This window comes from Oryctolagus cuniculus, chromosome 2, assembly GCF_964237555.1.
Source record: "Oryctolagus cuniculus chromosome 2, mOryCun1.1, whole genome shotgun sequence".
Lineage (NCBI taxonomy): Eukaryota > Metazoa > Chordata > Mammalia > Lagomorpha > Leporidae > Oryctolagus > Oryctolagus cuniculus.
The window spans coordinates 62,599,813-62,671,901 of NC_091433.1; positions in this window are offsets into that span (position 1 = coordinate 62,599,813).

Here is a 72,089-nt window from a genome sequence, read left to right on the forward strand (position 1 = left end):
CTCTAAATAGACTGATTTCATTTCCTTTAGATATATATATATACCCAGTAGTGGGAATTCTGAATTTTATAATAGTGCTACTTGTAGCTTTTTGAGTGACCTCCAAAATGTTTCAATAACTAATAATTTTATGGCCACCAACATAAAGAGATTTTTTTTAAAAAAAGAAAAAGATGGCATTGGAAGAATAATTAGCCAATTAATCCATAACATGATTATTTCTCAGGTTATATTATTAGGCTTTTTTGGGGGGTGAGAAGTTTGCCCAGATATAAATATATTTAGACTTAATTATTTGAAAGGCAGAGTTACAGATGGAGAGGTAGACAGAGAGAGAGATACTGACTGATCTTCTACTTCATTCACTAAATGGGATACTTACTTCATGACTCAGCTTTATAGTGCCTCCAGTTTGAAGAACTTGTAAATGCAGACACTGGAATTTTAACCCATGTGCTCTGGTAACAGAGGTTATTTTTACTGTTAAATGTGACTGCCTCCATATGATAGAACTTCAAAAAGACAAAGTCTAGTATGTTAGAAATATTTTCCTAAATGTATTGCAGCACATTATAAATAATCTTATTTACTTCTGAGAATAACATATCACATCATTAGTGCACACATTCATTAAAAGTTATTCTCTGGATGTTTAGCAATTTCTGGGTAACTAAGTTCTGAAGATGTATTTAAGAAAGAAAAATGGGGTTTATACTCTTGCACTGTAGCATTTTATCATAGGTATTTGCAGTTACTAGTCAAGTTGTATAGTTTTTTTTTTTTTAAATAAATGTAAGTTCTTTCACAAATCCAGATGACTTAGAACAGAATACTTTCAAATAGTGGTAAAATTCACAAAAAGACTTCTTACCTCTCTGAAGGGTATAATTTACTCTAAATTTTAAGAAATTTCAAAGATATAAAGCAAACACCTTTTACTAAGAGTGAAGGAATGTATTATTCATTCAAATCTATACTTTTCTTAGGTTTTAGCACTTGGACAAGTCACTTCTCTTACCAGAAAAACGAGAGCTGGAAGGCAAGATTTTCCTTAACAATATTTTCTGTTGTATACATAGATAGTGGTTTTTGGATCAGAAAACTAGGTATAAATGTGAAATGGACAGAATTTGAGGAAATGAAGAAAGAGGTTGACAAATAAGATATTTCCAGGTCCTAAGTATATTCTCCATTTTTAGCTTGAAACTTGAAGTGAGGGCACTTGACCTAGTGTAAGACACCAGTTAAGAGGCCCATGTCCCATATTTCTGTACCTGGCTTTGATTCTCTGCTCTGTTCCTGATTCTGGCTTCCTGATAATGCAGACTCTGGGAGACAGTGGAAATGGCTCAAATGATAGTGTTCCTGCACCCAAGTGGGACCTGGAATGAATGCTTAACTTCTGGCTTTGTCCAGGCTATTGTAGTTATTTAGTGAGTAAACCGATAGATGAGCTAAATCTCTCTCTCTCTCTCTCTCTTTCCCCATAAATACCTTTTTAAAAATTAAGAAATTAATAAAGTATATTCTTGAAGCAAAACTTGTGCTGCTGGCAATAGCATGCATAAACACTGCTTACTTGGTAGGCTCTTGTCTTATTACTACTCCCTGGATCTTTTCATTAGGTTATCGTTTTCCCAGTAAGAAAACTAAAACTTCATTTCCCATCTTCTCCAACTCATATGTGTTTTGTGTCCAAGACCATGCTCTTGAAGTAATCTTAGTGCTGTGTATGATGTGGGGATGAGCAGGATAGATAAGCAATCAAACAACTTCTGTTGTACAGTAAAAATGATAGTGTTGGTTGTTGAGGTATAAACAGATGTGTGAATCAACTAGCACTTAACCCTTAGGGTTAACTGGAGAGAGGGAAAAGATGAGGCAATCAGATGACTTTCCATCAAGCAAAGGCCATTTAAGGAGGACCTTAAAGGAATACTTAGAGCTGTATTGAGAAATAAGGTGTCGGCGCCGCGGCTCACTAGGCTAATCCTCCGCCTAGCGGCACCAGCACACCGGGTTCTAGTCCCCTTTGGGGCACCGGATTCTGTCCCGGTTGCCCCTCTTCCAGGCCAGCTCTCTGCTGTGGCCAGGGAGTGTAGTGGAGGATGGCCCAAGTGCTTGGGCCCTGCACCCCATGGGAGACCAGGATAATTACCTGGCTCCTGCCATCGGATCAGCGCCGTGCGCAGGCTGCAGCGCGCCGGCCGCGGCAGCCATTGGAGGGTGAACCAATGGCAAAGGAAGACCTTTCTCTCTCTCTCTCTCTCTCACTGTCCACTCTGCCTGTCAAAAAAAAAAGAAAAAGAAAAAAAAGAGAGAAATAAGGTAGAGAAGGCTGGTCCAAGCAGAGTAAACATGGACAGATGAAAGGGTCAGAGCAAATGGCATGCATAGAAACTGATGAAAGTCTTACATGAATGTAACACGTGTTATGGGCAATAGAAACAGGAAGAATGAAAGGAGGCTGAATTCTGAGTGGTTATATATTTCCATGTCTGGAGCTAGGATTAATATACTTATTCCACCATCGCAACACTGTGTATTGAGAATATTTTCAGAGTTTTTTTTTTTTTTTTTTTTTTTTTAAACTAGCACCAATACAAAGGAATCTGAAGAAAGATCATGCAGGCCGGCACTGCGGCTCACTTGGCTAATCCTCCACCTTTGGCGCCAGCATCCCCGGTTCTAGTCCGTTTGCTGGGCTGGTTGGGGCACTGGTTCTGTCCCTATTGCTCCTCTTCCAGTCCAGCTCTCTGCTGTGGCCTGGGAAGGCAGTGGAGGATGGCCCAAGTGTTTGGGCCCTGCATCCCATGGGAGACCAGGAGGAAGCACCTGGCTCCTGGTTTCGGATAAGTGCAGTGCGCAGGCTGTTGCAGCCATTTGAGGGGTGAACCAACGGAGGGAGGACCGTTCTCTCTGTCTCTCTCTCTCACTGTCTAACTCTGCCTGTCAAAAAAATAAAAAAATAAAAAAATAAATTTTTTAAAAAAAGATCATGCAGAAAATTATAATTTCCAGAGTCATCACAATATTTTTTTAATGTGTAGATTATTCATTGGACCATCTATGGACTTTAGCTGTGATCCATGTCCTGTACTCTAATTAAGCTCAACAATGACTTTCTTCTTTACCCAGAAACTCAGAACTTTTCTGTTCACAATTCCTCCAAACTTCTGCCACTGTTTGTCTGCATTTTCTGAGGCTTCTCTGGGTCCCCGGATAGCTCCCATTCCACACACTTGCTAGTTCTGCAGAGTGAATCATTGCACTGCTCTCTGTCCCTATGGTTGTACACCAAGGACATCTCTACCACACACGCAGTTGTTGGGTATTTGAAAAACTAGGGAAGGGGAGAATAAATCTATGTAAGGTTTATAGAAATTCTAACTTATTTAGTATTACACTCATGAAGTCTGGTTGTTCATGTTTTGCTTTCATAACAGATATATACATATACACATATTAAAACATCACCTCATCCACTGCAATGCCATTAATACTTCCTACTTTTAGAACATTTTAAATAGTTCATTATATCTGATGATAATATGATATGTAAGATTAACATGTTTTAAGCATATATTCAGCTATAAGTTTATTATGGCCTTCATTGTAATAAGCCAGGAATAACATTCATGGGAAACTTAAAAATTTAATTGTTCACTTTCACATCTGTTTGTTACAGTGCTACCTTTTAAAATGTATTTTTCTATACTTAGGAAAAAATGGTTTAGACAGGAGGACTGAACAAAAATAACTTGGAGCACATCTGTATGTTTTGTTCATAATACATAATTGTGTTGATTAAAAAATGTTAATGAAATAATTCATATGAATAGTTGATTCTCTAAAAATGACTTAAAACAAGATTTTGGATATATTTTATTATTATGTTAATGAATGATGAAACTTCCTCATATAATTTCTATCCCTTAATGGCCTGGAGATAATTTAGAGAGGAGAGACAAAACCTTATGACATTTTTGTTGGCATGTGACTGGAATATACTTACTCCAAGAACACTCTGTACTTTTTTCAGTACTTTTCCAACATCTTTGAGAGAATGTCATGATGTCTAGTAAAATGATTGCCCTAGTTCCATAGTGGGCAACAGGAAGGGAGATTTTTGATGTTGGTAATGTCAACTTTTTATCTTTTTTTCTAAATTTGTGGTATTCAATATTAACATTTAAATCTCAGAATTCCTTGTAGGTTGTGTAAATTATTGTTAGGATGTGTTGCAAATAACAGAAAATAGAAAAAGTGGCAGCTTTAATACATATGAGTTTATTTTCTCAAGCAAAAGAAGTCTAGATGTTGGCAGTGTAGTTCTGTTATATCAGATTCAGGAATAAATAGAGCCCCAATGCTAAATGTTTCTTTCTCTTTCATTGTTCCTGAATAGCTGGTACTCTAACTGTGGCACTTAAGTTTTACATAGTAGGAAAGAAAAAAATCAAGTGAGAAAGTAAGTCTTCCTCTATGTTAACATTTATTTGGGTGCATTATTGTCACCAAATATAGAAGTGCCTTAAGTTATCATGAAGACAGGAATGGAGTTTTAGGTCATTCACTGCCCATATATTTCATAATATATGCCTACCTTCATATTGTGAAGATACTGGGTTGTATAAATTTAAACTAACAGGTAGAGAAAGCACATACTACTCTATTTTCTTCATCTGTATTCTAGCCCAATTTTGTTTATATTTTTTACCATTAAGTCATACATAGATTCAAAGCATATGTGTAGATATTTGCAGTAAATCTGGACAACTTATGGTAGAAAGGTACCTAGTCAACATTTCTGCAACTATAAAACAACAAAAACCAATTCCTTTCACTTAATCAATTTTATCTGCGTTTGTAGCATTTATTAGTAGCCCATCATCATACCAAAATGTATCTATTATTTTTGAGCAGGTGTTAGGGGAGAAAAAGAGAATGGGAATGAGAATGCATCAGAGAAACCTCCCATATCCTGGCTGGTCAGGTTCAAAGTGAAGACCCTGGAATTCAATCTAGGGCTCCCACATGGGTGGCAGGAACACTTACATGAGCTATTAACTGCCAGCAGGAAGCTGGAATCTGAAGACAGAGCAGGTACCAAACCCAGGTATTCCCATATGGGTTCCTAGGTTAAATATCACCACTTTATTCCTTTTTTAATGCCATTAGGCATTTAGTTCATGGGGCCAGCATTGTGTATAGCAGGTTAAGCTGCCACATGTGACATGGCTTTTCTATGTGCCACTTCCAATCCAGCTTCCTCCTAATGCACCTGGGAAAGTAGTGAAAGATAGCCCAAGTCCATGGGACCCGGAACCCACATGAGAGACTAAGATGGAGTTCCAGGCTCCTGGCTTGGGCCTGGCCCAGCCTTGGCCATTGTGGCCATTCGGGGATTGAACCAGCAGATGGAAGATTTCTCCATCTCTCCCCCTCCCTACCTCTTTCTCTCCCTTGCTTTGCCTTTCAAATAAATAAATATTAAAAAAAACACACACACACAAAAAGAATACAGTTCAGGTGAATTCCTTACCAGTTTATGAGTATATTGTACTTCTAGCTTGCTAAGCATTTTTTAAAAAATTAATTTATAATGGCTATTGAATTTGAGCAAATGATTTTTGTCATCCATTAAGAAGATCATATTTTTCTCTTTTAATCTATTATAGTACTAAATTATATTAAAACTCCTGATATTGAATAATTCCTTCAATTCTTGGATGAAGTCCCCTAGCTCAAGATGTATCATTCTTTTAATACTTAGCTAAATTTCATTGATTACTATTTTACTCATTTCTTTTATATCAAAGTAAATTTAATGTGTACTGTTTTTACTTTCTGTATTGTAACATGTTCGAGTTAAGGTTGTGATGTTTCTATATTTTTAAGTGCTATGTACTAATGTAAATAATACAAGAAATACATGAGGGGTTTTCAAAAATTCATAGTAAATATGTATTGTGAAAAATATACACATGAATTTCATTTTTAGTACCAAAATAGACAGAACTTTTAACTGTATTTCATAAATTTTTAAAGTATTATCATACATAATTTTAACAAACATTTTCTGCTAGTTGATGAATGTAGATTTCATTCATTGATTTATCAATATATTTAGGTTATATACTATTTTCATTGAGGTTTAAGCAGTTTGTTTTTCTATATATAGTTCCATTTAATTGAAAATCTCGTAGATTTTCAGAAGTATGAGTATGCAATTTTTTTCTTTTATAATGTTTTAAATCATTTTCTAATGTACTATAGATGTTTTATTGTTAATGTGATTCATATAAATAACTTTTTCCATCTTTGTCAAATGAACAAGTTATATTTTATAGAGTATTTGAAAGAATTTACTTTATTGAAGTTGCTGCATTAAAAATGTTAATGTATATAATAGAGATAAAAGTGGAAATATGAAGTGCATCCCTCTACATTTAAAAATAATTATTTGAAAGACAGAGTTACAAAGAAGGGGAAGGAGAGACAGAGAAAAAGAGATATCTTCCATTTGCTGGTTCACTCCTCAAATGATCGCCAAATCAAAGTCAGGAGCCAGGAGCTTCTTCCAGATTTCCCATGAGGGTACAATGGCCCAAGTGCCTGGGCCATGTTCTACTACTTTTCTCAGGTACATTAGCAGGGAGCTCAATTGGAAGTAGAGCAACCAGGTCTGGAAATGGTGCCCATATGGGATGCCAGCATCACAGGGAGCAGCTTGATCCATTTACACCACAAAGCCTGCCCCATCCCTCTATATGAAACAATCTATTTATTTTAGAGCCAGAGAATTCCCATACACTGGATTACTGCTCAAAACCTGTCAATGACTACAGCTGGAACAGGCTGAAACTGGGAACTGGGAATATAATCCAGGTCTTCCACATGGGTAGCAAGAACCTAGTTACTTGAACCACCAAGGCTACTGCCCTGAGTCCACATTAGCTGGAAGTTGGAGTCAGGTGCTAGAATTGAGTAGCAAATCCCAAGACTCTGATACAAGATGAAAGCATCTTCACCAATATCCTTATGCTAGTTAAATGCCTGTCCCTGAGCTACATTATTTTTGTTGATAATTTTTATTTTTCTTAAAGAATGTTTAGACTGATTTTATACTTTTTGTTTCCTTTATACTTTCATTTAGGTTACACATTTTTCTTTTAGTACCACAGAGGAAACACTGTATATGTAGTGTTCCCTATATAGTTCATATTTAAATGTAGAATAATTTCAGTACCTATTTCCTTATTATCCAAAATGTCATAAGCAGAGGAATTTATTCTGTTTTTATTACTTTCTTTTCTGATTTTGGTTTCTAGTTTCATTGCATTTATAACTGAAAATATAATACTTATAATTATATTTTCTTTAGGAAATTGAGATTTTCTTGTCTTATGCATGTACTTTTTATAAATGTTCCTCTAGCATTGGAAATAATATCTTTTTTGTCCAGGGAATAATTTTTCTCTTTATACACCTGGCTGTAAAATCATGTTGTTTTTATTCACATACACTATATCCTAAGGTATTTTTTTATGGTTATGATCTAACATTTTGTAAGAGTTCTAAGCTATAGTTCACCATCATGGAGTTTTATATATCCCTCCTTATAGGCTGTGCAGCTCTCTGTTTATATATCTCAATGTTGTGCTTTAAATGATGTATAAATGTCAATAGCTGTTAACTTTTCTTGGAAAATTATATAATATAAAAGAAAAATATTGTCTTGCTCAATTATTAGTGTTGTACTACTTCATTGAACTGTTACCTACATGTTAGCATTAATTAAACTTATTATGGTATTGATCAATTAACGTTCAGGTATGTGCATGTGGAGCTTATTTAAGTTAGAGTATTATGGCCGGCATCATGGCTCACCAGACTAATTCCCTGCCTGCGGCACCAGCACCCCGGGTTGTAGTCTCTGTTGGGGCACCGGGTACTAGTGCCGGTTGCTCCTCTTCCAGGCCAGCTCTCTGCTGTGGCCCAGGAGGGCAGTGGAGGATGGCCCAAGTGCTTGGATCCCTGCACTTGCATGCGAGACCGGGAGGAAGTACCTGGCTCTTGGCTTCAGATCGGTGCAGCGCCGGCCATAGCGGCCATTAGGGAAGTGAACCAATGGAAGGAAGACCTTTCTCTCTGTCTCTCTCTCACTGTCTATAACTCTGTCTCTCTCTCTCACTGTCTAACTCTGCCTGGCAAAAAATAAAAAAAAAAATTAAAAAAAGAGTATTTTAGCATGTAACATTACTAAGAATTTCAAGTGTGATTAAAAGAGCAACCTGATGGGCCGGTGCCACAGCTCACTAGGCTAATCCTCCACCTAGCGGCGCCGGCACCCCGGGTTCTAGTCCTGGTCAGGGTGCTGGATTCTGTCCCCGTTGCCCCTCTTCCAGGTGCCGGCCGCGGCGGCCATTGGAGGGTGAACCAACGGCAAAGGAAGACCTTTCTCTCTGTCTCTCTCTCTCACTGTCCACTCTGCCTGTCAAAAAAAAAAAAAAAAAAAAAAAAAGAGCAACCTGTTATGTAGGATATAATAATTACATTTCATATATCAATGATAATTTTATTTGTTTTTTTCATACATAAACAGGTTAAGTGAGATTATTTTGAATAAAATGTGGATGTAATTCATTTAAGTTGCAGTAGCCTTCACATATAATGCTTTTTTGATGGGTGTCTGATACTTAAATCTGATGATTCAATTATTTATTCATTTTAGTATATTTAAAAATACTATGTAAGAAAGTGTGTTTTAAATAAAATGCTAGAATTGCTTTCAGAGAACCAAGTTAAATAGACACAGTGACTTTGGAAACCTAAAAAAAAATTTTGTTTATTATAAACATACATTTTATTTGATAACCAGAAATTTTTCTTCAAGAAAAGGCTCTTTAAACCAAATAAAAAGTAATTTTATACTGTGAGAACCTGTTTATTTGTACAAAATTTGAACTAAACATATAGTTGGTTGGAATTTTTATACACTTAAAAATCCTAAAGTTTAGGGGCTAGCCTTATGGAGTAGCAAGTTAGGCTACCTCTTGCAGTACTGGCTTCGCCACTTCCAATTCAGCTCCCTGATAGTGTGCTTTGAAGAGCAGCCTCGCACTCACAGGGGAAACCCAGAGTAAGCGTCTGTTTCCTGGTTCCTGGTTCTGGCTTTGGCCTGATCCAGGTCCAGCCATTGCAGCCAGTTGGGGAGTGAACCAGTGGTTGGACCATCAATCTCTCTCTCTATGTCTCTCTCTCTGTATTTCAAATAAATAAATAAATCTTTCAAAAATTCTAAAGTTTTCATATATTAATCTGCAAAGAAACATGCAGATGTGCTTCAATTCTTATTTTGACTTTTTAAAAACATTTCAATTCCATCGTTTCAATGCCATCTTACTTGTTAAAGTGATCAGTTTAAGTTCATAATTGATCATAATGATAGGATTAAGTGTCAAAGGGATCACATAAACAAGACTAGTGTCTGCTAATACTAACTGATAGAATTAAAAAGGAGGATTAGCCTAGAAGCCATTGTAATCCATAAGCTGTACTTTGGAAATTTATATTCATTAAATAAAAGTTAAAAAAAAAAAGAATTAAAAAGGAGAGAACGATCCTACATGGGAAGTGGTATACACAGCAGACTCATAGAATGGCAAATGCCCTAAACAGCACTCTGGCCTCAGAATCAGTCCTTAATGCATTTGGATCTGGCTAAAAAGCCCATGAGAGTTTCTCAGGCATGGAAAGTCAAGACAAAAGAAAAAATGACCTAAAGGAAAGATCTCTCTGAGTGAGATCCCAGTGGAAAGAACAGGCCATCAAAGAAGGCAGTACCTTTCTCTGAAGGGAGGAGAGAACTTCCACTTTGACTATGGCCTTGTCTAAATAAGATCAGAGTTGGTGAACTCAAGAGGCTTCCATAGCCTTGGCAGCTCATGACAAGAGCCTCGGTGATTACTGACGCCATAAATAAGAGTGTCAATTGTTAAATCAACAACAGGAGTCACTGTGCACCTGCTCCCCATGTAGGACCTCTGTCCTTAATATGTTGTACTATGAGAATTAATGGTAAAACTACTACCCAAACAGTGCTCTATACTTTGTGTGTCTTTGTGGGTGCAGTCTAATGAAATATTTACTTAGTATATATTAAGTTGACCTTCTGTATATAAAGGTAATTGTAAATGAATTGTGATGAAGAATGGGATGGGAGAGGGAGTGGGAGATGGGATGGTTGCAGGTGGGAGGGAGGTTATGGGGGGAAAACCGCTATAATTCAAAAGTTGTACTTTGGAAATTTATATTTATTAAATAAAAGTTAAAAAGAAATTCAATTCAACAAGTACAGTTTTGTGGGGAGCAACCCGGACTAGACTGAGTTACTGGAATTAAGACTTATTCTATGCATCTGCTCTCCCACAATATGGCGCTGGGAGAGGAGAAAACAGCTTCTACGCAGCTGCCTCCAGTTCAACCAATAAACTGTAGGACCTGCTCCTGATTGGAGAGCAGCGTACTCGGCGTGTGGGCAGCCGAGTTAGGATTGGCGGAGGAGGACTATAAAGGAGGAGAGAGACGGCATGCACCAGGAACATCTAAGGGGAACATCTATCTGAAGGAACACCTGTGCAGCCCCCGAGAGAGCCGGCCGGCGGTGTGCCGCTCCCCTGCGGAAGTGGGGAAAGTGGCATGGGGAACTGCCCTTCCACGGAGGTGGAAGGGACGGCAGCCAACCCGGGAAGAACCAGCAGCAAACCCGGGGAGGGCCGAGCAGACGAAAGAACAGCGCAGGGTCCTGTGTCGTTCCTCCACGAAGAGGGGGAGCGACATAATGGTGCCGTGACTCGGATATGAAGCCTAGGCAGGGTTTAGTGTCGTTCCTCCACGAAGAGGGGGAGCGACATAATGGTGCCGTGACTCGGATAGGAAACCTAGGACGGATAGGAAACTTAGGAGGGAAGAAACGGGAAGAAGCAGGAAAATACCGGAGAGAGAGACTAGCAAAAAGCCTAGGTGCCGGAAGAAGCTATTGAAAGCCTAGGCATAGACTCGGATATGGACTGTGGGAAAGAAGTTAGGATTGAAAGCGAAAGTGAAAGCTTTCATAGACTCGGATGCGGACTATGGCGGGGAAGCTAGGAGACTGAAAGCGAAAGTGAAACCTGGAGCAGGCTTGGACTCGGATACGGACTGTGGGGAGTAGCCAGGAGAAATGAGAGGAATATTGTTGGAAGAAAACTTAAGGAAACATACCGGGTAGAGAAAAATGTTAGGGAGGATGAAGCCGCGAGTGCAGGCCGAGGCGGAGATATAAGCCACCTTGGAATTCTTCAAGTCACCCCGGGGAGCAAGAGGCGAAGATCTGGAACCAGAGGCAGAGACGCGGGCCGCCAGGATTCGCCAGGTTAGTCCGGGGAACTTGGACTGAATGCCGGTGGTGGCGGAAACATTCGCGGAAGTCGCCGCGTGCAGAGAGAGCACGGGGCGTTGGCGCGAGGCCGTGGTGCGGGCGCGAAGTGCGTGGAGACCGCGGAGCGTGCGCGCAGAGCCGGGAACCCGCCGGCGGGGCGAGGCGCCGGGAAGCCGCGCAGAGCCGTGAAGCTGCCGGCAGGGCGAGGTGCCGGAAAGCCGCGGGGATAAGAGAAACAAAAGTTTAGAAGTAAAGTGAGAGAAATAGGAATGCTGGAAGATGGAAGTAGAATGGGAGAAATAGGAATGCCCGGACATAGAGAAATAGAGAAATAGAAAGGCCTCCCCACAACATGGCAATTAGAAAGCTTGGATTCGGTCTGCCTGATTAAGTGAGGCGATGAGCACGATGAGCACCTGCGGCGGCTAGCAGCTTATGCGCCGCAGGTCACCGAAGACAGGCACGAATTAACATCAGTAAGGCTTCCCCACAATACAACAATATTAAGCTTGGATTCGGTCTGCCTGATTTAAGGCGGTAAGCGCCAGCAAGCAGCTCGACCAGAGTATGAGCTGCAGGTCACCGAAGATAGGCACGAACCAACACTAATAAGTCTCCCCCACAATAAGGCAATGAGAAGGCTTGGATTCGGTTTGCCTGATAGAGCTTGTAAGCCCCTGCAGGCAGGGCAAAGCATGCGCTGCAGGGCACCGAACACAGGCACGCATCAGCGCCTAAAAACCTCCTCACAACATGGCGAAGAGAGGACCCGGATTCGGTTTTCCTGATTGATAGGACTTGTAAGAGCCTGTGGCAACTCTAGCAAGTAGAGCAGAGTGTGTGCCGCGGGACACCGAAGACAGGCGCATATCAACGCTAAAAAATAAAAAGAAAGGGGGATCTGTGGGGAGCAACCCGGACTAGACTGAGTTACTGGAATTAAGACTTATTCTATGCATCTGCTCTCCCACAATATGGCGCTGGGAGAGGAGAAAACAGCTTCTACGCAGCTGCCTCCAGTTCAACCAATAAACTGTAGGACCTGCTCCTGATTGGAGAGCAGCGTACTCGGCGTGTGGGCAGCCGAGTTAGGATTGGCGGAGGAGGACTATAAAGGAGGAGAGAGACGGCATGCACCAGGAACATCTAAGGGGAACATCTATCTGAAGGAACACCTGTGCAGCCCCCGAGAGAGCCGGCCGGCGGTGTGCCGCTCCCCTGCGGAAGTGGGGAAAGTGGCATGGGGAACTGCCCTTCCACGGAGGTGGAAGGGACGGCAGCCAACCCGGGAAGAACCAGCAGCAAACCCGGGGAGGGCCGAGCAGACGAAAGAACAGCGCAGGGTCCTGTGTCGTTCCTCTACGAAGACGGGGAGCGACAAGTTTCATTATCACCATCAAGTATGGTACCATCACCAGCACCATTTTTTAACATATTGGAGAAAATAAAAATAAAACTACTGGAAAAGAAGATTCCTGAACTATTTCTGATTTGTAAACATGCCATACTTATGGGAATATATCTCTGCTAAAAATGTTAGTAGTAATATTATTAATGTCTATTGATAATATTGTTACCACTTTGTGTGAGATTTTGATCAAGAAAGCAAAGAAAATGTGTATAAGATTTGGCATGAGATTTTTTTTTTTTTTTTTAGTTAGCCAATACTTTGATAGCTCTATGTGTGATGGCTGTTATTGGTATATTCCAAACCCATTTATCTGACTCAGGCTTCTGATGGTGGTACTCATATTGTCAAGCTCATTTTGAAGAGGAGCAACCTGAGGCATTGAGAGTGTAGGTAACTTACTCAACGTTTCAAGCTTTAGTGGCTGAACCAAGGTTCACATCTGGGCAGTTGTACTGAGGAGGTTGGCCCGTTGAATTCTGGGTGAGGCTGCCTCTGAGCTATGGTATAGGACCTATTTCCTAGGTCTTAGGTGAATTTAGCTGGGTTCACTAATCACTGATGATGCTTTATATCATCAGCTATAAATGAGAAAATATAAGAGCAGGAACCAGATGCTGCTGTTTTTTTAAGATTTATTTATTTATTTGAGAAGTAGAGTTACAGAGAGAAAAGGGAAAGGTCTCCCATCTGCTGGTTCCCTCCCCAGATGGCCCCAACAGCTGGAGCTGAGCCAATCAGGAACCAGGAGATTCTTCCAGGTCTCCCATGTGGATGCAGGAGCCCAAGCACCTGTGCCATCTTCAACTGCACTCCAGGCCATTAGCAGAGAGCTAGATCAGAAGTGGAGCAGCCAGGACATGAACTAGCACCCATATGGGATGCTGGCTCTGCAGGTAGAAGCTTAGACTACTATGCCACAGCACCAGCTCCTGGATGTTTGTTTTGATGATTATACAAAAACTATTGACCACACATGTTTGAAGTCCAATAAATAGTTAACATTTCTTTTTACTTTGATAAATTTCTAGAATTTATTAGAAATCTGTAAGTTAGTTCATTTTATTCCTGTTATGGTTGACAAAGAACATCAGTGCTATTTCTATAAGTACGCAATGTACTACCTTCCAAAAAAGTTTATTTATTTGTTTGAAAGACAGAATTACCAAGAGAGAGGAAGAAACAGAGATAAAGATCTTCTGTCGCTGCTTCACTCTCCAAATGATTCCAATAGCCAAGGTCTGGACCGGGCTGAAGCCAGGAACCTAGAACTCCATACTGGTCCTCAATATGGATGGCAGGGGCCCAAGTATTTGGCCCTCTTCCACTGCTTTTCCAGGTGCATTATACACTAAGTGAATGTTACATATTATCTAAGGTCTAATTTTTTTAATTTAAAGCTCTATTTCAATAGAAATATACCAAAAATCCAAAAGCAATCACTAATGCAACCAATACTGGGTTCCATGGGAACATAAAACGGAATGAGATGTGGTACTTGTGTACATGATATTCACAGTCAAAGGGGAATGGCTATTTGCTTAACTCAAAATCACATCACTCTGAATAATGCTTAGGTAAGATTTAGGCAGGGGTCTAAAGCACACGTAGAGGTTAACATTTTATTAATTGAAATACTCTTGGTTTCCCACAAAAGAACCTGTGAGCTTTGAATATAGTTAAGAAAAATCATGTAGGTTAACCAAAGGATGAAGACCAATCTCCCGTCCCCAGTCTTCAGAAGTAAAATTCTCCTTTCAAGAGAAATAAATCTTATATTTAAAAACTGTTAGAAATTGAAGCTGCCACTTTCTCCATTTCCCAGTGTCTTCCTTGCTCTGTCCCTCCACGGTTTTCCCATCTGATCTCCCAAAGCTGCTTTTCTCTGCAGACACACTGGCCCAGACATTCCAATATGATGCTGCTTGGGTACAGCTCTTGCATTTTTATCTGCTTAGTTTCAGCCATCGGTCCTAGGCTATTGGAGTTCCGATTCTACAGAGCATCCTGGTGGAAAGAAGGAGGAAGCAGAGAATACAGTCTTCAACCTGTTTTAGTTAGGTGTCCATTCAAAATATGTAGGCATTTGAGCTATCATAGTGAATACAAGCACTTGCCTTTGAGAACTGTGTATTTTCCTGGGTCAGGAACAACAGAAAATTAGTTAGCATACACAGCAAATATAACAGTTAAGAAATTTGTTGGAGGGGCCGGCGCCGTGGCTCACTTGGTTAATCCTCCGCCTGCAGCGCCGGCATCCCATATGGGTGCCAGGTTCTAGTTCCGGTTGCTCCTCTTCCAGTCCAGCTCTCTGCTGTGGCCTGGGAAGGCAGTGGAGGATGGCCCAAGTGCTGGGCCCCTGCATCCACATGGGAGACCAGGAAAAGCACCTGGCTCCTGGCTTCCAATCAGCACAGCGCACCAGCCGTAGCAGCCATTTAGGGGGTGAACCAACGCAAGGAAGACCTGTCTCTCTGTCTCTCTCTCACTAACTCTGCCTGTCTAATAGAAAAAAGAAATTTGTTGGAAGGACAATAGTAGAATCAAAAGAGAAGCAGAATATGGGAGACTGGGGCAGGGAGAAAAGAATGGGCCAATATTAAATAGGATGATTAAGGTTACATTTCAGAAAAGTCTTTCAGTGAGAGATTTGGCCAAAGACCTATCTGGGGGAATATGTCTACAATTTTGGAGGCATGTATTGCACAGCAGTTCGTTTTGTTGTAGACATAAGATACTTGCCCTAAAGAATAGACTGAAGTTTGTCTAGTGGTGGTCAGAATAATAGGACCTTTGAGTTGGAGGAAACAAAGGGAATAAAATAATGAATGCAGGCTCATTTGGGGAATGTCTTGGAATAGAAGGTGTTTGGCTTGTGTTGGCTATGAGGATTGAATTAGTTGAGATGAAGCTGGAAAGTAGATTGGGGTTAGCTATGGGGAGGATTAAATGCCATGCCAAGAATATAAATTCTTCCAAAGTGAAGACAGTCAGCCTATATATCTATCATCTCATGGTTCTATCTGGAACAATTAATTTAGTTGAAAATATATTTAGGATAGTGAGATTTTCTTCTCATTCCTTATGTAAATACAGATCAGCATGTTTTAAATATATTTTATGTATTTATATTGCCACCAATTAAAAAGAGCATACACTGAAGTCACTTTGAATTTTACCTCCATCAATCAATATGTATGAGGTCATAGACAAATTACACAAACTCGTCCAGACTTCATTACATTAGATTGAAAATTTAGATGCTAATGTTTACCTTCATGAACTGCTAAGACAAATCAATGGGCTGCCGCCGCGGCTCACTAGGCTAATCCTCCGCCTTGCAGCGCCGGCACACCGGGTTCTAGTCCTGGTCGGGGCGCCGGATTCTGTCCCGGTTGTCCCTCTTCCAGACCAGCTCTCTGCTGTGGCCAGGGAGTGCAGTGGAGGATGGCCCAAGGCCTTGGGCCCTGCACCCACATGAGAGACCAGGATAATTACCTGGCTCCTGCCATCGGATCGGTGTGGTGCGCCAGCTGCAGCGCACCAGCTGCGGCGGCCATTAGAGGGTGAAACAATGGCAAAAGGAAGACCTTTCTCTCTGTCTCTCTCTCACTGTCCACTCTGCCTGTCAAAAAAAAAAAAAAAGACAAATCAATGAAGTGAGGTACAAAGTGGTCAAAATAGACACACTAGAAGTGCCCATCACTTGCCTTTTACTTGCATACTCTAGATATATTTTATATCAATTTTATTTTCTTTCAGTTTGTTTTCTTGACTCAGCATGGCAGATTCTATCAATAATTATAAAGTATGGAAAAGCAAATGTTAGTCAAAACTATTTTGTATGTGAGAAAGCTCATGCCTCGAGAGACAAATTCATCAGTGTGTTCACATGACAAACATTGGTTGCACTCTCCCTTTGTGATACAGGTTTGAATGTGAAGATAAATAAAACAAGGAACTTTGCATCTTGGTTTACTAGTCAATGAAAAGTAAATTGATAGACAATTCAATAAATCAAAATAACTTCTGTTACCAATCTGTACCATACTGCAATTTTCCAACATAACATAAATGTTAAGCAGTTGTTTTTATTGAAATTAGGTGTGACCATAGTAACTTGGTCTACCGAAATAAGCAAAGCACTGATTATGGGTATAATAATATTAGTAAATTAAAGTGCAAACTGGAAGGTATAAGTGTCAGCTTTCAGAATATGATCCAAAGCCATCAAGCTGGACCATATAGAACAAACACTCGAAACCCCGAGAGTACCAAAACTAACAAATACACAATTTCAGTTGCATCTCTTTTGTGAATTTCATAATGGGGCAAATTTGTTTTTGTGATATACAGAGCTTTCTATCTTATAAAATCTATTTGTATTTCAAAAAAAAAAAAATCTATTTGTATTTCACCAGAACGAACTTGCTAAGAAACACTCATCAACTGATTTATTCTTAATTTTATGAGGCTTTCTGAATTTAATGTTTACCCCTAGCAATTTGTAGTTTTGGTCACAGCATACAGTAGCAGCATGAAAACTTTGTGTATCGAGTCACCATGGGGATGTGAAGTACTAACAACCAACCTTCCTTGCTGTTGCTTGCACTGCTCTGCCTAACCCTACGAAAACAACAAACCAGTCCCAACTTTCCCCTTCCCCATCGCAATGAGTCCCATTGTTACAGAGTCTTTGTATCTTAAAGAATTAAGGAAACTTAGTAAACTGTAAATATTCTTAGTGGTCTTCTACCTTTATTAATAGCTGTCAGTTCAAGTTGGGATGATTAATTTTGAACCACGAGAGAAACAGACCTGGAAATTAACTTATTTTGAAATATGATATACAACAGGGATGTCTGTATACAGTAAGGAAGTATGAGTAATTGGAAGCATTAGGTTGATCGTGTGTCAGGGTTTTAAGGGAAGAGGACCCCTGAAAAGAAGGGCAAAAGGGGAATTAAAAAACTTTAACCCTTGGCCAAGGTCTCAGAGTAATTTTGATGTAACAGAATTATGATGATTTATGCATATTTCAGAAATACTGGATAATAAAGTTATCATATAGCCAAAATAAATATAGCCATGATATTTATATTTAAATGAAAGGCATCTGGTAATAACATTTGCAGAATCTAAGCTTTTGTAAATTTAAAACACATTCCCTGCCTCCCGGCTTCCAGTCACTTAGTTTTACTCCAAATATTTTCTGAAAAATAGAAATGAAGTTATTTTCATAAGTTTGTGCTAAGAACAGAAAGATTTAAATTTACTTTGATGTCAGTCATTCTGGGAAATGGAATACAACTGTTTTTCACAGAGAAGTCTCTTCCAGAAAGCCATGTAACTGTATCAAATAAGAACACTTATCTAAGGTGAAGAAAATATCTATTGGCTTGATATGCTTCTGCATATTACCTTCACATTTTATGAGCTGTCTGCTGTTATATCCTTCTCTGGACGCAGAGAAAGAAGGAATGCTTTAAAATGTGAAAATATACATCTTGTTCTGTATGTTGCTTTTAACAAACTGATGCTGTCTGTCATCCAGGAGTTAAAAAATGCAATAACTACACACTCTGTGACAGAATATCTTTTCAATATCTTTTCAGCTTCATCTTATAGAGCAGAGTATTGGGTACAATCTATACCATATTTCATTTTCCTTTGGGACTATCAAATAAACCCACAATAGAGAGAACCAGGCTGAGCCAGAAAGCCTTTCACAGGATATGTTTATTCTCTCAAAAAATTGTTATAGGGGATTGTTTATTCTTTTAATATGATGAGGACTAACAGATAATTCTCAACACTTTTAGCTTTATGAGAAATATACATATGATTGTTCATATGAAAGGCTCCTTGTATTACCAGTATGGTCTCAGTGTATACAGGCTTCAAATATCAGGACTGAAAATAATTCTTTCTCACACAGTCAATAGATCTATTCTTTATCACAGATAATGGTTGTAATAAGAGTAATAATTGTCTACCTACATTTAAAAATTTTTTACTATGTATAATCTTGAATGGGGCTATCACCTTCTTGAACCTCGTCTTTCTTACTGCCCGTAGCCCACTGCTCTTCCCCGTGAGTCATGATTTGATAGAACCTAGGCGTATGAAACAGGCCATCCTTTCGTCAACCCATGGAGAAGACAATTAGGGAGGTATAAACTCTATTGAATGTTAGCTCAGAGATAGAAGATTAAAAAGAGATAGAAAAAAATGAGAAAGAATGAGGCATAGTGAATACGGATGGCTCAAAATGCAGAGGAGGTCATTGAGGTAAAGAAGGAAGCAGTTAAAGCTAGTGTATTTTGTTGGACCTTTGAACATTACAGAGCTGCTTAACTTTGTGGTAGAGGATAGAGCTTCTAGCTTGCATTTCTAGATCGCATTTTCACTGGTCAAACCCTTGACCGGCTGCTTTCTCTTGGTTGTGAGTGAGTTACAGGAACCTTTGGTTAAGTTAAGTATCTAGGAGCCTTTTAACCAAAGCACAGCATGTTTCCAGATTCCCTAGCCCTTCCAATCCCCAAAGACAGTGCTGCTGGATGTCCTTAACCTCCATTGCTTGTCCTTTTCCTTCCTCATCTCCTCTTTTTGTTCATCAAAACTTGCTACTCTTCTTGCTTTCAAGGTCACTTACAGCAACCTCCAAAAAGAAAACTGTGTAAAAACAGAAACAAGAGAGAGAAGGCTTTTCAGGTTGCTTTTATTATGAGGTTTAATAAAAGAGACCACTTCTGAGGAATGGTGCGCAAAGATGGCTTCTGCCAAGTGTGGGTGTGGGAAACTACAACTCCATAAGAAACAAAACAATGTATGTGCTAATAGCTTATTCTGACAGTCTGTAGCACATCCTCCCACATAGCCTTATAACTTTTTCATGAACTTTCTGCACTAAGTAGAATAATGCAGTGTGGTAATAGGACTTGGTCATCATTACACTTAGGAATGTGTGGCTGTCTAGTGCTAAGGGATCCCACTGCTACCCCAGGTTGGATCCTTTTGCTATTAAATATTATGCATTTGCTTTTAGGTTATGCTAAGATGCTAAGATACTCCCACAATGGTTCTTACCCCTTTCCTAGGAGATTAAAAAAAATTTTCCTGACACTTGCTCCTTTACTTTGTTTTTCATAATAAAAAGATTTACAGTTATTTTATCTCATAAAATTATTAAAAAAAAAACAGAAGACATAAAGCTGACAGAGAATTATGATATTACATTATTCTAATGTAAGCATGTGTAGAAAGTTGATGGTCATAATTTTTCATGTTTGTATAACTACATGCAAGTTTTATATGTATAGAGGTGAGTGTAGTGTACAGATCTCTCTATATAATCTGTTCTGCTATCATGTGTGTGCCTAATAATCACCACTCCATGCACAGTCAGGCAATAAAACCAGTGTTTATGAAAACAAAGAGTTGGTATAAAACATTCAACATCTTCATTAATAACTGGTTCTTTTTAAAAAAGAAACATTAAAACAGTGGAATGGCATACAAAATAAATGGTTTAAAAATATAAAAATAATAAATATGGCACTTTTTTTTTTAAAAAATAGGTGTTTTTCAGGACTTTTGTGGCCTTGGTAATGGGGGGTTGTAGCTCCTGGGTTGCTGTGAAATGGTGGGAAGAGGTTTTTTCTGAAATAAAAAGGAAAGTTGTACTCTCAAACATGGGAAGATGAAGATCCTAGTCCTGGGCTCCAAATATCACACTTAAATGACTTATTACAGCTTTAAACCTTGGTGCAGTTGTTTCTGTTTAGAGATATAGGTCCTCTGAGTTACGTGCCATAACAGATTTTTTTTATTCTGTGAAAATGGAATAAATACTTAGGTATGAGTATTTCACTGGGCTGTTAAGATGCTACCAGGAACACCCACAGGCGCTACTGGAATGCCTGGTTTGAATCTTGACTCCCATCCAGCTTCCTAATATGATGACTTAGGTACTTGGGTCCCTGATACCCATGTGAGAGAAAGACCTGGTTTGCATTTTGGGCTCCTGGCTTTGGCCTGTCCCAGGCTCAGCTATTGTGGACATTTGAACAGTGAACTGGTGGATGGATGATCTATTTCTGTCTCTCTCTCTTCCTCTGCCTTTCAAGAAAGGAATTTTAAAGAATAAAAAATGAATAGTTAGTCCAATATACAGCCTTATTTATCTTCTTTGTGACTGTGGACATTTTCTTTTGATTTTCTCCTCCACATCTAAAGCTTTGCTGGTAGTTGAAAACTTTGCAAATTTCTGGGATGTTGAAAACTACTAAAGCAGCCACCCCAAGCACTAGTAGGTTCACTTCTGTAGGATTTGGACAAGTCCCTTTAACTCCTCATGCATAAAAAGTGCCTTACTTGTTGCGTGCTCTGCTAAGCATTTTAAACCAGAACCTGGAAAGAAATATGAGCTGTTGAATGAGTTTTCTTTTCTCTTATAAAACATATACAGAAAATTTTACAAATATGAAAGGAACATAATCTTGCGGGATAACCCATGCAGTGAAGTGATGTGGCCATTAAATGTGACATGTGCATGTGGCTCTGTATATACTTCCTACCACCTCAGCTCAGTTGAGGATAGTTCTGTTTTTACCTAGTATTTGTAGTAAGGAAATCACTCATAAGATCACTCCATTCATATGATGCTCTAAATGTTCCCTAATGTATCAGTCACATTGGGAAAAAATTTTGTTTCACAACATGCACTATAGTTGAGATGACATTTTCATGGTATAAATATGCATATACATTTTGGATATTGTGTGTATATGAATTCAGACTTTTACTAATTTTCTTTGTAGATAGACAAAGAAAAGACAATATTTTCCAAGATTTTTTGCTACCACAATAATGATGCAATAAAATTTATATACTGAAATACATATACTTTTGTTTATTCCTTTAAAAGCATTGCTACATTTGTTTTCTAAAAGGCTGAAATATACAATATTTATGCCAATGATATTTGAAACTATTTTCCTTGAATAGTCACCATTAATAGATGTTATTTTTAATGATCTTACAAATTCTAATAAATAATTGATATCTCATTGCTACATTACTTTGCATTTACCTGAACAACAGAGAGGATGAAAATATTTCTGGACTGTGTAGCTGCTGCTTCTGTTGGCTTCTCTACAAATTCACTATTCAATCTTTTGCTCATTTTTATGTTGTCTTTTTATTACAAATGTTATAAAATTAACCTTTTGTTATTTGTGTATCCTACATTTATCCCTCCAGTTTATAATTGTAAATTCATAAAACATTTGTGTGAAGATGCTAATGTTTATATAGTCAATCCTATCTGCCTTTTGTTATTTTGATTTTCCTTTCCTGGTTTAACTCCTTTTTCATCTATATACCTCAGGTCAAGTGTATGGCTGCCATAGTCATCATTGCATACTGCCATCATTGCATGACATTCTGCCACCCTGACAGGCAGAGGAGTTAATTTCTGATACAGTGACCTTGTATGACAGTGTTTCCTCGCAGTGGTTATAGACATTGTGCTACCATTTTCTACTTCCCATTGTAGTAATTAAAAATCTAGTATTACATAAATTGCTTTTTCCTTCTGTAACTTATTATTTTTTCTGACAAAAGATTACAATTTTATTTTAGTTGCTTGCCTATTGATTGAGTGATTGTTTTTTGGAATCTGGTGGATCTCTTTCTTATCTGTCTGCTGTAGAACTAAGTGAGCACTGTCTTGGGTATTTATTCAGCTCAGGCACATTAGACATTCATCACAGCCCCATTTTTTCCTATTCTTTTTTTCTTCTGCTGAGGTATATATTATGCAAATATTAAGCTTGTGAATCTTCCAAATTCTCATCCAGTCTTCATTCCCTCTGTACAGCCAATAGTCCAACAGGTCCTGAATTCTCACCCAGCTTTCTTCAAGTGTCAATTCCTTATAAATACCTTGCACGTCTGAGTCTGCCTGAGCATCCACTTCCAGAGAACCCTTATATACACATAAATAAATATAAAATATAAAATATTTACTATGTTACTATCAATAAGATTGTGTTTAAATCTTCCCATTTCTTCTTATTTATTTTGCTTTCCCTCATGATATACTATTAAAGTAATGATATAAGATTTTCCAAAACATTATAATTACATGAAACTATAATGTGCTTTATTAAATCCCCGCAAATATCCCTGACACTATTATTGTGAGAGAATTTCCCAGGTAAGTGCAGTCTGTGTTGCTTTGTTCTAGATCCTGTGGCCTCAAATGATAACAGTTTTCCGATAGAGATGGCACCTCATTGGCTATATCATTGTCTCAAATAAAACAGTGAAAGTTCTTCACTAGATGTAATTATTTTCCTAAGAGCTCTTTCAGCTATTTGTTTACATATCTATATATAACTTATTTCCCAGAGCATAAATTTATTTTTAACATTCTGTGGTTTTTGGGATTATATATTTCCAACTGAGGGCAATCACAAAATCTGAAAATCTCCTCTTTGGAGAAAAGTAAAAATAAAAATAAACAAAAGCATAAAGCTTCTTTTACAATATCATTATAGGTTTAATGCAGAGAAGAATTCAAGATACTAAATCAGGCAATCGGGAATTGATCCTTCAAAATTCTTTCTCATAAAAGCAGGACATACGGAAGTGACATGCCGATTGTGCCGGTGATCCCCATCAGCATCTTCCATGTCATAGTCTTTCAATTAAGTATTTCAAGGTTAACGTCTCATGTATTTCTTTTTCCTTTAAACAGAAAGTAATGTCTGAAGAACAGCCTATAGATTAAAATTTTGGGGCTAGTCTGAAAAAATATTCTCTGAATTTGTGTGTGTATGTGTGTGTGTGAGAGAGACATTTGTGTGATACTGAAGTTCTGTCCTGCTGAGAACTATCTAAAGAAGTACCATCATGAAATGTCAATGCAGCTATTAAACTTTTAAAGAAATAAAAACCTCAGCCCATCTGATTCAAGAAAAGGTAATGAGAGAAAATAGAAAAGACTGAAACTGTGAGAAGTGAAAAAATGAATCAGACATATAGGGTGAAGTTAAATTATCTAGATTAGTTGTACTTGAGTTCATTTTACTGTTGTTTAATAGAAACTTGTAATGTAGCAGTTCAAGTTTTTGTTATAGTAATGATACTACTCTGCTGATATAGCCATTGTAGAGTAAGACTATCACACAATTTTGTGGTTAAGTGTGTTCTTCATATGTAGTAAGCTTATGGATTGATGAAAATTATCTTAATTGTGAATATTCACTTAAAAATTTTATCCTTAGAAGGCAAAAAAAGTGAACATTTAGTTTTATGCAGGAATCTTATTACCACATTTTTCTGCTTGAGTTTGGAGAATCTACAATTAATCATGTTACTAATTCAGATACCAAACATCTTAAGAATAATTCTTTAATTAACAGAAACAATAAGTTGCACACATTAAAATAATATGATGCTATAAATCCTCAAACATCTGGTCTTGAATTTTACCATTAGGCATTCTCCATTTCATTGAATATCTAAAGCTAGAGAGTACATAAAAGATACTACCAAGTATTTGATCTTGATTTTACATGGCTGGCATTGAAATATGGCTTTCATTTTTAAATAACCCATGTAATTAACTTTAGCAAAGATGAGAAGGCAGTAGTACTAACAGACCTTAAGAGAGTAGATTTAACTTCAGCAATTGCTTTAACTTCGTGTATTTTATGTAATACTTCTTACACATAATTCTCACACAGAAAGGAATCTTATCTTTTAGTCTGTGTCCATTTGGTGTCTCCTGTATACCCATTTTTTACATGTTTTGAGGGATATAAAAGGAAGCCATTGACCATTATTGCTTGCTTGAGTGGAGGTAGCAATATATTGTTAATGTGCAACACAGGTCTGAAAATGTCATGAGATTTCACAGAATGGCTGAAGTGAGCTAAAATGTTCGAGATCGGATTACAAGTAACCAAACATATTAGTACCTCTGGGACCTACATATTGAGGATGAGAGAAATCCTCAATGGTAATTGTGTTTTATTCTCTGAAAGAATCCCTTTTACCAGAACCATGATCATTTCTGTTTGGTTTTAAGTTTACCCTTACTATTGTCTATGTCTTCCCAAGATTGAAGCCTCAGAGGAAGTATGTTGTCTTAGCATTTTAATGAATGCCTAAAAAACGCAGAAGCTAAGAAAGAGTTTAAAAGAAAAACAAGGCATGACGTGGAATTATCTTTATTCTTTGATTTGAACCGTGTAATGTATATGTATATATGTAATATAATGTATATAATGTAATATGTGTGTGTATATATATATATATATATATATATACATTTGAAGGATTGTTAAGCTGATATTTAGAGTTAAATACCACCTGAGATGGATAGTAGCCTGCCTCTATTAAGCTTGCTCATTGCAGCAAGAGAAGTGATGCAGACACATTGTGCAAAGTTTACCTGTGAGGCTCTTCCTTGGCAGTCCGCTTCATCCGTCAAGGCACTGACTTGCCACTTTGTCATCAGTGGAGGTGATGCACACAAAGGACATCCTTCTTAACAAAGGGTCATTTTTTCTAAGACTCCTTCTTTTCCTAGTGCAATATTCTACTTTAACTCCTACCATATTAGACTAGTTAACAGAAGAAATTTGAAATCATTCCTTAAGTGAATATTTACGCTTGGTTTTTGCAGCCAAGAAGGGCAGTGATGTGTATTCATAGGCAAACACACACACAAAAAAGGTGGAAATGCTCACAGAAAATGGGGCTTTTGTTCCTGAATGTCCTTTTAATGTTCATTTAAATGGACAAAACATTGGTTTATCTGCAGTCTGATATTTCCAGTGGATAAATTTTCTGAATATTTACTGAAAATTATTTAAAGTGGTAAAAGTGATATTAAAATCTGCCAAGTCTACCACTACTCATATGGGGAAGAATATCAAACTTCACAGACTACATAAAACTGTCACATGAACCAAAGAAAATAAGCATTTAAAGCAGGTAATATATTAATAACTTCTACATTATAATTCACTACTACTTTTAAAAATCTAGGCAGTGCTAGAGGCACACGATTGAATTAGGATAAGAGCTCCAAGCATACTCTCCTCTTATTGACAATGGTACCCAATGACCCTTTTAAAGTACTGAATATGTTAGATTGAAGTTAATTCTATTTATAAGAAAGTAAGACTCTACCTAAATTGATTTTCTCAACAATCTAATGGTAGAAAGAAATTATTATTGCCATTTTAGAAATAAAGAAACTGAGTTCAGCTGGAGGTTACAAGAGTCGCCCAAGAGCAGACACCACTGACAAATGCCAAAGACAACATAGAAAACAGACCTTGTGTATCTCAGTGCATTCTGCCTTCCTGCGCGCCTCCATCAGAAGCCTCATATGTATGATACTGTCTCTTAACAGTTCAGAACCACTGAAGCGAAGTTCTCAAAGACCACGCGTTTTACAAGTTTTGCTAATAAGTTGCTTAAGGGACAGAAAGTAGACATCAGGTAAAGTACTGGGAGTATAATTCATTTTTAATTTATTTATGCTTTGTTTTTTTTCTGAAACAAGCTATCTTAAAATACCATTTGGGAATATTGAGCCAAGTCTGAAGAGCAATTAAAATATGACCTTTGGGTCAGCGACATATTTTTACATCAGCTTTTCTCTCTATTCACTGAGAAAATATTCGAAGATAATGATAAATGCAGAATGAGAGATTAGATTAAATTTATTCATATGAATCAATGTGGTACCTATTATGTTCTGGGTAATGTATTGATTATAATTTCTATCAGTTTAACTAATTCCACTTGGCTTTGAAATCTCTGGATATTTCAAAGAAAATAAGGGCTCAGATCTCTGGCCCTTCTGACACATCTAAGGGTATAAATCTTAATATCTGAAAGTTTCAAGACTTGTTATTTTGGCATGTTTAAAAGCCATAGCTCCTCTGCATGGGTAAACTTCAATAATTCATTCATTCTCAAATATGGTCCCTGTACTAGGAGTATTAGCAACATGTAAGGTCCAAGTAGAAAGGCAAATTTTTGGCCTTACTTCAAATATACTGAATTAGTTTCTTTGGGTGTGAAGATCAGCAGTCTGCGTTTTAATAAGTCCTGCTGGTAGATGGGACGACTGATGCAGCCTGGGAATCACTCAGCTAAAGCAAGGGTTATATAGGCAGAAACATCCTTTGTGCTTTATGGGAAGTCTTTGAGAGAGAAGTATATTCCTCTTGACTGTGGAACACCAAATGTAGGTAAAATCAGAAAAATGTAGGTTTGCTTATTCCATCTACTGTTACAGCAGCCCAACAGTCAGTTGATAGAATGGATGCTTTTGTGTTTCTGTGTATACTGTGTACTCCGAGTGGACAGTTCTGTCTTGAAAGGACAGGTTTAATCATATGGTCTTTATTGGAGGGGAAATACATCCTGTCCCTTTCCTGTGAGAGTCCACAGAGATGACCAGATGCATTTTCTAAAGTCACTTTCCTTGAATTTGAAGCAAATTGATTATTAATAATATATTTATGGAAAAACTTAATTTGAGGATTTACTATGTGACATTATTGTTTTTCCAACAATCATTAACAAGTTTCTTTATATGGTTCATATAAACAATTCTATTTGAAATTTAGGCTTTAAATAAAACATTTTTATAGCTGAGAATAAGAAAATATTTGATAGGCTTAAATAGACTCATGTGTGTTATATGGTAGCATATGCACACCTATACAAGAATAAATATTTAGCAAGCTGCAATCACCTCATTCCATTTTATGATCAGTTTTAGATTTTGTACCCGATCTAAGCCTTATTTCTTTAAAGATACATCTAGATAACCATAAGACTAGCTTTCAAAGAATAACTGCTATCAATCCAGATGCTTAACATATGTATATAACACAGAGGTAAAGTACTATTTGACTTTTTAAAAAGGTGACTATTTTTGCTATTCATCTCAAAACTGCTTAAATGATAGAGAAAACTCATGAACATCTATAAGCCTGCCTACTAGACATTTTATCTGTAAAGATGAAAATTGTAAGTACACTTAAAAGTTACCTTTGGTATTTTCAAAGATAGCAGAAGATTTTTATTTTGCATATAGCATATCTTTGCTTCTCATATACTTCAAAGAATTAAAGACCAAAGTCTTCTATTAAAGACAGTTCTTTTCTGTGATTTGGTTATTGGCCTGAATATTTTTCATAGAAATTCTGATCAGGGTGACATTAGGAGCCACAGATATAAATAAATTACTTTCTGCTGTATTTCCATATAGTTTTCAAAAGATACAAGTATACATTTGCTTATCTTGTATTAAACAATAAGGAAAGTAAAAAAATGTGTATTAAGGAGTATTTTGAACTCTCTTTGTCTTCCCTATTCTCACTTTCTCATTTGAAAGAGATCTAATGACAAAATATAAAATTATTTTCTTTCTCTACAAAATAAGAAGTTGAAATTGACTGCATTACTTTTTAAAAAAGATTTATTTATTCGAAAAGCAGAATTAAAGAGAGGCAGAGACAGAGAGAGGGAAGGAGGGAGAGCGTTGTCTTCCTTCTGCTGATTCACCCCTCAGATGTCTGCAGCAGCCCAAGTTGGGCCAATCAGAAGCCAGGAGCTTCTTCCAGGTCTCTTGTGCTGGTCCAGGGGCCCAAGGACTTGGGCTATCTTCAAAACTGCTTCCCCAGGCCATAGCAGAGAGCTGGATAGGAAATGGAGCAGCCAGGACTTGAACTGGCACCCATATGGGGTGCCAACACTTTTCACACAATGCCACAACACTGGCTCAACTGCATTCTTAATAAAAATGAAGAAGTAAGACTGGGGACAGCTTTCTACTACCAGTTGGTGTCTTGTTTTACTTTCAGAGTGGGTGTAGTTTCCAGTTCCATAACATGTTACACGGAGGGGAGACAGTTTCAGCTGACTCTGAGCCCTGGGGAGAAGGATGCTAAGGGCAAATCATGGTGGCACCACTGGCTTCAGAAAAATGAGGAAATGGTACTCTTCCTTTAGACTTTTTCCCAAATGTGTTACGAAAGTCTCCTGCCCTTGAGCCTCAGGTGAACTAATTCTGCTCAATAGATCATTCTCCCTAGAATTTTCTAATCACCCTCTTCATATCTTCTATAATGTTCTTTGATAAATTTCAGCAGAATCATTTTAATCTTGATTACAAAGTAGTATTTTATATAAGACAAGCAAATATGTGTGAACTGAAAATCATAGTGAAGAAAAAAAGGCATTTCCTACCTTCCTATTCCCAGATAGTTATTTTTAGGATGTGATGGGGAACACAAAACTTACAAAGATCAAGTACATAAACTAGCCTGAAATGAAATGAATCAGCTACTTCTTATTCCAAACATATAACAAATGGTAAACACATACACATGTGTACATATGTACCTAAACTTACATGCACACATGCATTCAAAGAGAATAAATTTAACACCAGAATATTTTTTGAAGTATATTCTCGACAAACAAGGACATGCATTAAATCCCAGGGATTTTGGAATTTTAACCCCATGGATATAAGCTTCAAGGAGCCAGGGAGTTTAATATGTCTGAGGGAACACCAGGTCTCAGAGCTGATAAAGATGTTTCTCTGGAAATTAGACCTACTCTGAAGAGCCAGGAGTCTCAAAGTGCTAAGCCATCTAAAAAAACAGGAATGAAGAAAGCTCTGTTGTTCAGCTTGGGAAATCAGTACACAGATTTTCAACCTGGTCCCACCAGAAGCATTGGCAGAATTAATACTTCTGTTTTTTAGAACTTCAAGTCAAGTTCATGAGGAAAAATTGTATGAAATCAATAAAACCATAAGAACTCTGGTAGAGGCAAACAACTCTGTATATTTTATGAACAAACCAAATGAGAAAAAGAAATAATACAGTTAACACTGGAGAGACTGTTTATATTAGAATGATCTTAAACAGACTATGATTCTTGAAATGTTTACAGTAAAATCTATAACAATTGTAAAATAAGAACAATATATGAAAAAGAAGAATTAAATGTGAAAAAGCTATAAAAAGCTCTGGGAATGAAAATTCAGATATTGAAACAATAACCTTATTAGGTTATTAATAGCCAAATGGACACAGCTAAAGAGACAATGAGTACATTGAAAGACAAATCTGTAAAAATCAAGTTTACAAGAAAACATCGAAACTAATGGAGATGTGTTATAAAGAAGAAGTAGTTAGTTACAAGGGAAGATAGAATGAGAAGATTCAGCACATTTTAAAATTCCCAAAGGATAAAAATCAAGGAATGAGAGAGTGGTATTTTCCTGTGGTTAATGCAAATTATTTTCTAGAATTTTTTGTGTGTATGTAAGAGTGTGTGTATATTCATACCACATAGTCCTCAACCTGCAGTGATTTGAGTTAATGATTTTTCATCTATACAATTGTGGAAAGCAATTCCCATTCAGTGGAACGTATACTTCCAATGTTAGATGTGGATCTTTTTCTCCAGCAGTGCTGTGCTGCAGTATGAAACCACTGGTGATACTGGGCAGCAGCCGGGAGCCTCAGCTCCCAGTCAGCCAGGGGATCAGGAGACAAAACATTGCACTGAGTTGCTGATCTACAGTTTTACTAGCTTAGCTGGACTGAATGTGGCTTCAGTTTATGATAGGTTTATCAGGATGAAACTATATCATAAAAACAATAATCTGTAAACTTGTATATGACTTCTGAGATTAAAATACTTTGACTCCTAGGCAAGGCAGAAAAAAAGATTTAAAAAATGTTAAGGAAGGAAGGGATTCATACCTACATATATCATAGAAGAATTGAGGGTTTTCAGTGAAAAAGAAGGGGTCATAAATCTGAGATAAAAAATGAGAAATTTGGGGTTGGCACTGTGACATAGCAGGTAAAGTCGGTGCCTGAGACACTGGCATCCCATATGTTCGAGTACTGGCTGTTCCACTTTCCAATCCAGCTCCTTGCTAATGTGCCTGGGAAAGCAGTAGAAGATAGTCCAAGTGTTTGGGTCCCTGCACCCATGTGTTAATGCAATATACAATAGTACTTTAAAAAGTTCATGGAAAATGGAACAAAAGTAGGTTTCTTTTGTTGCATAAAATTTTTGAAATTCAGGAGTTATTTTCTTATATGCATTTTCAATAAGCTTTTTGAGGCCTCTTTGCATTTATAATTTCAAAGTTTTTTTCAAAATTTGTATATGGGATGTATTTAAAGAAAGAAAATCTAAAAATAAGAAACATTTGCATAATAAGTAATTTTTAGAAACCTTAATGAATTCGTTAACAGAAAAAAAAGAAAAAGCAAGATAGTTATGACAAAGTGAAAACAAAATAAAGTGATAAACTACATTTATCAGTAATCACAATAAATTTATTCTTTAAAAGTTTCTAATTAAACATCAGCTAAATACTATTTACAAATGTCCGTCCTTAAAAAGAAATTTAATATTCAAAGTTTATAAGTAAGTTTATGGAGAAAATGTCAACAATTTATTAATGTAATGAAATCTTATTTAGTCATTTTAATGTTGAATATATTTCACATAAAGCAAAATATTGGCAGCTGACATTGTGACACAGTGGGTTGAACCATGACTTGTTGTCGGGAACGCCTACTGTCACGCAGCTCGACAGTAGCAAGTGTAACATATAACTTGTCAGTTACGGAGAAGAAAGGAACTCACGGACACAAGACTGTGTTTCCAATGAGAGATTTTATTGCTTACACATCAGAGGTTTTTTATCACACTACTCATCAGCATGCTCATTGAGGTCAATGTACTTATCAGTATCAATATACTTATCAATCTATACTAATTAATACACTTATTAATAAACTACTTAACTTAGCTACTTAGCTTAATGTAACTACTTAGCTTAACCACTTAGCTTAACATAACTACTTATCTTCTACCTAATTTACTTACTATAATAACACTTACCTATCAGAGAAACACTATTTCCTTAATGACTAGAGGACTATGGGAATCAATACCATTGATATCAATATCAATAATACTACTTGAACTTATTCATTAATCCACAGATCACAGTATACAGTGTTAAAGTAATTTTGAGGGCTATCCAATCGTAATAGTATATGTACATCGGGTCTCCAGCATTATTTGTAGATACCTTGCATAGGGTCAAAACATAGTTATATTATATTACACATGACTAACATTATTTTTAAAAGCTGCATTTTCAAGGCTCGTATCACGGTCATGAAAAAGAGTGTCAGTGTTCAAGGTCCAGAGCTCCATGTCTTGGCAGAGATGGATCTCGGATCAGTCACTTACAGGCAGGAAGTCGTGGGAAGGCTGTCACTCTGGGCAGTAGGCTCAAAGTTCCCAGGCGGACGGCCAGGTGAGAAGTTGGAGAGGTCCCCTGCTGAGAGGCCTGGTCCAGCTCTGTGGTCAACTCTGGCAGCATCTGATAAGGACTCCAGGCACGGTGGTGAGGCGGCATCTTGGCTGGTCAGGCACAGCGGCAGGGCAGCAATGCAGCAGCTCCAGATGGCCTCTTGATCCCGTCGTCGCCTTGTGCCGCGTAGCAAAAGCTAGCGGGCTGGCTCTTTGGCTCCAAGTGCGCAGAGATCCAGAGGTTCGCACACACTGGGCCCACGCACGCACACACACTCACACACAGACAGTGGGGTTACAGCTCAGGGACAGCTCTGCAGGTCGGCTTGTGCTGCTACCTGCTCCATGCAGAGTAGCGGGCTGCCTCTTCAGCTCCGGATGTGTGGCGATCCAGAGGTTCACACACACGGGGCCATGATCCCCGAGAGGATGGGGAGCGGTGAAGGGCTCCCCTTTTATCCTCATTTCCGGCAGTCCTCCAGCTTGCCAACTTCCAACTTGTCCAATCAATGCTGTTTCCTCCTTGCTTGCGGTTGAACAGTCCAGTCAATACTGTTCCCGCCTCACTTATGTTTGAGCAGTCCAGTCACCGAGGGTAGGAGGCTATTGCCTGTAGCGCCCTGTTATCTGACTGACCAGAGATGTGTGCTTGGTATGATTAGGAGCATCTCCCTAACAGCCGTTAGGCATTGCCTCAGCTCCTGACTTACAACTCCACTTTACTTTTATTTTGTGGCTAGTGGTAACTTCTTAACTCAATGTTTTACCTTGTTTCCACAGTTCATCTCCTTTCCAGGTGAGCGGTGATCCATGACTCTGTTTGAGACTCCTGTGGGATTCCCCACACTTGTTACATGGAAATCCCATATCAGAGTGTCAGTTGGAGTCCTAGCTACTCCGCTTCCCATCTAGTTTCCAGATAATGTGGGAATAGAAACATAAGGCTCTGAATTAGTATAATCACTATATCACTAAGAGTATGGATCTTCCCAGTCCTCCAGGAAAAACAAAAATAGAAAAAAAAATGATAGAAGAAAGAAAACAATATATAGTCAGCAAAATTAAGACACTAATCTGTCATCAGCACAAATGTGAAAATCAGCTTCAATTTCATCAAAAAAAGCTAAGAGAGGGTTTTTATCTTGTACACCAGATTGGTATTACCTCCATGTCTACCACTTTCCTGAGTGCTATCATTTGGAAGTTTTGGGGCTTGTACACTACATTGTGGGAACAATTTTTTTCTTATCTGCAAACATTACCAAAGTAGATAGGAAGAGACTTTTAAATAATATAGCTTAGTGTGTCAAGTAAATTGCTTTTAATAGGAGGAACATGGATGTGCAAGAAATGGAAAGAAATTATCAGGAGTTTATAAAAGAATACCATTTACGGTCATCTCGTAAGGAAAGCTGATGAATGCAGGGAGTACGAGGACACAACGGGCACCTGCATCTGATTTATATCATGAGAATGTGTGTATGGATTAATATTTATGTCTCCCAGGACTCATATGTTAAAGTCCTAAACCCCAAGGTGATTGGAAGCAGGGCTGTGGGGGCACAATTAGGCTGTGAAAGTAGATGGAGATCCTATGAACGGATCGGTGCTCTTGAAAGAGATGCTACAGGAGATATTATCTATCACGTAGGAGAGTAGGGAACCTCTTTTACTGCAAAGGACCATTTGGATATTTATAACATCATTTGTGGGACTCAAAAAATTAGCACCTTAAATGCTAGCCAGCTATAGATTTATTGAATCTCAAGTCCCATCTGTGACTGTCTTGGCAAGATCAGACCAAATCTTTTCATGGGCCTTACATAGCCAGACACTCTCCACCCCTGAAAGGATACAGAAAGGTTGGGGTCACCTGCAAATGAGGAAGAGAGCCCTCACCAAATGTTGAACGTACAGACACCTTGATCTTGGGTTTCCAAAGCAGGCAACCTGTGAGAAGTAACTGTTTTTTGTGTTACATCACCTAGACTCTGGTTGTTATAGCAGCCTGAACTATGATAGTATCCCTTACTACACTGGGGATGAGGGACCTAGGCAGTCTGGATGGCTTCCTTCTAAGTGTAACTCAGAGCAAAATAGGTACACATTTGAATGGCTAAGAACTTTTTCTTAATATTCATTAAATTAGAAAGGAAACTGAAAAGAGTAGACAGTAATTTCAGAGTTAATACATTAGCATAATCCATTTTTGCTTAAAAATGTAAAATTCATGCTGATAGATTTTGAAAGAAAATAGATATTCATAGTAATCATTCTCCATTTATAATAATGTAGCCACTGAAATGGAACATCTGAGCACATTTACATATGTTGATACAAAATTATAAAGTTCTAATAAAACTTATTCTACACTAAATATGAAAAAAAAACCTCCATGTACCAAAATCTATACATTGAATTCTACTGAAATATTCCAGGAAATTAAATTTAGGTCCACATATATTCTACTTCATATATATGAGGCCACTTCAAATTATTCATGGAAAATGAAATTAGATGAGGTTATTTTGCTGCAAAAATTTTGAAATCCAAGCATACTTTTTTACATAATACACATTTTCTGTGAACTTTTGAGGACCCCTTTTACATCATTTGTCATTTTTTACTTTAAATCTCAGCAATGCAGGCTTTTTCCATGTAGAAAGGATTCTGATAGCTTCCATTATACAACTACTATTCTAAGTGGTTTACGTATACTAATGGAATCCAGTTGGGGAGGGTAGTATTATCTCCTGCCCTTAGCAGACAAGCTCACTGTAATATAAAGAGGTTAGGTCACTTGCTTAAGGTTATGCAGCAAATTGTTAACATTATATATATATATATATATATATATACATGCACACACACATACATATATCTATAATATGTATGCATCTTGAATAAGGTATGTATTTATAAAGCTACACATTACTGCATTTACAACATTAATGAATAATAACAAAAATGTCAAACATTCTGAGTTAGAGGTCAGGTTGTGTTAGTAAATGCAGTTGCTGACTGTATCCTTGTCTATCATGGTAGGCGGATTCACATAAAAAATCAACACTGAATCTTCCAAATTGGTCTTAACTGTAGCTGCAGTATTTCAAAGGGAATAACAGCTTTTTTATTTTGTGAAGCATGTAAACTGTCTTAATTATGGAAACCTCAAGAGCAAAGGTCACATCTTAAATCTTCACCCTGTGATCCTCGGTTTAAGACAAAACCAAGACCCAGGTCATAACTAGTTTATCCATTCCATTTAGCTACTTATATACTCATATTTCATAATTTACTCAATCACAATTTCTAATTGCTTTATTATTGGTTCATGGATTATAACACGAATTATAAGCTTAATTATAAGCTCCTGTTATTTTTCAAAATTGAGGATATAGCGATGAACAAATCAAAAAAAGTATTCCTGTTCTCATGGAGCTTACTTTCTAGTGGGAATACATAGATAATATAGGCCATTCTCATGATTTATGGTTGGTTTGTGCTATAAAATATCAACAAAAACTGATCCACTTCTCCCAAGGTTAACAATATAGGCGTGGGGCTGGCACTGTGGCGCAGTGGGTTCTAGTCCCAGCTGCTCCACTTCCAATCCAGTTCTCTGCTATGGCCTGGGAAAGCAGTAGAAGATGGCCCAAGTCCTTGGGCCCCTGCACGCGCGTGGGAGACCCAGAAGAAGCTCCTGGATCCTGGCTTTGGATTGGCGCAATTCCAGCTGTTGTGGCCAACTGGGGAGTGAAATAGCAGATGGAAGACCCCTTTCTCTCTCTCTCTGTCTCTCTGTCTCTCTCTCTCTCTCTCTCCCTCTCCTCTCTCTGTGTAACTCTGACTCTCAAGTAAAAAATAAAAAATAAAATCTAAAAAAAATATAGGTGTAATTTCCTGCAGGCTTCTGGTTACAAATTTTTTTAATAGACCAGTATGCAACCTTCTTTTATGCATGTTTTAATGCTAACTTATTATATATATATATATATATATATGATTATTATATTGAACTCATGGGCAACAGCCCTGTGACTCAGGCCTGAAGCAAGCTTGTCTGAGATGCATCTTCTCTGAGATGCATGTCATAGCCTTCCTGCACTTAGGAGCACTCCACAGCACTTTTAAATAGAAAAATACCACCAAAGAAACCTCTAAGTGTGAAAAATGTGGCACTGCAGAGACCAAGAAAAGGAAGCAAGAGCTGAGACAAGAAGACAGAAGATCGCCTGGCTCAACCTCACCTGTTGCATCTGGTGACTCAAATCTTTTGCCACTGTACATGTCTGTGAATGTCTGCCAACACGCCACAAGTATTGATTTTGTGGTTCCACATAAAAGTAGTAGGCGAACTGACAATACATAATTTGCAAAAGTGTTTGTAAGATCAGTGCTGTGGAAAAAAGAAAGCAGGATGAGAAAGGTGGCTGGAGAAGTCCTTTCTGAAATGGGCCATTGGAGCAAAAGCCTGAAGGAAGTGGAAAAGCCCTTGGGATCACAGAAGCACATTCCAGGCTGAAAGAACAATAGTGACTGTGCCATGGCATGTTTACAACACTTGACAAACGGTAGGCCCTGGAGCTGGAACAGCATACATGGGTAAATGAAGGCAGAGCCCAAGAAAATGTTTGAAGAATCAAACCAAGTGCACAATTGTAGGCAGTGGTAAGAGCTTCAACTTTCAATCTAATCAAAAACAGGTCCCTAGAGAGACTGGGCCACACGTGTGAAAGGAATCTGACTTGGAGAATAGGCTGGATAAAAGAGGCTGCTCCTGTGGAAGAGGGGTAACAGCATGAGTAGCTGGAAGGGTGGCATTTCCATGTATGGAACTGGGAAAGACTAGAAAAGTAGCTTGGGATAGTGAGAGGTGTTCAACAGGGCATGAGTTCTGGACATGTCCAGTTGCAAGACTTGTTAGACATTGGGGAGGATGCATGCACTCAGCACTGAGATATACTACTAGTTAGGAGTTGTATTTGATTAATGAATGTGTTTACTAATGAAAAACCCATTACCTAACTTTTATCTAAATCATTGATTAAAACATGGCATTATTTATTTATTTATTTGACAGAGTTACAGACAGTGAGAGAGAGACAGAGAGAGAGGTCTTCCATCCGCTGGTTCACTCCCCAAATGGTCACTATGGCTGGTGCTGTGCCGATCCGAAGCCAGGAGCCAGGTACTTCCTCCTGGTCTCCCATGTGAGTGCAGGGCCCAAGCACCTGGGCCATCCTCCACTGCCTTCCCCGGGCCACAGCAGAGAGCTGGACTGGAAGAGGAGCAACCGGGACTAGAACCTGGCGCCCATATGGGATGCCAGTGCTGCAGGTGGAGGATTAACAAGTGAGCCACGGCAGTAGCCCCAACATGGCATGTATTTTAATATCAGTTCACATACTGTAGAAAGATATAGAGTGACACTGGATTCAAATAAGTAAAATTGATTTTTTAACTTTTTAAAAACAATTATCTGAAAGGCAGAGTAACAGAGAAAGAGGGAGAAATAGAGATTTTCCATCTATTGATTCACTCTCCAAATGGCTGAAATATCCACATTGAAGCCAGGAGCCATGAACACCCAGGTATCCTATTTGAGTGGCAGGGGACTAAATACTGGGACCATCTTCTGATACCTTCCTGGGTACATGAGGATGAATCTGGATGGGAAGCCAGATAGAATAGAACCTACACTCCCTGCAATATAAGGGGTGTCCCCAACAAACTGATTTTGAATTTTACTTCTTTCACTTAAAGAAACTTAATATGTCTGAAGTTGTTCCCTCCTATGTAAAAATGGACAAAATGGTGTCAGATATATTGAGGATAAAATAGTATATAAATAAGAATTTACCTGTAATATATACTAAATCATTCCTTTTCTGCCATTCCCTATACTTTTAATTAAAAAGTTTGAGTTACAAGATATTTTACTTACTATTTCCATAATAAAGAAATTGATAAATGCATTCTTAAGTTGAAGAAAATAAACTATCATAAAAGGCAAATATGAGTTTAGGACAATAAAACTTGGGTAGTGAACCAAAAAAAAAAAAAAATTGTACTGAAAATTCCATTGCCCCAATTTTATTCACTAAGTTTTCAAATTATAAAACTTAGACTAAGATACCTCCTGCACACAGAAATCATACTATTTTTTTTTACCATCCCTGTATTATTATTTTTTTTTTGGTAAGGATGTATGTATTTATTTGAAAGGCAGTGTTATAGAGAGGTAGAGGCAGAGAAAGAGAGAGAGAGAGAGGGGGGGGGGGGTATTCTGTCTACTGTTTCACTCCCTAAGTGGCTGCAACTACTGGAGCTGGGCTGGTCTGAAGCCAGGAGCAGGAGCTTCATCCGTTTCTGCCACAAGAGTGCAGGGGCAAAAGAGCTTGGGCCATCTTCTACTGCTTTCTCAGGCCACAGTAGAGAGCTGGATCGCATGTAGAGGAGCCGGATCTCAAACTGGTGCCCATACGGGATGCCAGCACTGCAGGTGGTGGGTTAACCTGCTATGCCACAGCACCAGTCCCATGATACTTGTAGCCTGAACGTCACTTCAGAATCCCTCTGAACACCATTTTTTTTCTGAGATAGTTAACATAAATCACTGAGATTCATATTTGAGTTTAGAATTTTCTGGCCAATATGATGTATATAATAACACAAAGTAGAGCAATTAATTTTATTAATAGTTTAAAATCAAAATAGTTAATACAAACTTAAAGAGGCTCTCATGTAAACTTCATGCAATGTTAAGTTTTATTCATATAGTCATAATTTTTTAGTACTCTGCTTAATTCTTAAGACTTTTGAAACTATTTAGGGCATATTTAACTTGCAATCACTTTTAAAATTCATAAATTTGACTTAATGCATTAAATCATATTCAAGATTTGAATCTTCAAGAATATTCAAGGTAGCAACAATACAGGGAAGTAAAGAAAGTATATAAGAAAACAAAGTACTTTTCCAAAGTATTGTCCATGTCTAATTTATTAGGCTGTACATTTTGCCTATAAAACCCCATTAAGTGATAATTTTATTTATTTCACAAATATGAGGAGTAAGATTTTAAAACAGTTAATTCATACAGTTTGGAGTAATTATTCTGGCTTTTGAACACATTTGTTTTTTTCCACCAAGCTTATTTTCTCTATTCTGTGGTACACTTTTTGGAAAAACTGAATCCTAATGAAACAGTTACCTGTTTGATCCAGTCATTTTACTAATTCTGTGCCTTTTAAAAATATCCATGAGTCTAATAAAATGGAATAGGTGCCTCTGACCAAGATTAGTTTTAAGTGAAAGATTCATATCATCTGAAGAGAAACCAGAGTATCCAAGATTCGCTCTAAATTCATAGAACTTTTGTTGGAAATTTATACAACTGGCAGCATGTAAAAGTCAGTCCATTTTTTTTAATTTGTTTATTTATTTGAAAATCAGAGGGAGGCAGGGAGATGGAGAGACAAAGAGAGATCTCCCATCTGCTGCTTGACTCTCCGGATGGCAGCAAATCCTGGAGCTGGGCTAGGCCAAAGCCAGGAGCTTCACACAGGTCTTCTAAGTGAGTGGTGGGAGTCTAAGACCTTGAGACATCTTCCACTGCTTTCCCAGATCACTTACAAGGAGTAGGATCAGATGTGGAGCAGCTGGGACACAAACTGCCCCCAATATGGGATGACTGTGGCACTGGTGCTGGCTTTCCCCACTAAGCCACAATACCAGTCCTGAGCCCAACTCTTTTAAGCCACAAAGATAATACTAATAATCAACAGTTACATGGTTTCTGTGAGACAGGCCCAAGCTAAGCCATTATGATGTGCACACAAATGTGGAACAAAGTGAATGGAGATGGCATAGATAAGATTACAGAACTGAAAAAATTCTGAATGTATCTAAAATGTGCCACAAAACAACACCAATCATAGAACTTAGAAAGCTCAGGCTAATCCTGTTTATTTCTTTGGATGCATTTGTTTATAAATCGTATTTCTTATTATGGAAGTTATTGGCATTTTTAAATGGATATTAATGGAAAAATTGAATTTCTTCACTGAACTTCATACTGCTATCAACTTCTTAAATTTTTAAAAAAATACTAATTGATGTATAATCATTATAGACATTTATGAGATACAGACTGCAAATTAGATATATTTATACAGTGGACACTAATAAAATTAAGGTAATTTCCATTTTCCTCTCCTTTAATACTTTGCATTTTGAGGGGTTGGGAACCTTCAAATTCCTCTCTTCTAGTTCTTTATAAAATATGTAATTTTATAAACTATTGTCCCTCTGTTGTGGTGCAGAACACTAGCCCTTATTCCTCATATCCAACTGTCTATGTAATTTTGGTAGCTATTATCCAACCTCCCCATTTCTCCTAGTCCTTTCCTAGCTTCCAGTGACAACTATCCTACACCATACTACAAGGAAATCAGCTTTTGAAGCTTCAAATGAAAGACTATGTGAGATCGTATTAGTCTCTCTGTACCTGGCTTATTTCACTTCACACGATATCCTTCAGTTCCATCCATGTTACTGAAAACGATAGAATTTCTTTTTTTTTATGATAGAATAGTATTCTATTATGTGCATAAATCACATTTTCCATATCCAATCATCTATTGGTGGATATCTTAGTTGATTCTGTATCTTGGATGTTGTGAGTAGTGCTGCAATAAATGTAAACATATATGCATCTCTTTGACCCAGTGATTTCATTCCCGTTGTGTACATATCCTGAAGTAGGACAGTTGGATCATATGGTAATCTTATTTTTAGATTTTTAAGGAAACTCCACACTGTTTTCTACAATGGCTGTATAATTACACACCCACTAACATTGTATGAGTTCCCCTTTCTCCACATACTCATCAACAGTTGATATTTTTGTCTTTTTGATAGTAACCTTTCTAATTTGGAGAAGTTAATATTACTTTGTGGTTTGATTTGCATGATCAGTGCTGTTGGGTGTAATTTCAAGTGCATGTAAGCCATTTATAGACCTTTTTCTCTTTTTTAAGATTTATTTATTTGAAGGAAAGAGAGAAATAGGTGGGGAGCTTTATTTATTGAGCTTTTAATTCCTATGGAATTAGAATTGCTTTATCACTTGTTTATTCCGCCATATAGAAGACAGTAACCAGTGTAAAAATAATCAATGTTATAGAAAGGGAAAAGAAAGTGGGTAATTGGCCTTCAGTTGCCATAATAGATTGGTTTCAATATAGATGACTGTACAATCCCAGTGCATTATGTAATTTTGATCACAGACCATATCAACTATATATTCACGTTTAAATGGAAATGATCTTAATCGGCAAATGTTCAGGGCCAGTGAGATGATAGAGCTCCATGCAGACAAGTGGTCCTTCACAGGGATTTAACTTCTCTCTAAATGAGTGCAGGGCTTCGAGTTGGATTTAAGTGAGCAATGATGCATCACACACACCGTGGGGCTAAAACTCCGCCTCTTCTGAGGAATCGTTTGTCCAAGGACGTGATCAGAATACCTGCTTCCTTTGTTCAGGAAGCATGGATGTTTTGGCTTGTTGGGAGCACTAACAGTTCTCGGAGCATACGGGAGCTTTGCCATGTTGTTGACTTTTCTTAACAGCAGCAAAACGGAGGAACCACATCTCTTCGGCAGGCATTTAAATATATAAATTGATTATTAATTCAACCAACTTATGGGTGATGCCTATTATCTTTATAAATAGATATGAAAAGCATATAAATATGAAAGAAGCATTGATGTGTAAAATGCTAAAATAACAAATCTTATTATAAGAAATAATTTTTGAAATAACTTGCCAGAAGGGTAATGACCTCAATTAAATTTTATGTGAAATAATAATTGGCGATTTTAATAAAGGAACTCTATTGCAAATCGCATATTTGATAATATAATATTTTGGTATTATTTCCCTCTGGCTTGCATTTATATTAAATACAAATCTTGATGATTATCAAGGAAGATTTATAATTTAAAGTGCTTTTTCTTTCAATGTACTCAGATAGCTTTTACATAGTTTTAAATTCAAAAGGAAGGAGACAAGATGAATATTTAAAATCTTCTTGTAGCTATTCATTCTGTCAGGGAGAAAATAGTGGTCCATAAAAATGTTCTGTGAGTGTCAAAGTTACATAGGTCTAAGAAATTAAAAGCCATGGCAGGATCTGGAGACATTTCAGTTAGATAAACATGTTTGGTGTGGATCATCTGGAAAGTATCAAATTGAAGTAACACTTTTTCCATATAAATGTGATCCATTGCCATGTTCGGATGTCCTTACTTGTGCTTATAAACTCCTGAGATTTGTGTCTTTAGTGTACTTCGGATAAAGCACTCAGTTCTATGAAATTTTGAGTTTAGATAACATTGCAATTCAACACAGAAGGGCTTTGACTTGTATGTCTGTCATTGCAAACAAAACATTTCCCTGTAACGCTGACATTCGTAGCAGTAAAGAGCTACAGTACACACTTATCTGATAATTCAACTAAGAAGGAGAAAAACCTGCATTATGCTGTTCATTTTCTGTAAAAGTTCCTTGCATGATTTTTTGTTGTTGCATAATGTGAATTCTATCCAGTTTCAAGATGAAGCCTACATGTCAGCCCTTGGGGCAGAGCTGAATCTGTACTTTTGTTATTTACAAGGCATAGTTGTTCTCAGTTGGTGTTCAGTATTGTTAACAACAATAACAATGAGGTGAGCTTAGAGTGAAATGAGCAGCAATCAGTCACTAGCATGTTTGAGGAGATGCAAGGGACATGTTAATGATTTAATTGAAAAGTATTGAACGTGCTAATACTACCCATATATATTTTCAGGGTTAGACATTTACTACCATGTTTCAATGGTGTGCTACTCTGCACATTTTTACAACAAATTTATTTTCTTTGAATGGTTGGGATTTTACCAACTATATTTTCAGGAATTATGTGGTAATAGTCCTGTAATAATTTCTCTATGTAGCTGAAGAGGTTTTTCCAAGCATTTGTTATTTCAGCATTAATAAAACTTGATAGTATTGGGTATAGCTACTAGAACATTCCAGTGGTTCTCTCAGACAAATTCTAATTTGTTAGTTTTCTTCTTGAAATATGCCAACAATAGTGACTATAATATTTTAGATATTCCCTGAAAAATGCAAAGCTTAGTGGAAAACATTTTGTGTGTGTGTATTCTGAATCATATATAGCTATTAAGGCAGTTTAGAGCTTTGTTAACAAAGTAAGTCTATCTTGTTATTGGTATTTGGAATTTGTGTTCATTTCCTAGGAGTTTTAGGATAATCTCCAGGGAACTTAGTAATCAACCTTAGTCTGAATGCATCTATCAGTTGCCATGGCTGTGGCCACAGAAATCCACCAATGAAGCTGAAAGTGTCAAAAGGTCAGTTAAGAGCAACTCAAATTTCTCTCCTGAGACGTTTCTAGGACATGCACTGCTTAGTTGTAGTAGAAATATCAGAAAACCACACCATTATATACTATGCTGAAAAAGAAAAGCATAGATTGAGATATTCTGTTTTAATAAGTTGGGCAATGAATAGGCAAGCTAGTAATTTGTCTTCATGTGGAACTTTAAAAGATAAGTTTTAAATGTGTTGATATTAACAAGTTATATAAGTTCTATTTAGAAAAAAATGCCTTTGATTGTAAAAAGAAAAGCATTGACTATGCAGGACGAGGTATATTAAAGTGACTTTTTCCACTATAAATAAAATTACCTGATACAGAAAAGCTAAAATATAAAAAAAATCTTTACAGTAGTGAAATTGCTGTTTATGAAAACCAATAATGATTCACTGCTACTTCCACCACAGCTTCCTTTATTTTTTTTAAAGATTTATTTATTTATTTGAAAGAGTTACACACAGAAGGAGAAGCAGAGAGAGAGAGAGAAAGAGGGAGAGAGAGAGATATGTCTTCCATCTGCTGGTTCACTCCCCAGATGGCCACAACAGCTGGAGCTGTGCCAATCCGAAGCCAGGAGGCAGGAGCTTCTTCCTTGTCTCCCACGCAGGTGCAGGGGCCCAAAGACTTGGATCATCTTCCACTGCTTTCCCAGGCCAAAGCAGAGAGTTGGATCAGAAATGGAGCAGCCAGAACTCAAACTGGAGCCCATATGGTATCCTGGCACTACAGGCAGTGGTTTTTACCCTCTACACCACAGTGCAGGCCCCCACAGCTTCCTAATACCTGTGCCTGCATGTGCACACTACCATATCCCATTGAGTTTTAGCATTAACTAGGTCCAGCGTGCCCTGGGGCAGCTTGAAGAATCTAGAACTTTGCAAAATAATTTACACTAGGGACTCTCAACCCAAGGCTAATTAACTCCACAGAAAACATTTGGTAGTGTCTGAAGACATTTTTTGAGTATTAAGGCTGGTAGGATATTACTGGTATTAGGTGGGTAGGGACCTGGGCTGCTGCTAAGCACCCTACAGTGCGTTGGAAAGTCTTTTGCAACGAAGACTCAACTGATCTCAAATGTCAGCAGTGCTGAATTTGAGGAAGCCTGCATGAGACAGCTGGGTCTGCAGGTGAATGTATTGAGTTGGCTCTTACCAGACCAGCTTCAAAGGGCACATGGTTACCCTTTCTCCCCCGACCCCATCTCCTGTACATTCTACCCCTCTTACAGACCACGAATCTAGGGCTTCATCTTTATGTACCTGTCAGAATACTTTGTGAAATAACCAGTTCTCATCCTATCACTCACCTGTTAGCCAGCTTTGAATGACTGCCCATTGCCATCATGATGAAAAGCCAATCATGCCCTTTTGCCCAACAGAGCAAATTCTATGCCACTTTACTCCGGCTTGCTTCCCCAGACTCATCTCTGATTCTATTGGTCAGAAATTTTCCACCCTGCCAAACTGAATTTCTTAGAGCTCCCTGCACAAGCCATGCTGACTCTCACTCTCTGACTCTGCTTCAGACTGCTTCTGTATTTACAGGTTCACGCTTCACCCTCAACTCCCTGCTTCCCTCTGGTTCATTTACCTCTTTCTCTAGCAAACCATCTATAATCTTCCCAGGTGGGGTTATTCCTGTGAATATTTCCATCCCTGCCCTATGCAGGTTGTTTTGAAAGCAGCCTTTTATATTTGCCTTTGGATTCCATGAAGCTGTGTGCTAAGTCCTATTCATTTAACTGCCTAGATGAGGGCCCATATGATGATTCTCTCTTAATCAGTATTAAGTGATTGCATGAATAAAGGAATAAAGTAATGTCTGGATGCATCATTTCAACAATAATAGTGAATTAAATTTTTCCTAATGGGCTATTGTATCCTTGTTTATTTGCAGAATATTTTTAGTTATTTTATCTATAATTTCTGTATGATTAGGCCAACTTACATTTTTCTCATTACTAGTCTTTCTATGAATGGGCTCAAATTACTAAAGATAAAAAGATGTGCAAATGTTCAAGATAGAATCGTTTTTTGATACTAATATCTGGTAAATTTGAAATCTACTTCTCCAGTATAAAATGCGACTAAAGGCAGAAGAAACAAGTAATATGAGGGCACATCAGAAAATTAATGGAAAAATAAATCAGAAGTTGATTTTTGGTCTAAAAAATTGAAATCTATACATATGAAGGGTGTTTAAAACATTATGAAAAATGTCTTATAAAAAAAAACTATGCTAGCTTTCAAAACCTTTTTTATATATATACCAAATTAGCCTATCTGTTAAATTCTTTCAACTAACTTTCTTTTCTGGGAGAGTAAAAGCTTCCACCTACTAGTTACTACTCAAATGCCTGCAAGAACAGGTTTAGACCACCATGAAGCCAGGAGCATGGAACTCAATCCAGGTCTCTCCTATGGGTGGCAGAAATTCAATTACTAGAGTCATCACTGCTGTCTTGCAACGTCTACATTAGCAGGAAGCTGGAGTCAGGAGGTTCAATAGGGCATCAAACTCATACCCCAGTATGAGTCGCAGGCATTTAAGCCATGTCATAAGTCATAAGCAAGACAGCCACTCCTCCACTAGCTTTTTAAAGTACTGTTATAATATTAATGATGGTAGCTAATACTGAATAATTATTATGAATCAGGTGCAATGCTGAGAAGAATATAAAATTTCCCCAATGAAGTAGGACTATAATTGTTTCCAGTTTAAGCATTTCTACATATCCACAAGGAAACTGAAGCAAACAGAAATTGATAACTTGACCCAGAGTTGTCCAAATAGTGGGTAAAAAAGCAAGAGTTTAACAGATTCAAGGGCTTCAACTTTAAAACAATATTTTCTAGCAACTGGTGAATACCTAAATTTCTAGTTTGAAATCAAGAGATAATTTATTGCTAAATGCCTCTTAGTGGTGATTAAGTGGGTTACCATGCATAAAGCACCTAGTAAGTACAGAATGAAGGTTATCTATGAGAATTATTACTAAGCTTTGTTTATCAGTTCTCCACCATTAATGAAGGAGGATAAGCTTATCCACTCTCACTTTATGGTTTCCAAAAAGGATTAAACATTGTAAGCATTTTGAAAGACGTGGTGCAATCAGCACTGTGAATTATCATAGTGCATGGTCTTAGCTAAATTGTGAAATATCATACTTAGTATTCGTCTAAATTAATGAATCACAATGAAAAATCAGAGACAGTATTTTAAGCCAAGAAAATTTATGTACAAAGGCTAAAGAAAGTGAATGATTACGGAATCCAATTACTTCTTTGACACAATATAGTGGGGCTGGTTTTTGTTGTTTTTAAGATTTATTTATTTATTTATTTATTTGAAAGGCAGAGTTACAGAATGAGATAAAAAGTTCTTCCATCCACTGGTTCATTCCCCAAATGGCTGCAACAGCCAAGGCTGTCTAGGCTTAAGCCAGGTGCCAGGAGCTAGGAACTTCTTCCAGGTATTCTATTGCATGGCTGTGATCCAAGTACTTGGGTCATCCTCCACTGCTTTCCCAGACACATTCACAGGAAATTGGATCAAAAGTGGAGCAGCCAGGACATGAAACTGGTGCCCATATGGGATGCTGTTTTCCCAGGCAGTGGCTTAAGCTGATGTGCTACAACTCCAGTCTCTAGTCTCTTTAAGGGAAGACCAGGGCAGGCATTGTGGTACAGCATATTTAGCAACTACTTGGGAAGCCAGTATCCTATAACAGAGTTCCTAGTCCTACCTCTGCTTCTGATCCAGTCATACCTGTGCTTCTAATGCACCTGGAAGGCAGCAGATGATGGTCCAACACTTGGGTTCCTGTCACCCTAGTGAGAAACCTGGATGGAACTCCTGGCTCCTGATATCATCCTGTGCTAAACTTGACAGCTACAGGCATAGGGGAACAGATGGAAGATCTCTCTGTTTCTCCTTGTCTGTAACTCTGCCTTCCAAACAGATGAATAAGGCAGCTCTAGTACTTACAGCCAGATGTATAGGCTCCAGTTAGATTCTAAGGGTGCAGGATGAATGGGGGTCCGTTTTGAATCACAACAATTTAAAAATTTCCAATATTCCCATTGGCCATGGGAAAGTCATTTAATTGCGTTATAAAGAAAATCATACATGGTTTTAAGCTGCTTCTTCTAACATCATTTCTTTTTCTGACTTAAGTGAATTATCCTTTAAAAACTTCTGATACTTCCCAACTTGACTCTCACTGGAATTAAACATGACAATAGGTCTGATCTGATTTCATCATCATTTAAAAAAATCATCTATTATTTTTCACTTTATGTTTGTGTGGGAGCAAACTGTTGAAATCTTTACTTAATGTATGCTAAACTGATCTTCTGTATATAAAGAGAATCGAAAATGAATCCTCATGTGAATGGAAGGGGAGAGGGAGTGGGAAAGGGGAGGGATGCGGGTGGGAGGGACGTTATGGGGGGGAAGCCATTGTAATCCATAAGCCGTACTTTGAAAATTTATGTTCATTAAATAAAAGTTAAAAAAAAAAAAACTTCTGATACTTCTAAGTTGATGAGACAGAAAAAAATTGTTACCTTCATTTCATGAAGTTAAAGAAACCACCCTTAAGTACCAGACATTATCCTCAAGGAATATCTTGCCACAGTCACTACAGAGGGAAGGGAGAAAGTGGCCAGTCAGTCCTTGTCCAGGCAGAATTTTGCGAACTGACCTAACAGGAATTATGAATTAACTAGCACCTTGGAGTTACCTGTGTATCCATCAGGACCCACACCCTGTAGAGCCCACATCATAGATCCTTAGAAGTATTCTAGTGAAGTTCTTTGGCATTGTTTCTGTCAGCAAGCCTGGGAAATTGCTTCTTAATCTGCATTTAACAGGGAAGCTATTACTCTGCCTTTAAGTGCAATTGTTGTTGACCCTAATGACTACCTAATTGAAAACAAAGTGGATCAGTAAAGCAGACCTCTTACCTGGAAAGAGAGGCTTCTGTGGAATTGATTGAGTGAAGTTTGCTGCTGCTGTAATAAGTGTTTCCTTAACTGCTGCGGGCTTAACTGGCCAGGGTCTGCATTAATTCCCAGTGAGATATCCAGGGCTGAAATCAAATTATAGCTGCACTAGGTCAGTGATAAGGCTTAACATCCTTTCTCTTTCTCAATTTGGAATGCACACGTTGAATACTTGAATCTAGAACTTAAAATATACTGCCTCAATGAGGCAAGACCCTTTCATGGTTTCAGTGTGGGAATTCACATATATGTGCTTAACCAAGAGAGAAACTAAAGTTCCCCCATTCATTGCTTATTTCACACAATCAGGTTATAATCAAATACTTTATATGACAACAACTAAACTCTACTAAGCATAGTATTTAAAATAGCTCACACTGGGGTCGGGCATTTGGTCTAGTGGTTGAAACATTGGTTAAGATACCTGCATTCATACCAGATGGTCTGAGTTGACTTTTGATTCCAGTTTCCTGTTATTTTGATGGCTTAAGTAGTTGGGTCCCTACCACCAACGTAGACCTTGGTTCAGTTCCTAGCTTTGGACCACCAGGATCACTGTGGGCATTTTGAGAGTGAACTGCAGATGGAAGCATGCTCTCACTCTGTCCAATAAGAATGAATTACTGAATAATAAAATGAATCAGTGAACAACACCTTAGAACTATGTGTTTGATATATATTTTTCTTCAAATTCATGAATGCATATTAAGTACAGGTTAACATAACTCCAATTTTAACTTTAAGCTCAAGCATGATAACTTTTTTCAGAGGTTAATTGTACAAATTATAATGCTAGAGAGACCTGAGTGTGAAGCTTATATGACCTATTCCTGGCTTAAACCAATTAATTAAAGTTTGCAAGTCATAGTTCCCATTTCTTAAATAGTGCTAATAATAATGACTAGCTGATGTTATAGAACACCTCCAACACTGTTGGAGGAATTACTATAGAACTCCTTCCAACTGGGTGTGCTGGTCCAATGTGCAGCAAGTCACTGTGCAGTGGTAGAAGGAAGTAGGAATTTATTGCCAAGTGCAGAGCAAGGAGACAGGCAACTATCATTTAACTTCTGGGCTCCCCAGGGAAAAATTCTTATGGATTGAAGTTGGGTCTGCAAGATGCATGTTTGACTCATATCTGAGTTCCTAGTTGGTCTGTGGTGAAGTTGGCCCCCTTTCCTTGGTCAGTGATATCATGGTTTTTAGGGAATTTTGATGATGAAACAGTGGGCTCCAGTCATTCAAGTGGCTACCTGCAGGTGGTAGTTAAATTTTCTTGGACTTGTAGTCTCTGGATATAAATCCCTCAAGAAATGGCTGAATAGCCAAACTTTGTCAATGGGGGAGATAAATTACCTCATGAGCCTTGTTTTGGGGACCCTGTAGGGCTGGACGCAACACTCCCTCAATTAATTCAGTGAACTAATTTTAGTAAGATGTTGATTTGCAACCATAAAATGAGGGGAAAAGGGAATTTTAAGATTAGGGAAGGAGGCTGGGAGATTGTGGGAAACTAAGACCTGAAGGTATCTAACATCTGTATCTAAGATACTATATAAGGATTTGATTTCAGAGACATTAAGAATTAAGTAAAATTATGAATAAAGGAGTTTCATATAACAGTTGGCAATGCCATAAATATTTATTAGGCTATCTTTCCAGTCCTGAATAGGCACCTAATAATATATATCTGAAAATTTTCCACAATTTTAGAGACAGGTATATATATATATATACACACACACACACAAACATATATAAACATATAAATATATATGCATATATATTTATGTATTTATGCACTTTTAAAAAGTTTTCTACAGTGTTTACTTTCTAGCTCACAGCTTTTCTTTTCTCAGTCATAGCAAGCCTGTCTCCTTTTCTGATGCTTCTTATGGCCAATAGACTCTGCCACACTTATCTTCCCTTGTGCTGTTGCCTTTCAGATGAGCCATAGTAGATCTGCAGCATTTCTGGTTTTCCACACCGAATCTGGAGAGGATAATTAACATGAATCACTCCCAAATCAGAGCTCCCTCCATGATGGAAGGCTTTCAGCAACTGGAGCACACATCTGCCCTCGAGCATTGCTACCAGTTTGTTGTTGTTTAATACATCTTTGAGTCCTTTCAAGTTCACCAAATCATTTGACAAAGTTAACCCAACTTCATCTTCTTTCTAATCTTCTGTAAATTGAAGCATATAAATACAAATTTTTGGTGTGCCATTATAATATGAAAAATTTCAGACATTTACCAACAGAGAGGATAGTGAACCCAACCTAGACCCCAAAATTACGGAATTGTTGCCATACTAGCTTCTAAGGTGTCCCTTCCTCTACCTCATTGTTGCCAAAGAAGTTTAAAGCAAGTGCTAGGATTCTGACCAATTTATTCCAAGTGTGGAGGAGCCCCTGGCTAGGCTGGGTTCAAGTTCTTATCTCCACACAGGCAAAAATCCAAGGAAGAGGTCAAGGTAAAGACCAACAGAGAAGCAAGATTTACTTAAAGGCAAAGGGATCTGGAGGTATAGAGAGTGGGTGGAGTCTGAGGTGGGACCTAACTGAATATTCAACCGGTGAGATTTGGGATGGGCTTGAGTGCCTCCCTTGGGTGCCCTCTTTTGGAAATCTCTGAAGTGTCATATTATTAGGCTCAGGATGGCAATGGGTATGTCAGCTGCAGTAGTTTTATTATAATAACATTGTAATTACCTAAAGGTCATTGCGGGGATGCAGCCTGCTGCTGTATTGGATGTTTACAGCCAGCACCAGTTCTTCAACTGTGAAATATTGGCATTTACAGTCTACATGGAACAAGTGTGGGGAGCAACTCGGACTAGACTAAGTTACTGGAATTAAGACTTATTCTATGCATCTGCTCTCCCACAATATGGCGCTGGGAGAGGAGGAAACAGCTTCTACACAGCTGCCTCCAGTTCAACCAATAAACAGCAGGACCTGCTCCTGATTGCAGGAGAGCAGCATACTCGGCATGTGGGTAGCAGAGTTGGGATTGGTGGAAGAGGACTATAAAGGAGGAGAGAGACAACATGCACCAGGAACATCTATCTGAAGGAACACCTGAGCAGCCCCTGAGAGAGCCGGCCGGCAGTGTGCCGCTCCCCCGCGGAAGTGGGGAAAGTGGCAGGGGGAACCACCCTTCCACGGAGGTGGAAGGGTCGGTAGCCAACCCGGGAAGAACCAGCAGCAAACCCGGGGAGGGCCGAGCAGACAAAAGAACAGCGCAGGGTCCTGTGTCGTTCCTCCATGAAGACGAGGAGCGACAACAAGTAGGGTTAGGGTGGTACGGACAGGTTATGGCAAATCTGTTGGAAATGTTCAACTCTTTGTTAGCTACTTCCCTACCCACATGACTTCTTCATAGTGAATGAAATCTCTTTCAGTGTTATTTATTACCAGCATATTGGTTCACGATCAGGAGATTGAAAATTAAACAAAAACTATTTCTGCTGCTTCACTGAAATTCATGGGCTGTCAATTCTGACCTCTGATTAAAAGATCGCAAGCCCAGGGAACATTGTGTAAGCAGAAAAATCACAAAAGTTTTTGAGAAGCTGCTTAGGAACTGATTATGAGTCTATATTGAAATATGTTGATAAACAGTACAAGCAGAAATGGCAAATATGCCATAGGAAATGTATATAAAGTTCTAAGAGACAGAAATATACTTAAGTATGAGATTAGGATAGCAAGTGTAGATAAGAGAATAAAAACAACAAAGGGGAAAACATACAGAGAAGAATATAAATTGTAGGATATTGGTTGTTTATTAATATACAATTTAGGAGAAGCAGAAATACTAGGACTTAGCAAGAAAAAAACCCAAATACCCAAAATCATGTTTTCTAATCAGGATCTTAAATGTTTGTCACTGTTTGTATACCTTATGATTTAAACTTCCTTTAATTTGTTTTACATGAAAACAGCAAGGCAGTAAGAAAGGATAAAGAGTAATAATGAGATGTTATTGCATTTTTAACACATTTTTAACACTTTGGATTCTACACATTGATAATCTTACTTGACTATGAATCACAAAGTATTTTTTTCAATCCTACCTTTGGCTAAATTTCAAATTATTGCATTAGTATGAAAGTAAACCTTTATTAATACTAGAAGTTTTCTTTGTTATATTCTCCATTTGTTTCATTTGGAGTAAAATATACAAAATGTGAAATTTACTGTCTTAATCATTTTGAAGTACACAGTTCAGTGGTATTAAATATATTTTGATGTTATATATCTAACAACACTTCTCTTTCCATCTCATAAAACTGATGCTCTCTACCCATTAAATGATAACTCCTCACCTTTCCCTTCCTCACAAGTCTAGCAACCACAATTATGTTTTATGTCTCTATAAGTTTGACTGCTATAAGAAACTGGTATATGATTACATTATTTGTCTTTTTGTGGCTTATTTCACTTAGAATAACATCCTCAAAGTTCACCCATATTATAGCATGTGTCAGAATTGTCTTCCTTCCTCTTATTTATTTATTTTTAACCAAGAAACCTTTTATTTAAGGTACACAAAATTCATGAATTTCATAAACACAAATTTAGGAATATAGTAATTCTTCCCACCCTCCACACTCTCCAACCTGCACTCCCACCTTTCTTCCTCCTCCTTCTCCTACTCTCATTCTTATTTTTTACCAAGACCTAGTTTCAATTAATTTTTTTAGATTTATACTTACTTTGAAAACCAGAGTTACAGAGAGGCAGAGGCAGAGATAAAGAGGTCTTCCATCCACTGGTTCACTCTCTAAATGACTGCAATGGCCAGAGCTATGCTGATCGGAAGCCAGGAGCCAGGAGCTTCTTCTGGGTTTCCCACATGGATCCAGTGGCCCAAGGACTTGGGCCATCTTCTACTGCTTTCCCAGGCCATAGCAGAGAGCTGGATAGGAAGTGAAGCAGCTGGGTCTTGAACTGGCACCCATAAGGCACGGCAGCACTGCAGGATGAGGCTTTATTGGCTATGCCACAGTGCCAGCCCCTCAATTAATTTTATAAATAGAAGATTAACCCTATAGTAAGTAAGGAGTTCAAAAAATAGTAAAAGCAAACAAACAAACAAAAAACCTCTTTTCCAACAGTCAAGACAAGGGCTGTTCAAACAAGGGCTGCTCAAAGTCATCACATCTCAGAATGTCAATTTATTCTATAGAATTTTCTTCCTTTTAAAGGATGCTGATTAATATGCTGTACTATATATGCACCACATTTTCCTTATCCATCCAATGAATGTGTGGATTTTTCCCCAACATTTCTGCTGTTGCTACACTTGATCATAGCCAAAAGGCCGAGAAGCGATTCTGCTGTTGCTAATAATTCTGCTATGGGCCAGTGCCGTGGCTCAATAGGCTAATCCTCCACCTGCAGCGCCGGAACCCCAGGTTCTAGTCCCAGTCAGGGCCCCGGATTCTGTCCTGGCTGCTCCTCTTCCAGTCCAGCTCTCTGCTGTGGCCTGGGAGTGCAGTACAGGATGGCCCAAATGCTTGGGCCCTGCACCCACATGGGAGACCAGGAGAAGCACCTGGCTCCTGGCTTCAGATCAGCGCGGTGCACCAGCTGCAGCGCACCAGCCACAGCGGCCATTAGGGGGTGAAACAACGGTAAAGGAAGACCTTTCTCTCTGTCTCTCTCACTGTTTACTCTGCCTGTCAAAAAAAATAAAATAAAATAATGCTGCTATGACCATAGATGTATAAATACCTTCTCAAGATTATATTTTCAATTCTTTGGAGCATGTACCCAGAAGTTGAATTGCTAGGTCATATAGTAATTCTATGTTTACTTTTCTGAGAGACCTTTGCACTATTTTCCATAGTGGCTGTGTTATTTTATGTTTGCACCAACAGGCACAAGTGTCTCAGCTTTTCCATATTATTGCTGATACTTGATATTTTCAGTTTTTTTATAGTTGTCATCTTAATGTATGTGAGGTAGTATTTCCTGGTTTTTATTTGCATTTTCCTAGTGATTATTATAATTAATGAGTATTTGTTTATCTTTTTTAGGAAAATAGTCAAGTCTTTGGCCTATTTTTGAATCAGGCTGTCTGGTTTTGTTCTTGGGTTTAAGAAACTATCTATATACTCTGGATGTTAATACCTTATCCACTGGAATTACTTTCCTTATACTGAGGGCTGCCTACTGGCCCTCTTTATACTGTCTTGAATTTTACAGTTTGAGGTCTCATATTTAGGTCTTTGATTTTTTTTAATTCTTTATTTGTTTGAAAGGCAGAATTGCAGAGTGAAAGAGAAAGAGATATTCCTTGCACTGGTTCATTGCCTAGATGGTTGCAAAGGCCAGGCCTGGGCCAGGCTGAAGCTAAGACTCTAGAAATCCATCTGGGTCTCCCATGTGGTTGACAATGGTCCAAGCTCTTGGGCCACCTTGTGCTACTTTCCCAGGCACAATAGCAGATTTGGATCAGAAGGAGAGCATTCAGAACTGAACCATTCATTGGTGTACTCCACAATTGGCAGCAATGGCCAGAGATACACCTATCCGAAATCAGAAGGAGCTTGGAGCTTCTTCCAGGTCTCCCATGTGGCTACAGAGCCCCCAAGGACTTGGGCCATCTTCTACTGCTTTACTAGGCCATAGCAGAGAGCTGGATTGGATGAGAAGCAGCCAGGACTCAAACTGGTACCCATATGCGATGCTGGCACTACAGGTGGTAGCTTTACATGCTATACCATAGCACCAGCCCAAGAACTTCCAGTATTATATTTTTATAAGGGGACATGCTAGTCTGTTCCTGACTTTAGAAGAATAACTTTTAGTCATTAATAATTGAATATTAAATTTATTGCAGAATTTTCATATATGGCTTTCATTATTTTGGGATCATTTGATTTATTTATTGCTATGAAATTATTTATTTATTGCTATGAAAGAATTTTGAAATATGTCAGATTTTTCCCTTTTTTAGTATTTTATTAAGATAAACGGATTTCATGTATTTCATATATACATAGTGATACTTCACATCTTCTCTTCCCTCCCTCCCATGTTCCCACTCTTCCTCCTCCTTCCTCCTCCTTCCTCTCTTCTTCCTTCTCTTATTTTTTTACAATGGTGTGCTGTCATAGTACTTTATACTCATAAGATTAACCCTACACTAAGTAAAGAGTTCAACGAATAGTAAGGAAAATAAAAAACACTGTTCATCAACAGTAGAGACAAGGGTTATAAGCAATCAACAAATCTCAAAATTTCTTTTTTTTTTTTTTCTGAAGCATTATTTTCCCCTTCTTGATAGAAGGATTCACTTTCCCAGTCCAGTGGCTTCTGTGGAGGACATGCATTCTTTTTTTTTCTTTTAAGATTTTTTATTTATTTATTTAAGAGGTGGAGTTACAGACAGTGAGAGGGAGAGACAGAGAGAGGTCTTCCATCTGCTGTTTAATTCCCCAGATGGCCACAACGGCCGGAGCTGTGCCAATAAGAAACCAGGAGCCAGGAGCTTCTTCTGGGTCTCTCATGTGGGTACAGGGGCCCAAGGACTTGGGCCATCCTCCACTGCTTCCCTAGGCCATAGCAGAGAGCTGGATCGAAAGAGGAGCAGCCGGGACTAGAACTGGCGCCCATATGGGATGCCAGTGCTGCAGGTAGAGGATCAACCTACTGCACCACAGCACCACCCCCTAAATCTCAAATTTCAATTTCAATCTTATACATTACATTTTTGGTACTCTATCAGTTACCACAGATCATGGAAAACATATGATATTTGTCTTTTTGGGACTGATTTATTTCACTAAGTATAATTGTTTCCAATTGCATGCATTTTGTTGCAAAAGATGGGAATATTCATTCTTTTCATGGCAGAGTAGTATTCAATACTGTATATATATATATATATATATATATATATATACATACATACATATATATGCCATACCTTTTTTTTTTTTTTTTGACAGGCAGAGTAGACAGTGAGAGAGACAGAGAGAAAGGTCTTCCTTTACCGTTGGTTCACCCCCACAATGGCCACTGCGGCTGGTGCGCTGTGGCTGGTGCACCACGCTGATCTGAAGTCAGGAGCCAGGTGCTTTTCCTGGTCTCCCATGCAGGTACAGGGCCCAAGCACTTGGGCCATCCTCCACTGCACTCCCAGGCCACAGCAGAGAGCTGGACTGGAAGAGGAGCAACCAGGACAGAATCCGGCATCCTGACTGGGACTAGAACCTGGGGTTCCGGCGCTGCAGGTGGAGGATTAGCCTAGTGAGCCATGGCGCCGGCCTATACCATACCTTCTTTATTGAGTCATCAGTTGATGAATATCTGGGTTGATTCCAAAGCTTAGCTATTGTAAATTGAGCTGCAATAAACATAGGGTACAGATCACTCTTTCCTGTGCTGTTTTCTTTTCTTTTGGGTAAATTCGCAGAAGTTAAATTGCTGGGTCATATGGTAGGTTTATATTCAGATTTCTGGGGTATCTCAATACTCTCTCCCACAGTGCTGCACTGGTTTACATTCCTATCAATAATGGATTAGGGTGCCTTTTTTTCCCTAAATTTCCTCCCGCATTTATTGTTTGTTGATTTCTATGTGAGAGCCATTCCAACTGGGGTGAGATGTAACCTCATTGTGGTTTTGATTTGCATTTCCCTGATGGCTAGTGATCCTGAGCATTTTTCATGTGTCTGTGGCCATCTGAATTTTCTCTCTTGAAAAATGCCTGTTCAAGTTCTTTGCCCATTTCTTAACTGGATTGTTTGTTTTGTTGTTGTTGAGTTTCTTGAGCACTTTGTAGATTCGATATTAATCCTTTACTAGTTTCAGAATTTATAAATATTTTCTTCCATTTTAATGATTGTGTTTTCACTTTGCTGAATGCTTCCTTTGCAGTGCAGAAGCTTCTCAGCTTCATGTAATTCATTTGTCTATTTTGGCTTAGATTGCCTGTGCTTCTAGGGTCTTTTCCAGGAAATTTTTGTCTATGTCAGAGTTATACAGAGTTTCCCCAATGTCCTCCTCTACTAATTTGATGGTATAGGTCTTAGATTTAGATCCTTGATCAATTTTGTGTTGCTTTTTTTTTTGTAAGGTATAAGGTAGGGGGCTTGTTTCATACTTCTGCATGAGGAGATCAATTAAGTTTTCCCAGCACCATTTGTTTGAAGAGACTATTATTTCTCCAGCAAATGTTTTTACCTCCTTTGTCAAATATTAGTTGGTTGTAGATACATGGATTTATTTCTGGAGTTTTTAATTCTGTTCCATGGTCTACATGTCTTTTATTGTCCCACTAACAGCCTTTTTTTGATTTAAACTGCCTTGTAGTGTGTCTTGAAATATGATATTGTGATTCCTGTGGCTGTTTTTGTTGTATAAGGTTGCTTTAGCAGCTTGGGTCTCCTGTGTTTACATATGAATTTTACCATCATTTTTTATAGATCTGAGAACGTCAGTATTTTGACTTGTATCACATTGAATCTGTAAATTGCTTTCAGTAGGGTGAATATTTTGATGTTAATTGTTATGATCCATAAACATGGAGATTATTCCAATTTTTTGTGTCTTTTTATATATCTTTCTGTAATGTTTTCTAATTTTAATTGTAGAGATTTTTCACCTCCTTGGTTAAATGTATTCTAAGGTATTTAATTTTTCTGTAGCTATCGTGAATGAGATTGATCTTAGTACTTTCTCAGTCATGGCATTGTATATACAAAGGCTATCGATTAATGTGTGCTAATTTTATATCCCACCCTTTTACCAAACTCTTTTATGAATTCCAATAGTTTCTTAATGTAGTCTTTTGGTTCCTCTGTACACAGAATTGTGTCATCTGCAAATAGGCATAATTTGGCTCACTCCTTTCCAATTTATGCCCCTTTGATTTCTTTGTCTTGCCTAATGGCTCATACTTCCAGGATGAAATTGAATAGCAGTGGTGAAAATAGATATCCTATTCTGTTTCCAGATATTAGTGGGAATGCTTCCAACATCCCCCCATTCAATAAGATGCTGGCTGTGATTCTCTCATCAGGGATATTGATCTGTAGATATATTTCTCTGTTGTTGAGGAATTAATGCAATGCTGTTCTCATAGAAAGAGTTTGGGAGGATTACCTCCCTTTCAATAGTTTTGAAAATCTTGAGAAGAATTTGGATTAGTTCTTCCTCTGGTAGAAATTAACAGTGAAACCTGTCCTGGACTTTTCTTTGTTGGGAGTGAATTTATTACTGATTCAACCTGTCTTTGTTATTGGTCTGTTTAGATTTTCTATGTCTTCATGAATCAATTTTGGTAGATTGTATGTGTTAAGGAAGCTATTTATCCTAGATTTTTCAGTTTGTTGGCATATAGCTGTTTATGATAATTCCTGATGATTTTTTTATTTCTGTGGTATCTGTTGTTACATCTCCTTTTTCATGTCTGATTTTATTAATTTGGGTCTTCTTTTTTTGATTAGTTGGGTCAATGGTATATTAATTTTATTTATTTTTTCAAAGAGAGCTCTATAGATTACTATACAGCAATCAAAAACAGTGAAAACCGGTCATTTGCAACAAGATGGAGGAATCTGGAAAACATTATGCTGAGTGAATTAAGCCAGTCCCAAAGGGACAAATATCATATGTTCTCCCTGATTGGCGACAACTAACTGAGCACCAAAGGGGAAACCTGTTGAAGTGAAATGGACACTATGAGAAACGGTGACTTGATCAGCTCTTGTCCTGACTGTTGATGTACAATGTAATACTTTATCCATTTTAGTATTTTCTCTTTGTTTTGTTCTAGTACTATTGGTTGAACTCTGTGAATAACACACAATTATTCTTAGGTGTTTAAATTTTAACTGAAAAGTGATCCCCGTTAAATATAAGAGGGGGAATAAGTGAGGGAGGAGATGTACAATTTGGGACATGCTCAATCGGACATGCCCCAAAAGGTGTAGTTAGAATCATGCCAGGGGATCCCAATACAATCCCATCAAGGTGGCATGTACCAATGCTATCCCACTAGTCCAAGTGATCAATTTCAGTTCACAATTGATCACACTGATAGGTCTAAGAGTCAAAGGGAGCACACAAACAAGACTAGTGTCTGCTAATACTAACTGATAGAATCAAAATGGGAGAGAACGATCCATCATGGGAAGCGGGATACACAGCAGACTCATAAAATGGCAGATGTCCTAAATAGCACTCTGGCCTCAGAATCAGCCCTTAAGGCATTCAGATCTGGTTAAAAAGCCCATGAGAGTATTTCAGGCATGAAAAGCCAAGACACTGTGGCAAAAAAAAAAAAAAAATGACCTAAATGAAAGATCTCTGCTAGTGAGATCCCAGTGGAAAGAACGGGGCCATCAAAGAAGGAAGTACCTTTCTCTGAAGGGAGGAGAGCACTTCCACTTTGACTACGACCCTGTCGGAATAAGATTGAAGTCAGCAAACTCAAAAGGCTTCCATAGCCTTGGCAACTCATGACTGGAGCCTAGGGAGATTACTGACGCCATAAACAAGAGTGTCAAATTGTTCAGTCAACAACAGGAGTCACTGTGTACTTACTTCTCATGTGGGATCTGTCCTTAGTGTGTTGTCCAATGTGAAGTAATGCTATAACTAGTACTGAAACAGTATTTTACACTTTGTGTTTCTGTGTGGGTGCAAACTGATGAAATCTTTACTTAAATATATTAAATCGATCTTCTGTATTTAAAGATAATTGAAAATGAATCTTGATGTGAATGGAATGGGAGAGGAAGTGGGAGATCTGAGGGGTGTGAGTGGAAGGAAATTATGGGGGAGGGAAGCCATTGTAATCCATTAACTGTACTTTGGAAATTTATATTTACTAAATAAAAAATTTAAAAAAAATTTTAAAAAAAGATAATAGTGACCTGGCCCTGCCATTTTTCCGTAAATCTTCCTGTTGTTTGCTCTGGATTTTCTTTCTACTTTAACTGAAGGGTTTTCTGTCTTTTTCTTCCTTCAATGATGACTATTTTTCTGTGTTTCTGTATGTAGAACATCCTTTAGTATCATTTGTAAGGCTGAACAAATGGTGACAAATTTTTTAAACTTTTCTTTGCCATGAAAGGTCTTTATTTCACTTTCATTCATGAATGAGAGCCTTCAAGAGTATGATATTCTGAGTCAACAGTTTTTTTCTTTTAGACTTGTACAGTGTACCTCCATTTTCTCCTAGCCTGTAGGATTTCTAATGAAAAATCAGCTGTGAGTCTAATTGGAGATCCTCTGAAACTAATCTGGTGTTTCTCTCATGCACATTTTAGAATCTTTTACTTATGTTTTAATATTGAAAGTTTGACTACAGTGTGTCAATGTTAAGATTTTCTCTGATAATGTCAATTATGAGTTCCTTTTGCCTTATGCTCTTTGACATACATTTCTTTCTCCAAATTAGGGAAGTTTTCTGTAATTATTTCACTGAATATACCTTCTAATTCATTCTCTTTACACACATTCAGGAACTCCTAAAACCTGTATGTTGGGTAATTTGATAGTATCTCATAAATCTCCAACATTGTTTTTAATTTTTCTAATTTCTTCTCTTTTTCATTGAGATATTTCCAAAGATTTGTCTTCTAACTCATATATTCTTTCTTCTGCCTCACCAGGTCTCTTGTTAAGCTTTCCACTATATTTTTATTTGACATACTGATTTCTTCTCTGAGCCTTTGTCACCACTCACAGTGATTGCTCAGATACCCAGCTACACTGTGAACCCTAGCATGCAGTCAGAGAGTTCTCAGAGTCTCAGCACACAGTAATCCCACCGTCACAGGATGCAGTGGATCTGCTCTGCCCTGCCCCACTAGCCTGTCTGTCCACAGCGAGAGTAGAGGAATTTCCAGAGGCAGTTGCCTTGGTGCTCCACCTTAGTGGTTTGAGCCCTGGAGCCTATGATATGTTGAGGTATATCTCAGTTTTACCTGGGTGTCCAGCCCCTATAAACCCTTCCAGCCAAGTCAGTAGAGAACATGGATACAGTAGCCATAGTTTTTGTAACTGCTCATTTAATTACTTTTATTCACATCTTCATTTCTTCACGTGCCTTGAAGTTACTAATATTTTGTTCCTTTCGCTCTAAGAGCCCCCTTGAGCACTTGAGTATTTCATGTAGTGCAAGTCTGATGGTAACAAACCCTTTCAGACTTTGTTTATTTAGGAATGTCCTTATTTCTCTCTCATTCTCAGTAGACAGTGACCTAGTGTTAAGCAGATTATGTTTTATTCTTTTAGAGTAAAAATGGGATTTAAAATAAGAACTGCATGTCAATTATAGAAAATAGTGTTAAGACAGGTATTCTAGAAGTTGAAGCAGTAAGATATAAATCCAGTTTATGGGGGGCTAGATACCTGCAGTAACACTGAAAGTGAGTATTGAAGGTTAAATAAAAATTGACATTCATTTCAATCATTCAGAAAAAGAATTCTGAATCCTTTATACATGTCAAGTGTTGAATGGAATACCAAGAGTATCATTGTCAATCAAACAGCCATAGTCCCAGTCTTCATAAAATTTACATTTCTGAGCAAGAGGTTAAAAATAAACAAGTAATGTTAGTCATTAATAAGTATTATGATGAAAACATGCTCATCCCTCACCTTAAAAGTTATAGGTAAGAGTGGTATCTTAGAAAGGGTATTTTGGAAGGTTCCCTGAAGAAGTGACACTGAGTGGAAAGAAGAAACCATGCAGCTAGGGAATGAGCATTCAACACAGGGCAAACTGCAAAGGTAAATCCTTGAGATCTGAATATCCTTGACAGGATTGGGAATCATCAAGCAAGTTGCTAAACCATAGAGCAATGAGTTATGGATGAGAGGAGGTATTTTCTTTTTCCATTACAAGGTTAATACATGAAGCCCCTATAAATAAAAGATTAACAAGTGAAAAACATAATGAAAGTATTTAATTAGAGTGTTATGTGACATAAAGCCTGCAGAATTGAATGCCAATGGAATTGGGGGGTCTCTGTGTTTTTGTGGACAGTGGTGTAGAATTGTGATTGGAAGACAAAAGGATGTGACTTAATTGTAATGACTGGAGGAAATCACTGTTTGATTAGTGTCTTAGTGCCTCTGTGTGACATTTCTTCCTTCTAGCTGTATTGTGACAACTGACTCATGAGGATCTTCACCAGAATAGGAAAAAACAAGGTCAGAGAATGCCCTTCCTAGTTTTTTTTTTTTTTTTTTTTTTTTTTTTTAAGGTTTATTTTTCACTTATGTGAAAGGCAGAGTTACAGAGAAAGGAAAAGAGAGAGGTCCTTTCCATCCACTGGTTCACTCCCAAAATGGCCACAGTGGCTGCAGCTGGGTCAGGCCTACACCAAGAGCCAGGAGCTTCTTTTGGGTCTACTATGTGGGTACAGGGGCCCAAGGACTTGGGCCATCCTCTGGTGCTTTCCCAGGTACATTAGTTTGAGGTGGATTCATTCTGGGAGGAGAAGCGTGTGTGTGTGTGTGTGTGTGTGTGTGCATGCAAGAGGTGTGGAATCACGATACAGACCCCGGGAGTCAGATGAAAGCAGGTTAGAGGCGAGCAGACTACAGACTCATTTATTTCAGTTGGTGCAGCAGCCTGTATAGCCAAGGGAGCCAATTTGGTCAACAGGCAGTTTATGCCCTAAGCAATCATTTCCTGTTGACAGGCAGGCTCCTTTGCCAGGTGGGTTCAGAAGCCATTTCCTGAGTAACTGATGCACTTTTGCCAGTGCCATCTTGGCATAGCCTTCTCATTCCACACATTAGCAGGGAGCTCCATCAGAAGTAGAGCAGCCAGGTCTTGAACTGGCACTGACATGGAGTGCTGGCATCACAGGCTATGCTACAATGCTGGCCCATTACCCTAGATTTTAAGTCACGCTTCACTGAAAGAGTATAATGAATACTAGTTTCTGTGGCTTGGTTAAGGATAAGGGGGTAAGTTAACATTACTGGGACTTTCATGTTTCTGCTGCTTTCTCCGTTTACAAGGTACATATTTTGGGGTGGTTTTCCTATACCCCATAAGAGTAAAAAGGAATTCATAGGAAATACAGTCAGAACTGCAGCCTGAACCCAGACCATGTAGAGTTTTGCCCAAAAGCTTGTGGTAGGAAGTATTTTAAGTTGAATGGTAAAGAAGTAGAAAGACACATGAAAGCAAGAGTCAGAATAGTTTGTTCATGAAATTTCAGTCAGTTCAATGTGACTTCATTTTATTTTATAAATGATGAAAAACTTTAAAGATGGCAATTTGTAAATATGCAAGAGTTAGTCCAACATTAGGTATATATAGTGAATATAAGAGTGGGAGCCTTATACAAGGATTTTGAATAGAGTATGTCACATTTGTGATGTAATAGAATCCTTGGTAAGAGAGTAAACAGTTCAAAGTACAACTGAGAGACCAGGAAATCAGCTCGGAGATCATCTCGTCAAAAAAGCAAACAATCAGAATGGGGACAGAAAGGTAATATTGAGCAGTTTTAAAGGACAAAATTTTCTCATAAACTAAATCACATTGTAATGTCCTGCATGGTAAAAATAGTAAAAATCTCTTGTAGTAATGCCTCATGTGTAAAAAGTGTCCAATATATGAATATATTTGAAGAAATTGGTTAGTTATATTGAAATTTGGATATATCAAAATAGAAATGAAGAAAATCTTATAATTAGAAAGCAAAGGTTATTAGTATAGAAAAATGTGAGTTTCTGTTAGCATTTACACATTAGTACAGGGGGAAAAAGTATTCTAAAACATTAGGAAAGTGCATTCTAGACAAGTGTTTTGCCAAAATTTGTTCAAATCGATAGTAAGTGAATATAATGAAATTTGTATTGTCTTATAGTCAAACAAGCTCTGACACTTAGCTGTCAGTGTTGTTCAAGGTAATAGAAGAAATAAAGGTTTGTTTATTTGTTTATGTGGATCAACTATAATGGTAATACAAAGACATTAAAAGAAAATATGCTGGCCATTGTAATTCATCAAATAATTCTACATATCTTGATGACTTTATGCAAGGCCTTTTCTATTCCTTTAGGCAGAGTAAAAATCATTTGGAAACATTTCATGGAAGAGTAACACAAACAATTAAGGTGTAATATGGCTAAATGACAGTTTAAAAACACTTAAAAGTCTTAATTGAAATGAGAACACTTCTAGGACTGGCTTGAGGTGGTAGAAGAATTACTTAGATTAATGTGAATAAAATAAGAGATAATGGCATGAAATTAAGTAAATCATGCTGACCTTAGTGTTTGTGGATCATCAACCATGCAAATGCAATTTTATAAACACTATTCCTTTGGAGAATTTAAGTATGAATATAAACTACAGTGGAAAAATTATTTAGAATATAAAATAATGGCCATGTTCAAGCATTTGAAGTTACTGTTCCAAGTGATGTAATACAGAAATGTTCGTTTTATAAAAAAGAGTATTTTTTTAGTGTTTTGTCAATGAGAAAGTAGAATTCTTGGGATAATAATTTAAAATGCTCAAGAAAACAAGTTTTGCTAACATAACCCAGAGTCAGAAGTATGCCTCAAATCATCCATTGAATAAGAAAGAAATCAAAGCAAAACAAGTTACTAAACAGATGGAAAATAATGAAATGAACTTTTAAATTTGGGGCTTCTGGTATTTTGAATTTATTTGCCTCTCCATCTCATTTATACATTCGACATGGGTGACTAGACTGATAAATGGCAGAGAACAGCAACAACTAAAATTAGGCTGAAACAGTTCTCCGTAGGAACTGAAAACACTGCGTTACAAGTTTATAGTTGAGTTCTTTATAAGTAATACCAGCAATATTTCAAGCACTAACAAACTACTGGGTCTGTGATTTGTGCATATGAATATTTCTGAATGAAGAGATGTTGTGAATACTTACTCTGGAGTTTGTTGTAGATTTACGTGGTGATAAGTGAACTCCTGTCAAACCTATTCAGGGCACCTCCAAACCATGCTCAGAAGGCCCAATAGACTACCGCTGACTTCTGGGGTGAGGGGTAAGAATCTTCTCTAAATTAATTTTTGAAAACTAGAGCAGCAATAATATTAATTTCAGAGCCCAGCTCTGCACACCTGGCAACTGTGCTTCTGAAGATCTCTTCATTCCAAGTGCAGGAAAATCTCTACATTCTCTGCCTTAACCTCTCCCCAAATGCCTGCCCAGTATAAGCTCTTTGCGGGCATACAGAAATCCCAACTCCTCTTCTCCTTCCCCCATTCTTAAATATAAATAAATAAGCAAAAATCAGAAATTTGAGAAAAGCCTGAAAAGCTACAGAAAAAAAATAAAGACAATGCTTAGCCACAAACAAGTTGACTTCTGAGAAAAGAGCAGTCACAGAACGAATGGAAGAAATTAGAAAAGTTGATACGCACCTTGAATGCTCTGAAGGATCTGAGATTTTACTCTACTTGTCTTGGCTAGTCTGTCATAATTTTGTGGAATCTGGCAGGGATATGAGATCTCTGGGTCAGAGACTTAGGAAAACTTACGACTCACAGCATTAGCTCTGTACAGAGTGTCAGTACTTTATCACCAATTCCTTAAGCCCCAATATCTGGGGTTAATACAAATAGAGCCAAGTGACACCTACTCATTCAATGTATTGAGTCATAGGGAAGAAATTCTGATTTTAGGAAATCTTTATAATAAACAGTAAACCTGTCTGACTCAGAGTAAGTGAACATTATCTTTGCTAAACTACACAATAAGCATAACTATGTTTTGCTTCATGTAGACTCTCTTATCTTTTGAAACCTTTTTTTCTATTAAAAAAACACAACTCTGAAAAGATAATCTGGAATAATTATAACATACTTGTACTTATCAGGTATATAGAATTTTTAAAAATTTTAAAAATTTTCTCTGTGTGCTCTGTACAATAAGAAACTTGAAAAGTTGTGACATGGACACAACTAACAAAGGATGCCATGAAAAAAGTAGGTAAGCATAAAAGAAGAGAATATTTTTAGCACATTCATACAAGTGATAAATTAAAAATGATACTGGTAGAAAATTAAATTTTGGGACTTTTCCAGAATATAGAATAGTTTAAAAAAGAAATATGGAGTGAATAGGAAATTATAAGAATAGGAAATACCAAGATCCAAACAATAAGTTGAATATTCAAATTATCTATATTTCAGGAAGAATCTATAGAGATTTAAAAAGAAGTACAAAATCTATGAAAAAAAATAGTTCCAGAAAACTTTTGTGGAGTTTAAGAAAAATGCATGTCTTCAAATTTTCCTTCCAAATAGAGTAATTTTCCGGCTGAACTGCATACTGGTACAATTTAGAACATTAAAAAGAGAGGAAAGGGGCCGGTGCTGTAGGGCAATGGGTTAAAGCTGGGGCTCCTGCACCCACATGGGAGACCTGGAAGAAGCTTCTGGCTTCAGATGGGCTTAGCTCTCACCATTGAAGACATTTGGTGAGTGAACCAGTGGAGGATGGAAGACCTCTGTCTGTCTGTCTCTCTCTCTCTGCCACTCAGTCTCTGTAACTCTTTCAAATAAATAAAATAAATATTTTAAAATGAGAAAGGAAAATATAATAATGAACAAAATGCAAATTTCAGAAGAAGAAAATCTACTCAAAAATTGTCTTCCAAATTTGACATATATCAGATCTGATTAGAACAGCAAGTTGCTGGGTTTCAAGACATATAACAGAGTAGATGTTAAAAAGAATGAATGACTATCTGATAGATTATAGTAACAAGTGCTTTCTTACCCCAACAAGAAAAAAAGAGTAATGAATTTGACCATTAACCATAGGAACTTGTGTATTTATAGTTTCTTTAATTACTTATTTATTTGGGTATTTTGTGCTGTTTGTCCCACCTTTTCGAGGTTTCTTTCCTTCTTTCTCATCTGATTTTGATGGAGAACAGTTTTAACCACGTTTCCTCTTTGTATGTGTGCTAGTAAGGCTAATTCTCAACATTTATGACTATATGAATTAAACATGTATCCTTTACTTCTCAAAATCTGATGTCAATCAAGGCCATTATTTCCTTTCTGAATAACACATATATGTTGTATAATTTAAATCTTTTACAATATTTGAGGAACTACTAAAAAGATTGTAGCTGATATATTTTAAATTTTTCTTCTTTGTTCTTTCTCTCTCTTTTGCTCCAAGGTTTCTTCAGCTTTTCTTACTCTATTTTTTGTATCTCTTCATTTCTCTTAAAATTTATATCTTGTGCTTCTGTACTGAATTCCAGATACTCTGGCTTCTGTGGGCCCCAATTCATTCTCTTTTGCTTTCTCTGATTCATTGCAGTACATGTCGGTTGGTTATTAAATTCTTCTGTTTCTAAAATTTCTATTCTTCCTCTTTATTTTCTTATCCTTGTGCATGTTAAGGTTGTTCTTTATTTGTTTAATATAGTTAGCACTTTCTCTTTAAAAAAATCTTCATATTTATTGAAAGGTAGAGAGAGTAAGTGAGAGGTCTTACATCAAGTTGCTCGCTCCTCAAATGGCTATAGCTACAGCAGCTAGGTCTGGGCCAGGCTGAAATTAGGAGCCAGAAACTCCATTCTGGTCTCCTGAGTGGGTGGCAGGGGCTCAAGTGCTGGGGGCTGTCTTCCCCTATCTTCCCAGGAACATTAGCAAGAAGCTGGGTCTGAAGTGGAGTCACCAGGACTTGATTCAATACTCTGCTATTGCATGCAGCATCACAAGCAGTAACTTAACCCGCTGTACCACAATGCCAGCCGCTGGCATTTTCTTGTTTACATTTAATTATTTATTTTAAGCATTTTGAGGGCAGAGACAGATGGACAGATGAGGCAGAGAAAGACCTTCCATTTGCTGGTTCACACCCTACCACAGCTGGGGCTGGGCCAGATGACGTAACCAATCACTTTCTGTTGCCAGGCAGGCTCCTTTGCCAGATGGGTTCTGAAGCCATTTCCTGAGTAGCTGACACTCACTTGCCAGTGGCCATCTTGGCATGGCCTTCTCATTCCACCATGTTAACCCACTGACTTTATAGTGAATGATATTCACAGTCATAATTATGTAAATACTGCTTAGTTATTTTTGGCACTTTAAATCAACATCTAAATAATGGAATAAAATAATGCAAAGGCTTATTAAAATTACAAAAGAAAAATGAACCATGGTCAGTGTAAGTGGGAAGGAGAAGGAGACCAACATTTGGACAGTACTTTTAGATGCCTCTTGAATTGCCTGCATGCCTCTTCAGTGTGTTTGAATTGAAGTCCCAGCTGTGCTTCTCATTCCAGCTTCCTGCTAAGGCACCCCCTAGGAAGCAGCAGATGACTCAAGCAGTTGTATGCCTGCCATCCTCATGGGAAACCTGGATGAATTCTCAGCTCTTGGATCCTACCTTTAGCCTGGTGCATACCTGGCCATTGTGGGCATTTGAGGAATGGACCTGCAGATGGGCGATATCTGTCTCTGTTTCTCTCTCTGCCATTAAATAAATAAATAAGTGAATAAATGTAATTAATTAACAATAACAACTACAATAAGAGGGAAGGGAAAGTGTAAAGAAAACCAGGAACACAAGTTTCTTTCTCTTACAAAGTAGTCTTAACTACGTATGACAAAATTGTAAGTATATTATTAAAAGTCCAACAGGAGGCACTAAAGGATTGCAAATAATAACATAAAAACAAAGGGTTGGGTAGGAAAGAAGAAAACAAATCTATTATAGCAGAAACACAATATATAAGAATTAATATTAATGAATCAAGAAATCACCAAGAGATGTAGAAATAATCACTAGAAGAACTAAAAGAAAAAAAAAATAGTTAACGGTGGTTGCCTCTGGGAATCAGCACGAGGGAGGGAAGCATCAGCCGGGATCATTATTTTTCATTACACTTTGGTGCCACTGTTATTAACACGCCTGTGTGCAGCAGTGTATTAGCAGTGGAGAATTACCTACTCTTTATCAAACTTTTTAAAAGACATAGAATCTTAATTATAGCCTTTCCCTTATGGCATTAGAATGAGGTCGTGCCTTAAAAATGAGATTCACAAAAGCTCTAAAAATTGTTTAACTCTGTATTTATATTTTAATTTGAATATCATTTTACTGAATTGGGGAAGTAAGTTATTTAATATATTTGGAAGAGTGGCTATATACTTTAATATATGATCTGTATGCTCTGAGTCATCTAATACTTTTTTAGATAGTAATAACAATTTAAATTTTATTTTCTGAATTGAGCTGTTGGTTCACTTCCTTTTCTCTAATAGTAATAAAATGTTATTAAGCTACTAACAAATGCTACTAACAAATTTTATATTTACATAGAAAATAAATGTGATTATTTATATTGCATACATTATATGTGAATGTATATTTATATATGTATATATATATACACACATTGCATTGCCTTCCAAGAATGCATTTCTTGCCTTTTCTTACTTTTTTTTTTTAGCTTTTATGACTGCAAACTAATCCAGCAACTTTTATAATGGGGATGTTCAGACTAATCCAAAGGGCAGTTTATACTTAACCTTTCTTTAAGGGAATTCCCTAAGCAGGATGTCTCAGTAGCTCATTTACAATTCTTGCTACAGACAACAGACTACAGCTTGTCTCCAAAATTGGCTTTATGAATTGTAACCACAGGAGTAGACAGGAAAGGGTTTGCATCCATTGCATCTTGGCAAAGGGATTCTAGCTCAAGCAGTTTTCCCTAGAGTCCAGTCAAATAGAATCAGGGGTGAGGAAATTGCTGACCTTTTTCTACTGAGCTGCCATGAACCTCATGCAAAGAGGCCCTTTGCTGAGGAAGGGCAAGAAAAGACCAGAGCGTCTTTCCCTGATCTATAAAGAAGTCTCTGTTACTGTCTTTCTGTCCATATCATCTCCCTTAGTCCTATCTATTTGTATATAATATGGAGTAGTGATAGAACATATTGGGGGGACAACATAAGGTCAATGTATTTCTTGAAAATTCCTGATCTGACTGACAGAAACACTGGGCATTATTGTCTTCCCCCGGTAGAAGTGTCTACAGCAGCATCCGAATCCTGCTGCTCTTTTTCAAATGACTTGCTACTTTGACACAAAATGAACTAAAGAAAGCAAATGAATCAATGAAATCTCGAGGTAATTACAGGCACATAATAAACATGTAATGGAGTGAGGGTGGATGCAGCTGGGCACAGTCCTTAGAACCCACAGGAAAACAAATGTTAAATAAAACATGATACTTTGAGACATTAGGCCATTAATTCCTATGGATGATTAATGGAGAAGTTTTTTCACTGCCAGCATTAGAATTTGATCTTAATTTTTAGCGTGTTTGGAATTACAGAGATGAAATCTAGTTCGAACTGAGAAATATTCCACTTGAGAATTACTTTCATCTATTTTGTGCCTCTTTTAAAGACTTTAGACTGGGCATTTCATGAACTGCAATCCCATAGTAATACTCAAGTCAGCCTGGGTTTCAAATAGTAGGTAGATGTTTCACCTCGTCACTGTTTGAAGAAAATGTCCTGGTAAACTTTATAGATCTTCATATATATATATATATATATATATAGCAATTAAGTAAATGTTTAAGATTTCACACTGATTTTTCTCAATTATTTTGTTTCTCAAGTTTTAGAAAAATTTGAGGTGGGAAAATCATTTTCAAATAATATCATATATCATGGGAATGTGTATCATTGAGTCACTGACTCATAGTAGGCGCTCACTGCACACTTTTTTCAAAGGTATTTGGAGCATCTAAAGAGATGTTTTTTGCAGCTCTACTTGTATTCTTTGAGAAAGGAGGAGTGAATATTTTCAAAGTATCAAAATTGCTTTAAAAATGGTACAGAGAACAATAGGAAAAAAATATTTCCAAAACACAGTATATGCTCTCCTTTAGCTATTAGAATTACACAATTTTGGTAGCAAAAGGGCTTAAGCTGTGCAGCTATTCCATTTATTTATTGAACTTCCTCACTTAACCAGTGGATCTTGGGGGTTACACTACTATTCCCATATTCATATGCATGATATATATTAAATGAGACACATAGGTACACCCAGACACACACAGGGGAAACAAGGTCTTATTAAATACATGATTAAAACCCCTTTCATGGTAACCCATATTCCATACATAAAATTCAAATTCCTGCGTGTTTGAATGCCACACAGTTGAAGCTTTCACACATTCCACATTCACACATTAGAACTGCCATTTTCACAAAGAATGGGTCTTTGTTTGTGACAGATGATGTTTGGGTTGATCACGTGCCTGGGAAAGCTTCTAGCTACCAAAATGGGAAGATGTCAGTTACCTCTTAGGGAAGACATTTGGGAGAACGGAAGGAAAAGAGAGAGAGAGAGAGAGAGACCAAGAAGCCTT